Source organism: Moschus berezovskii, chromosome 25 (genome assembly GCF_049115385.1).
Source record: "Moschus berezovskii isolate FMDL1 chromosome 25, NW_MosBer_1.0, whole genome shotgun sequence".
In the NCBI taxonomy this organism is placed as follows: Eukaryota; Metazoa; Chordata; class Mammalia; order Artiodactyla; family Moschidae; genus Moschus; species Moschus berezovskii.
The window spans coordinates 4680205-4748752 of record NC_142484.1 but is presented as its reverse complement, the minus strand read 5'-3'; the positions used below and the strand labels follow the sequence as shown (position 1 = coordinate 4748752).

Sequence of the window (68548 nt, the reverse complement as noted above, 5' to 3'; positions counted from 1 at the left end):
CTCACCAACACTGGTTATTTTCTATACTTTTTTTTTTCACAGTAGCTATTCTAATGGGTGTGAGGGGATCCCTTAATTTAACTTTTGAATACAGAAAATAATAATATCTTTCTACCTAACAGAACCCCATGTCCCCTGTACAATCAAAGACACACTAATTCTCCTTCCAAAAAAGGAGATGCAAAGTTCCACCTCTAAGCAGTGTTTTCTAGCTGAGCTGCAATCCCTTTCTATATCTTGTAACTTAAAATACCAGATATTGGTTGAACCACTGTATTTTTTAAATTAAAAAAAATTACTTAATTATTCAGTTGTTCTGGGTCTTCCTTGCTATAACAGGATCTTCAGTTTTGGCAAATGGCATTTAGTTCCCTGACCAGGGGTTGAACCTGGGCCCCTGCATTGGGAGTGCAATGTCTTAGCCACTGGACCACCAGGGAAGCCCCTTGAGCTGCTATTAACCCACTTTAGTCGTTGGACTATCAACCGATCTGGGGAGTAAACACAGACAGCATTAGTCCTGCAATTCCAACTAAGTGGATACACCTTCTTTTTCCTCTATTTATTCTATACCCATTCTCTTTGCCCCATCTCAGTTCATCCTGGTTCTTTGCTGGTGGGGTGACCAACACTTCATTCCTGAAGGATCTATGCCCTTCATGGGTCATTTAGGTTTCCCCTAGGTCTGTTCTGCAGGACATGAGAGTTCTCAGGGATGCCCCAGAGAATCTTCTGGACTCCAGGCGTAGGCTCTCTGTGGCGTTCCCCCTTGGAACCAGGACCAGTCATACCTTCTAGTACAGTAACCCCCTACTTCATCTTTTCTTTCAGAGCATAAATGGTATTCTGGAAACAGCAAAGCATCATCACTCAGCCAGTAAAGGGCCATCCCTTCATTCAGCGATGCTTAGGACGACGGGGAACCTGGTGAGACAGAGGAGCCAGTAGGCTTAATCCTGATGATGCCCTTCATTTGTAAAGTGAGTTTTTTGTTGAGAAGCAGTGTGTTATGGGCATATAATAATGGCCAAGGAGTTTTCAGATGTCCACAGATGGAGGTTTCCTCAGAAACCTTGCAGGCAGGGAAGGCAAATTCCTGTTCAGAGTAAGTGATTATTTCAGGAAAATCGAATCACTGCCCCTTCCATGATGGAAGTGGTCCAGTCAAATCAACCTGCCACTAGTTGGCTGGCAGTCACCTGGGGAATGATGTCTTCTGATGGCATAGCTGGGCCCACAGCAATGAGGGGGGTGCTGGTCAGCTTCAGTGCAGAGAAGCTTGGGTTGCTGGGCCCAGGCAAAGCAGGGTTGCTGGGGACACAGGCTAACTGATGCCGTCAGACAGATCATCTTGTCGCTCTGGTGACATAGAGCCTCCTCCGTGAAGGTGGCCTCTGGTCAGCACTTAACATGGGACACAGACACCTGTCCGGCTGCCTTGCACCCACTTCGAGAGGTTCTTCCTTAGGCCTCTTCTCCTGACATCCTGTGACCCGTTGTCCAATCTTGTTCCTTTGGAGTCCCTGACCATCTGTTAAGCCCTGCTGACAAGTCAGTGTGGGCCCACATCTCTGACCTTCTCTCCTTACAAATGAAAGGAGCAACCAGGTGCATGTCTGACATTCTGTCCCCGCTCCCTTCAGGACCACCTCCCTGGAGCTGCAGAATTTCTGCTGTCTATTCTCAGGCGATACCGGCATATCATTCAAGCCTGAAGTCTTTCTTCCTGGTGCTCTGTTCATTTTATAAAGGAATTGGGGGAGATCAAAACATGATAGCATCACTGTTTCATCTTCCCCAAACTGCCTTCAAGTCCACTTGAAATAGAAATGGTACTAAAGAACTGATGCTTTCAAACTGTGATGCTGGGGAAGACTCTTGACCTTGGACAGCAAGGAGATCAAACCAGTCAATGCTAAAGGAAATCAACCTTGAATATTCACTGTAAGGACTGATGCTGAAGCCGAAGCTCCAGTCCTTTGGCCACCTGATGCAAAAAGCCAGTTCACTGGAAAAGACCGCGATGCTGGGAAAGATTGAAGGCAAAAGGAGAAGGGAGAGGCAGAGGGTGAGATGGTTGGATAGCCTCACTGACTCAGTGGACCTGAGTTTGAGCAAACTCCTGGAGATGGTGAGGGACAGAGGAGCCAGGCATGTTGCAGTCCGTGGGGTCGCAAAGAGTCGGACACGACTGAGTGGGTGAAAAACAGCAGTAGCAGAAGCATCTGTTCTGCAAGTCCTGGGTTGATGGCACCATGAAGCGGGCTCTTCAGTAGAAACAAGCAGTGCCGCAGAGCAGAGCAGGAGGCCCACAGGGATCTGGGTCTTTCTGGGCCCCCACTGCCAGACTGCCAGCCCCAGTGGAGAAAGCTGTGGGCAGGGCCACCATCACAGCCCTCGGTGTGACTGAGGAGGGCGAGCAGGCTGGATTCCAGCTCCCGCCTGAGCCCTGGTCCCCGTGCTGGTGCTGCGGCCCTCCCCGCTTCCGTGCCTGTGGGCTCGCTGACCACAGGGAGGGCGAGACGGCCTGCCTTGAAGGCCTCTCTCTGCGGGGAACTCCCTACCAGGGAGTCTGCAAAGGGGCCTCTCCCTGAGATGGTTAGAGCCATCCCAGGTGAATGCTTGCCCTCCTGGCTCTGAACTGCCCCAAATCCCTCCCAGCAGAAACTCGGGGTTCCCTCACCTCTGTGGTCACCCGTGCCACCTGCAGCCTCACGTGGGGAAGGGCCTCGGGGAGCGGAGGCAGGTGGACAAGCAGAACAAGGAGAGTCAAAGGGATCTGGCCAGTTACGGAGTCACTGGCCCATCTCAGGTCAGCCCAGCTGGAGGGGCTTCTTGGCAGAGAGACCCCAGGGTGATGACTCTTCAGGAGGAGTCCCCCCAACTTTCCAACCTCTGCCCCACACGGTTGGGGCGGTTCCCAGTTGCTCAGTTCTCGGGTTGATACAGGCCTTTTCCAACCTCTGTGCTCATGAGCTCCCCCTACTTGCTGGTCCCTGGAGGATTTCCATCATTTTCAGGGGCCCATTCAAATGTCACCTCCTCCAGGAAGCCCTCCCCTGCAGCCCTGCCAGAGGACAGGCACACGTCCCAAAGCCGCTCGATGCAGGATGAATGGGTCCAGTGCAGAACCCTCAGCCAGCTCTGAAGGGCAGAGAAGTTTCCTTCCCAGCTCCGGTTGCCTGGACATTGCCAGCTCTCCGAGGAGCTCACGTGTTCCTGAGTCGTGTGGGTACTTCCCCTCCACCCACAGAACAGACCTTGACCATGACCTGCCAGGTCTGCTGGCCTGGCTTAGATCCCTGGCAGGACCCGCCCTCCTCAGCCTGGATGCCTCCCGGTCCCACCCTGTCCAGGACCGGCTCCCTGGTCCTGGTGGCCTCTGTCCCTTGGGCCCACGCCCCAAGAGGAGCCTGGGCAGTTGGCCTGGCAGCAAGTTCAAAGTCCGGGCTGCTTCCAGAGGCTGCAGAGTCTGCTCCGTCCCTCTCCCACAGTCTCCCGCTCACCTTACCTTTTAAGGTGTGGCATTGAGACATATTTGTACTGGGTCACCTCCAGTCCCAAGGGATTCCTACGGGGCATCTGGTCTTCTGCTGGGGGGAGATGTCTGCCTCCTCCCCATCTAATCCACCCCCTCCAACCACCACACTTGAAAAGAGTAAATCTCATCGTGTCTGTCTCCCGAGCTTCAGACCCTCCAGATGCACCCTGTTGCTCTCAGAAGAAGCTGCCCCGTAGCTTGGATGCCAAACCCTGTGGGGTCTGCTGCCGCCCCTCACTCGACCTCGGTCCCTCCCCTCCAGCATACTGTCCCCAGCCCGCTGTCGCTCCCCTTAAATGCCATGCCCTCTCCTGCCCTGACCCGTGGCCAACTCCTCCTCATCCTTCAGACCCCAGCTAAAATGTCACCTCCTCCCAGAGGCCCTCCCAGACCGTCTCATGCAAAGATGGCCTCTCTCTGTAGCTTTTTTTAGAATTGAGATTTTTGTTTGTTTGTTTTGGTTTATTATGTTTTAATTAATTGATTTATTGAGTGGAGCCAAGCCTTACTTTAGGTATGTGGGAACTTTAGTCTTCGTGGTGGCATGCAGGATCTTTTAACTGTGACATGCAAGCTCAGCTGTGGCCTGTGGGATCTAGTTCCCTGACCAGGCATCGAACCCCCTAAGAGCACAGAGTCTTAGTCACTGGACCACCATGGAAGTCCCTAGAATTCAGATTTAATGAATTTTCTTACCATAAAAATCCCATGTACAGAGAAGCCTGGCAGACTAAAGTTCATGGGGTTGAAAAGAGTCAGACACGACTGACCACACACACACACACACAGACACATACACAAACCATAAAACTCACCCCTTTAAAGTACACAATTCAAAGGTTTTTAATATGTTCACAAGGTTGTGCAACCACCATCACCCTCTAATTTCAGAACACTCTCATCACCCACAAAAGAAACCTCCGATCCATCAGCAGTCTCTCCCCATTCTCCCTTGCCCCAGGCCCTGGCAGTCACCAACCTGCCTGTCTCCTCTCTGTCGGTTTCCCTTTTGGACGTCTCACATGAATGGAATCCTACAGTACAAGGTCTTATGCATCTGATTCTTCCACTTAGCATAATTATTGTCTTTCTTTTTTATGGCTAAATAATATGCCCTTGTGGGGGCTTCCCAGGTAGGGCAGTGGTAAAGCATCTGCTTGCCAATGCAGGAGACGAAGGAGACCTGGGTTTGATCCCTGGGTCAGGAAGATCCCCTGGAGGAAGAAATGGCAACCCACTCTAATACTCTTGCCTGGAAAATCCCGTGGACAGAGAAGCCTGGCGGGCTGCAGTCCATGGGGTCCAAAAGAGTCAGATACAACTGAGCGACCAAGAACACAACATGCCCGCCAACTCCCAGAGCCTACTCAAACTCAGGTCCATCGCGTCGGTGATGCCATCCAGCCATCTCACCCTCCGTCGTCCCCTTCTCCTCCCACCTTCGACCTTTCCCAGCATCACGGTCTTCTCAATCGAGTCAGTCAGGTGGCCAAAGCATTGGAGTTTCAGCTTCAGCATCAGTCCTTCCAATGAATATTCAGGACTGATTTCCTTTAGGATGGACTGGCTGGATCTCCTTGCAGTCCAGGGACTCTCAAGAGTCTTCTCCAACACCACAGTTCAAAAGCATCATTGTCTCAACCCACCGTCCAAACCGTGTCTCGGGCTCCCAGCCCAGGGGGACCTGGGTGTGCTCGCCTGCCCTGGAAAGGCCTTGGATTCCTCCCAGCCTGACACGGCCTCCCCGTCTCCCAGGCTCTCATTCGGGCTCCCCACGGGCCTTCTCTCCAGCAGGCACCCCAACCGCAAAGGCTTCTGGGCTTTGCCCTCCTGTCCCTGCCCTGCTGACCCTCATCACCCACAGCCCTTCCCTTGGCTGCCACCCCAAGCCTCTCGGTTCCCAACGCGAGCAACGACCCGGGTCTCCCCAGATTCCTGCTGTTTGTGTCATGTGTGGGAGAGCTCAAAATAGCCAGTGCAGCCTATGCCCAGCCTGGGAAGCAGATGGTTTTCCCAGGGGCTGGTCCCCAGGGCACACATGATGTCTTGCTCACCAGTGCCCCAGCTTTTGGCCCCATGCTCAGCTGACATACTCTCTTCCCAGGCTCAGGCAGGCTTGATGTCCACTGAGTCCCTCACTCACTGTGTGGTTGTAGACAAAGCACGTGACCTCTCTGAGCCTCAGTTTCCCCAAGTGCAAAGGTAGGATCGTTGCTTTGCTAATCTTGGTGGTCATTTCAGGAATGAAGTATGACAAGGGCCTTGAGAATTCTTTGTGACCTTAAAACACTGAGTTACGTTTCTCCCAGAGATGGTGGAGGAGGGAGGCAGGGGAGGAGCAGGAACCGGGTCTGAGGCCCCGTTGTATGTCCTTTTTCTCTGCAAATGGGAGTGGCCACTCTCATTGTTTCCATTTTATGGAAATAGAGACTGAGGCTTGGTGAGGAGGTGGGGCTACTTGAGCTCAGGATGGTGGTTGTGGACAAGGATGTGAATTCAGAGCTGAATGATTTTTCCCTTTGAGGACGGGTGATTTAAATGTTTTTCTACTTGCTTTTTTGTTTTTGGTGTTGCCTTACTTGCATATGCAATCTTAGTTTCCTGAACAGGGATTGAACCGGTGTCCCTTGCTTTGGAAGTGCTGAGTCTTAACCACTGAACCATCAGGGAAGCCCTTTCTCTGTGCTTTTAGAAATCATTTGAAACTGTTCTGAAGAGCAGTTTTTGTCTTATTCAATCAACAGGGATGATCCCTGGCATGCAGAAGGCGCTCAATAGATGCATGGAGGGACGAGTGACCGAATGAATGAAAGCATGAAGCTACACTGGCTTTGTGGACACACAAGCCATGGACAGAGGGGCCTGGGGGCACAGTCCGCGGCGTCATAGAGCGGGCGCGACTGAGTGGCTGAGCACGCGCACACACGCACGCACAGACCAGGGGGTCTGCTTTCTGCTCCTGCAGTGGACAGGGGAGACCCAGCCCCATGGTGACCATTGGCCTGGTCATCCAGGAAGGACATGAATGTGGCCAGGCAGTGTCAGGAGCAGGCCCAGGGCACTGGTCATAGCAACCGGCTGGGAGGGCGTCTGGGCCCTTCTCGGGTCTCCTCCATGTCTTGGTGGCTTCCCCAGGGCAGCTCCATTTATTGTTGCTGTTCAGTCTCTGAGTCGTGTCCGATTCTTGGTGACCCCATGGACTGCAGCACGCCAGGCTTCCCTGTCCTTCACTCTCTCCCGGAGCTTGCTCAAACTCATGTCCATTGAGTCAGTGATGCCATCCAACCATCTCATCCTCTGTCGTCCCCTTCTCCTCCCGCCCTCAATCTTTCCCAGCATCAGGGTCTTTTCCAATGAGTCAGCTCTCCGCATCAGGCTGCCAAAGTATTGGAGCTTCAGGTTCATTAGGGCTGAGGTTCCATTATTTCTCTGTAAATCAGTGTGGAAGTGAGACATGGAACTCGTTGCAGGGCTGCAAGTATGCATACAGAAGCCGAGGGGGCATTTCTGTCATTCAAACCAAGTTTGGTGTGACCTGTGGGAGAGAAAGTTCTCTGTTGACAGTGTGAGCCTCCAACAGTGGCCCTGGTACGGCATGAGGGATGCCCGGGCTGACCCAAAGTCGCTGTCCCCACCAAGAGGACGCCTTCTTCCACTGCAGGCTCCAAGGGAAGCAGACGACGAGAGCCACACTGGAGAGGCAGCTTTGGACGGTGGGTGGGTTCCTCATTCATTTATGGCATGTGTGGGGAGGGGGTGGCTGGAGACAGGAGGACGCTGGCCCCTGACGACTCTCATGGCTGGCTGTTTTCTCGCCTGGGGGCAGGGCAGGAAATGGAGTTTATGACAAGGACGCTCTTTCTTGTCTGCTTTGCAAAGCAGGGATTCTGTGACTGCCTGTGGCTTCTTCTGGGTCGACCTTGTTTGCAGGGGAGAAGCTGCTGCTTTATGGCTTTGGAGGGTCACCCGGGTCCATGCCAAGGCCCCCTTGGCCCTGCCCCAGGCCTGGTCTGACGTGGCCTGTCCTCTTGGGTGGCCTGACTCTCCGGTCTGCATTCCATCCTGAGTGGGTCCTGCGCTCCTGGACTCAGGTGGGCTGGATCTGGTGACTCGTTCTAACCAACAGAACACAGTAGGAGTGATGGGTGTTGCCTCTGAGATTAGGTTCTAGAAGATGGTGATTTCCATCATGTGAGTCCTCTCTGGCTTTTCTCACTTTCCTGTCCTGATGAAGCCGGTTGCCCTGTCATTGGCAGCCCTATGGAAAGGCCATCAGCCAGGGAACTGAGACCCTGGTCCATTAAGCACTGAGTGAGCCAGGCCCCTGCAGGTGTCTGCGGCCTCTGCTGCACCTTGATCACAGCCTGCAACAGATGCAGGGAGGCAGCCAGCTAAGTTGCCTTCAGACTCCAGCCTTGGAAAAGCTGGGAGACAGCAGACGCGGCTTTAACATGTGACATTTCGGGGTTATTTCTTACACAGCTGTAGATGGCCATTATACATATTTCACTGAATGTGTCTTTGGAAACACATACGCAACATGTGAAATTGGGACATTTATTGCTTCTCATTGTTGTTTAGTCACTAAATCGTGCCTGACTCTTTGTGACCCCATGGACTGAGGAGCCTGGTGGGATTTCCCAGGCAAGAATACTGGAGTGGGTTGCCATTTCCTTCTCCAGGGGAATCTTCTTGACCCAGGGATCAAACCTGTGTCTTCTGGAGATTCTTTACCTCTGAGCCACCAGGGAAGCCCATAAGCAGCACATGAAATTGGGACATTTGTTGCTCGTGATGACTCTGAACAGGGAAAAAGCAACCCATTTAAATCAGTTTGAAGACACCTGTAAGATAAATAAGCATACAGATGGGTATGGCGTGGCAGGAACTGGGAGGAGGCCGATGATGACTGAAGTTGGGTGAGCACTGAGATGTTGACTGGATGGTCACAGAGGCCACAGCAGGCGTGTTCAATGTAAGGGGTAACTCCAGGCTGTGTCTGGGGGAAGCAAGGGCTGCCTCTTCCCTGGCTGAGCTCTGCTCCACTGAGCTGGTGGGGATGCATCCAGGTTATCACCCCTCTCTGGCTTCTCCCCACATCACAGCCTACAGGGACAGAGCATCCCTGTTGGGCGGGGCGGGGGGTGTGACTGACTCTGTGGCCTCTCGGCTCTAGCCCAGTGTCCAGTGTTTGAGGGGCCCAAGGATCTGGGAGCCCTGGCTCTAGGTCAGCTTCTCAGTGTGGCAGAGTCACCTCCCTTTTGTGGGCTTGTTGCCAAAACCTTGGCTCTCTAAGCACCAAGGCCAAACAGAGACATGGAGACAGCCATGGAGAAGGAGAGAGTGGCTTTCTTACCTTGCCATGCAAAGGGGGGCACAGTAGGCTAGGGCCTCGAGAACTGTGCCCACCTCCCTGGTGAGTAGGGAGAGGTTACAGTCAGACATGGGGATGTGATAAGGAACAAGGCAGTAATGGTCATGGTTCTGCAGAGTTTAAAAGGGTGGGTCGCTGACAAGATTAGGGTATGTGCAGACTCTTGAGAGGCCCTTGGACTGCAAGGAGATCCAACCAGTCCATTCTAAAGGAGATCAATCCTGGGTGTTCATTGGAAGGACTGATGCTAAAGCTGAAACTCCAATACTTTGGCCACCTCATGCGACGAGTTGACTCACTGGAAAAGACTCTGATGCTGGGAGGGGTTGGGGGCAGGAGGAGACGGGGACGACAGAGGATGAGATGGCTGGATGGCATCACCGACTCGATGGACATGAGTTTGAGTGAACTCCGGGAGTTGGTGATGGACAGGGAGGCCTGGCGTGCTGTGATTCATGGGGTCGCGGAGAGTCGGACACGACTGAGCGACTGAACTGAACTGAACTGGACTGAACTGAGGGTCTCAGTAATCTTGATGAATCTCTCTGGTCCTTTAGTTTTGCCTCAGGTGGTTTCACTGGTCTTCTCCTTTGATTACTAACCGTTCTGCCCTTTGGAACTCAGGTAGTGCAGGCTGGAGTCTTGCCTATAAGAAATGGGGAACGAAAAGACCTCCACGTCCTGGAGACCCACAGGGCCCTGCTCAGCATCAGGCTGAGGCTGAAGGCCAGCAGGTCCATGGCAGGAAGAGGAAGGAGAGAGGAAAATGGGGGCAGGGGTGTCAGCTGACACTCCGGGTCTCCTGCAGGCTTGCTTCCCAGCCTGGGGCACCAGAAGGACACACGGACAGAGCTCGTAAGAAGCCTGGTGACCTCCTACAACCTCATCCACAGACAGCAGGAGATCCTGGCAGAGCTTTGTCACCTCTGGCCTCAGTTTCCTCATCCCATGGCCTTTTTCGGGGGGTGTGGAGAGAGCCTGCTGAGTCTGCCTCCCTCCCTCCAAGTTTGGGGAACGCCATCACAGCACCCTTTTTTCCTTTTCTGTTGGCCTCCTCCACTGGATAGAGAGACAGGGAGCTCAGAGGTCCGGCTGGCCCTCGTCACTGAGTGCCTCCCTTTGTCCAGCGCCTGACATGTGTCACCTTGTTTGAACCTTCTCAACAGTCACGCGTGTATGATAGTCGCTCAGTCGTGTCCAACTCTTTGTGATCCCAAGGACTGTGTCCTGCCAGGCTCCTCTGTCCATGGGATTCTCCAGGCAAGAATACTGGAGTGGGTTGCCATTGTCTTCTCCAGGGGATCTTCCTGATACAGGGATTGAATTCCGGTCTCCTGCATGGGAGGCGCAGAGAAGGCAATGGCAAGCCACTCCAGTACTCCTGCCTGGAAAATCCCATGGATGGAGGAGCCTGGTAGGCTGCAGTCCATGGGGTCGCTAAGGGTCAGACACGACTGAGCGACTTCACTTTCACTTTTCACTTTCACACATTGGAGAAGGAAATGGCAACCCACTCCAGTGTTCTTGCCTGGAGAATCCCAGGGACGGGGGAGCCTGGTGGGCTTCTGTCTATGGGGTCACACAGAGTCGGACACGACTGAAGTGACTTAGCAGCAGCAGCATGGGAGGCGAATTCTTTACCGTCTGAGCCACCAGGGAAGTCTAACAGCCATGTGAGGCTGCTGTAAGTCTCTCCCCACTTTATAGATGGGGAGCCAGGCAGAGGCGGGTGTGACATGCTCTCAGATAGTCCAGCAGCAGAAGCAGCAGTCAGAATGTCAGCGTCCCAAGCGCCTGTTTTGTTCACTACTGTATCCTAGCACCCAGCCTGGTGTCTGCAGCACAGCAGGTGATCAGTACACTTGCTGGGCAGGACTGGCTGAGTGATGGCTCCTGGTCAACCTCCCAGAGTGGCTGGACTTGGAGGAGGCAGCTCACCCAAGGGCTGGACCTCAGCCAAGGTCACATTGCCATTGACCGGTGGGGGGGGGCGGGGAGCTGTGAGTGCCCAGGGACTCCTGAGGGCCAATGCAATCCCCTTCAAGCTTCACAGCTGTCTTGGTTTTGTTTTGATCTTATTTCACAGAAGAGGAAACTGAGGCACCCAGAAGGGCCATGACTGACCCGAAGGAGTCACTTCGAGACCAGGCTGCTGTCTCTCTGGTTTCACTCCCAGGCCAGCACTGCTCCCTTGGCCCTGTCCCCCTCTTAGCCAGGGCCCCAGGTCCCAGGAGGTCCACACATGGGACCACCAGTCTACCCAGAGGACCCTCCCAGGCTTTAGTCTCCCCACAGTCACCTCAAAGCATAAGGCTGACCGACTAACTGAAAGCTAGTAATGGACATGGCCCAGAGGCTGTCTGCGCCCCAGGGACAGTTTGGTTGTACCAAGGACATACATGGTGTCTGAGAAGCCTTGTTCCTATTTCCCCTTTTGCTAGAGGTCCTTCTGTTAACCCTGTGCTCAGCTCTAAACCAGCCTTGCTTGCACCAAAAAATCCACGTAAATGCTTACTCAGCACTGCATTCCACTCTGGCCTCATGAGTTTGTATAAACATCAAAGGAATTCTTTAATTGCAATAAAGACAAGTCTTTGGGGGATGGGCCATTTTTGCAAAGTGTTAGTTGCTTAGTTGTGTTTGACTCTTTGCAACTTCATGGTCTGTAGCCCACCAGACTCCTTTGTCCATGGGATTCTCCAGGCAAGAATACTGGAGTGGATTACCATTCCCTTCTCCAGGGGATCTTCCTGACCCAGGGAACAAACCCGGGTCTTCGGCAGTATAGGCAGATTCTTTACTGTCTGAGCCAACAGGGAAGCCCAGAGTTGTGTGCATCAATTATTTGCTTTTTCAGAATAAAAATATCTTACTCTTTCCCAGGTTTGAAGATACAAACTGATTAAAAAACAAAACAAAACCCAAACCAAACCCACAAACACATCCTGCAATTTCTCTCTACCATCCTGGGATAACCACAGTCTTGCCCTCCAGGGCTGTACCATCTTTTAAATACTTGCCAAGTGACGGGCTCACTGATTTCACTGTTATTGAAATTTGTGTATCTTTAATGAGGTGGAGCTTTGCTTCAAGCGCTCATTATTCATATTTCTTCTTTTGTGAGCTTCTGGTTCTTATCCTTTGCCCCTTTCCCATGACCGTGATGCTGGGAAAGATTGAGGGAAGGAAAAGTGGGGGACAGAAGATGAGATGGCACCACCAACTTCAATGGCAGGAATTTGAGCAAACTCTAGATAATGAAGGACAGGGAAGCCTGGTGTGCTGCAGTCCATGGGGTCACAAAGCATCAGACATGACTTAGCGACTGAACAACACCACCTATGGGGAATTTAATCTTCCTTATTGATCTTTCAGAACTCTGTGGGAGGCAGAATTTTGGGTCCCATGACCTCCCCTCCCTGTCATGCTTGTGGTTGTGGTGGGTTAGATGGCAAAAGAGACTTTGCTGATGTAATTAAGAATACTAATCAGATACTATTCAGTTGTGTCCGGCTCTGTGCAACCTCTTGGACTGCAGCACGCCAGGCTTCTCTGTCCATCACCAACTCCCAAAGCCTACTCAAACTCACGTCTGTTGAGTCGGTGATGTCATCCAACCATCTCATCCTCTGACGTCCCCTTCTCCCACCTTCAATCTTTCCCAGCATCAGGGTTTTTTCCAATGAGTCAGTTCTTCGCATCAGGTGGCCAAAGTATTGGGAGTTTCAACTTCAGCATCGGCTCTTTCAATGAAGGCGGGTCGAGCCGGCCTAAGAATAAGCATTCCTAACCCGTGCCCACGTGGGGTGGACTGAGCCGGCCCGACCACCCGTTAGGAACGCGCTTCTCCCTGCCCCTGGAAGGCCTTAATAGCCCCTCCCACCAGGAAGCCTAGCCCCGCCCACCAGGGGGCGTGTGGTCGGGTAAGTCCCGCCTCCACGAGCAAGCTCTCCATCCTTACTGGCTGGTGGGAAGGGACACCCCTTCATCACAGTGCTGTCCCCGCCTCCGCCCGAACCCCGGGGCGGGGGCACTGCGCCTGCGCGGTGGAGCTCGCGTTTAGCGCCTCTGCGCGGTCCGGGTGGCTGGCCGAGACCCTATGGCGGACACCCGGGAAGAATCGGAGCCCCTTCTGAGCCGGGCCCGCGGCGGCAGCAGCCGCGACTGCCCAAGGGGCGTACCCTCTTGCAGCAGCGTCCAAGAGGGCCCTGGTGAGCCGCGGGCTGGGGAGGGGCCGGGCCGCGCGGGGGCGGCGCGTCGGGGTCCCGGCGGCCCGTGTCGCGTCCCTGCTGTCGCTGCGGGCGCGCCCCCCACCCCCGGCCGGGGTCCGATCGGGCCTTGCGGAGGGCTGGGCGGCTGAGCCCGGCGGACCCCGATCCCGGCCTGGGCGTGGAGCTAGGGGCGCGGGGTCGCTGGGAGAGGGGGGGTGGTCTCGCCCTGCTCCACCGACCGGCTGGACAGAGAGGCCTCGCTCAGCCCGGGGGCAGCCAGCCCCATCCCCCGCCCCACCCCCCAGTCCCCTCCGTGGGTCCGGGGCCTCGTACTTCCTGTGGATCGCCTAGGTGACTCCTAGGAGGAAGCACTTCAGTTTTCCCCAGTTCTTATGGGGAAAGTGAGGCTCAGAGAGGGGCGTTCACCTGCCCAAGGTCACACAGCCGGGAAGTGGCCGAGGTGAAATTCGAATCCAGCTGGGAGTGAATTGTGAGGCTTCCCAAACCGGGGCTGCTTCCTGCCTCTGCCCTCTGCAGCTCTGGCCTGCCCTTCCTGTTTGTCCGCAGAAAGACTGCTAATTCCTGGGGAGGCCTGGGAGGGTGGAGGCCTTCCGTCCCTGTCAGGTCCCCAGGGCACTGGGTGCTGGGTTTGGGAAGGAAGGGCCTCAGCCTCCTTTTATGGAGGGGGAAACTGAGACCCTGAGGATGTCCACAACTGCAAGATCACAGCCCTGGGACCTGTCGCAGCTGCTGCTGTCCCGCACGGGGTGCTCCTTAAGGGGCCACCTGGGCTCCTGCTTGCGGGGGGTCTGTACTGTGTGTCCAACTGTTGGGGTGGGTGCCTGACCGGAGATAGGAAACATGACACCTGCCCACATCGGAGCCTATCCCAGGACAGTTCTCCATCCAGCCTGTGCCAGGCCTCTCAGGGCCCCGGAAAAGGGACATAGGACATGGTAGTGTTCAGGGGGAGCAGACCTTGTGTCTGGAGGTCCAGGTGCCTTTCTGCTGCTGCCACTTCCCGGCTGTGTGACCTTGGCAGGTGTAACCCTTCTGTTGTTCAGTCACTCAGCCGTGTCTGACTCTTTCTGACCCCGTGGACTACAGCACTCCAGGCTTCCCTGTCCTTCGCCATCTCCTGGAATTGGCTCAGACTCATGTCCACTGAGTCGATGATGCCAACCTGAGTCTCGGTAAAACGGAGGTGGTCACTAGGGCTGCCCTGGAGGGGGCCTTGTGAGGATTCAGAGAGTCTCGGTGCCCGGCCAAGTGGCAGAGCTGGTGCTCACTGGTGCCGATAGCCATTCTGAGCAGAGAACTGTGATCACTGCAGGTCCGGCCCCGGGAGAACGCATGGCCAGGCAGATGAGACCCTCACTGTAGAGATATGAACTGGGGCAGGCAGTGTGGCTGGTGTGTGTGGGGGACTCTGGGGAGGGCTCTTTGTCCCGACCCTGTGGCCTTGGTGAGGGCTTCTGAGAACACAGACAAGACACTCTGTGTTCTGGGTCTCCCTGGCCAGGCTGTCCAGCCAGGCTCTGGACACCCTCACTGACTTTCCCCCCAGCTCCCGTGCGGGGCTACTTGATAGGACCCTGAACAAGGTGGGGGAAGGCTGCTGCTGGGTGCCCCTCGGGCCCTAGTGGGCCCCTGTGGTCAGGTCCCGATGCAGCCCCTCCTCATGGACAACAACTGCAAGGTGGGGATAGTCGTTTTCTCTTCCCCTTCCGGGTCAGGGAATGACCTTCTTCCTGGTTATGGAAAAGTCAGAGGACAAGGGACTGCTGTGCTATAGAAGGGGCTTTGAGAAGAATACTGATAGCAAGTGTTGATGAAGGGGTTACTGTGCATAGCACGTTAGCTACAGTAACCCATTCAGCCTGCACATCAGTCCTGTGTGTAGGGCCTGCAGGAACTGAGCACGGCAAGGTGAGGGGACTCGCCCAGGGTCACACAGGCCCAGCCAGGGGGTGAGGGGAGCTGGAGCCAGCAGGAGAGGGGATTTATTCCGGGATGTTGGGGAGGGGAGGCCTGGGGCAGGGGGACCAGCTCAGGGCTGACGTGCGACACGGTGTTTGAGCCCTCTTGTCCTCTGGCATCCTACCCTGGTGTGCCCAGTGGGGAGACAGGAGTGTGGACAGGTGATTGCCCCCTCCCCCGCACCCCACCCCGGGGCAGTGAGTCCCCTAGACCACCAAGCTGCAGGATGGTGCTCCTGGCAGAGCCGATGGACCTGGGCGAGGGCATGGAGGCTTTGGAGAGCTTGGCCTTGGTGGAGCCAGGTTCAGGGTGAGTGGCGAGGAGGGCACAGGCTGGAGGAAGCGGCAGGGGAGGAGTTGGGCGGGCAGAGTGTGGACTCTCTCCTGGGGTGGGGGGGACCCAGGGAGAGCTGTGAGGTGCAGGTGGAAGGCTGCTGCAGCGGGGGACAGGGTGGGAGGGCCCTCGGGAGGTCTGGTGCTTCAAAGGCTGGGTGGCTGGAGTTGGGCGAGCCCCTTCAGCGGCCCCTAGTCCGGGTCCTGGAGCGAGCTCCGGGGCCTCTGGTTGCCTGTCTTATGTAGGAAGCTTGTCTCCTCGGGTTCCCTCAGGCCGAGCTTCGTCTTTCACCTGGGTTTTCATGACATGGGGGCCCTCAGACCGTTCTGCCTCCCTGGGCACCCCTTGGCTATGGGTCGACAGGCGTCCCCAGCCGCTGTGTCCCGGGCCCCATGCCAGCCTGGGCTCAGTGGACATAGCAGGGAGCAAAACCGAGCGCCCTCAGATCACAGCGTGCCCAGGAGGCTTTCCGGGGAAGCAGCAGTTGTCGCCCTCAGAGCCTCCCCTGGGGAACCCCTGGGCCCCTGGGGGTGAAAATGGGGGTTGTTCGTGGGGGCACCCCGAGGTTCCGACGGCCATGGTGCTTTTTCTTGGTGACATGGGAAGGCGATGGGAGAGTCCCGTCCCCTGTCTCTGTCCACGGTCCCTCGTGTCCCCCATTGGTCCCTTGACCCCGCTGCACGGGCCCTGAGGACGGGCACAGCCTCCTCGGGGACGGCAGACAAGCGTCGGCAGTGGCCTGGAGCTCCGCCCAGGTGCCCAGCGTCCCTTTTCCCGGGCACCTTGCTGCCTCTCTGTCTTCTCTCGGTACCTGTGAAGGGGGGTTTTGGCAGCCGCTGACCTCCAGGGGTCAGATGTGAGAGAAAATCTTCAACAGGAACGGTGACCGGTCAGTTCAGCTTGTCTCAAGGCCCTGCGAGCTGCTGGGGGCTGCGTGCTGGCTCTGCTGTCCTGGGTACATGGTCTGCACCCCGCCCACCCCCGCGGCCTCTCCGGGGGCCTCCCCGTTGGCCTGGGCTACAGCTCCTCACACCTTTCTCACACCCCTGTGTCAGGGAGCAGTCCCGTGCAGAGCCGGAGCGGCGGCCATGCTCGCCAGGTGGCAGGCAGCACGCCCGGCCAAGGGGACCGACCAGGTGCGCAGCCCGAGGCTACCTGATGGGGGGACTGGGGTGCTGGGCTGAGGTTGGAGCCGCCCGACTCGTCCAGCTCGAAGACCCCTCTTAGTCGGTCCTCCCTGGCCCCCGAGGATCCCCGTCTCTGGTTGGCGAAGGCTCCCTCGGCTCCTGCCCTGAGGGTGACTCAGCTGCGGCCGCCTGACCCTGTGGGCCCGTGACACGAGCCGGGGGTGGGGGACATGATGACCCCAGAAGGCCCTCCTTAGGTCTCCGTATGTGGAGGAGGGTCACGCAGCACCTTGGGCTTCTAGATGTGTCAGTGTGAGACCTGTGCCCTTGTTTGGTGGAGGGCAGGCTAGGAGCACCACCCTGTCTCACAGTGGAGGCAGCTGGGCCGCGGTGTCCTGACAAAGGCCGCCCGGAGGCTGGCGGTGTTACGGGGTGGGGAGGGGGACCATGAACACACTCCGTGTGCCAGGCTGGCCCTGGGGGTCCTGCACTCGCCTTGGGGGCCCAGTGGGGCGGCTGTTAACACCCTCATTGGACAGAGGGCAGTGGGCACAGTGGGGGCCGCTCCTGTCCTGGGCGTGGAGCCTGTCATTCAGACCCTGCCCCATCCATGCCGCCAGGCAAAAGGCATCTCATTCCAGAGCCTCAGAAAGGTTGCAGCCGGGTCCCTGCCTTGCTCTCCCCAGCAGTCCTGGGGTGGGTGAGCGTCTCCTGATCCTGCTTCTCACCCACCGTGTCCCCTCTTCCTGCAGGTGTGGTGGCCAGGCGGGATCTATGCTTGGACCAGGCTGTGGTCCTCATCGAAGATGCCATCCAGGTGGGTGGGCCTGCGCTTGCTCTGGGGCTCGTGGGGGCTGGGCGGCACTGCCCCACTGGCCCCTTCACCCCTGCTGTCCTGGGGCCAGGGTGCGGTTGCTGGGCTGTGTGGTCATCGTCCCCGAGCTGACCGGGATCTGGGGCTTGGTCCCCTCCAACCCTCCTTAGGAGATGTGTGCCAGGTGCCTTTCTGGTCCCTGGTCACTCATTTCGCTGATTCACCATCTGCCCAGGGCCTGTCATGTGCCATACTGTTTTGGGTTCTTTGAAAGATGCCCAGAGGTGGCACGACCTTCCTTTGCCTGCAGACGACAACCCGGGTTAATCAGGAGATAGACTGTGGAAGCCGGCAGTGCCCCCTATGGGGATGAGGCTGGGGGCATCCCGCAGGGTGACCCAGCTGAGGTGGGATGGAGTCGGCCTTGCTCAGAAGTGAGGAGAGTCTCACGGGCAGACACAGCTGTGTGCACAGCTGTGCATCCAGCAGGCCAGTGTCCGTCCACCAGCTGGCCCTGGGGTCCGGCCCTCGGGCGTTCTCTCTCTGCCGGGAAACCTCGTAGCTTGGAAGGGTCCGACCCTGCTGGGTGGCCCTGAGCCCCCAGTCCCTGTGGAGCCGACTCTGTGGTCCCCGGGCCGTGTCCCCGCCGTGGCCGTGCCGTGGGGTGAGGGGCCGCCCTGCACGGGCTGGCTGTGCTGAGAGGTGCTGAGGGGACCCTCACCACCCCATGTGGCCTCCACTTCCAGTATCGCTCCATCAACCACCGCATGGACGCCAGGTCCCTGTGGCTCTACAGGAGGTACTACTCCAGCAGCAGCCAGTGGTGAGTGGGCACGCGCCCCGCAGGGCTCCTGCGGCTGGGCCTGGCGGGTTCCGGGGGGCAGGCAGGCTCCCCTCCTGGGTTGGACGAGGAGCCGCCGTCTCCCCTCCTTACTGGAGCAGAGGCAGAAAGGGCCCCTCTGTGGTGAGGGCTCCTTTCCAGAATCTTCCGGCCAGCCGTGGCACCTGAGTGTGGACCTGGTGTGTGTGGTCAGACCACACACGGGTGGCCCCGGAGCAGGAAGTGTGGGTACCGGCCTTTGGACCCGCGGAGTCTGCCCTGCTGCGTTCCGGGTGTCCCGCCTGTTGGTCTGCTCTTTGGGCCCCGAGCGTGGCGGGCTCATGCCTTCTGACCAGTTTCGGTTCCTTTTCCAGGATTCTGAGCTTCACCATTTTCTTGATCCTGGCTTTGGCCTTCGTTGAGACCCCTTCCTCACTCACGCGCACCTCGGACGTGCGCTACCGCCCAGCCCCCTGGGAGGCGCCCTGCGGGCTGACCGAGGGCATCGAGGCTGTCTGCCTGCTGGTCTTCGCGGCCGATGTCTCCGTGAAGGTGAGGGGCACCTCGCCCACCTTGCCCTCCCGCCCGGCCGCGGCTTCCCGGGTTCATTCTTCTCCCTCCCGGAGCCAGCCGCCTGTTCCCACTGTGCACTTTGACCCGCGGGGCACAGACCTGCCTCTTGGATGGCCCTCCCTACCCCTGACCCCAGACCATTGATGGGGGTCGGCCGAGCCATGGAGGGTGCAAGGGCTCGCGGGACCCGGGGAGGGTGCAGCTGAGGGTCCACGGTGCCACCCGGGGAGAGACCCCTGCTAAACAAGAGGGCCCTGGAGGGGTCTTTCCACAGCCCTCACTGCCCCCGTGGACCGAGGAGAAGCCCAGAGGGGAGGGGCCGGTGTGGCCAGTGTGCCAGCCTGGCTTCCGTGACCCGGATCCTTCCAGAAGCCAGGGGTGGGCCCTGCCCTGATGAGTGAGCTGGGCTGTGTCAGGGCAGCAGAGCCACAGGGACTCGCCAGTGAGACCCAGCTCCTGGCCATGCCTCCCATCACTTCTGATAAACAGTGGTGACACCACTGCGCCAGCCCTGGCCCCATGGGCATGTCCAGGGCTGAGCCAGCTACACCCTGCCTGCGGGCCCTTCAGGGGGTGGTTCAGCCTCTGTGGTCTGACCCCGAGGGGCATGGGTGAGCCTCAATGTGTGTGTGACCGAGAGCCCCAGGCAGTGTCCTATTTCTCCTTTTTTAGCTTATAATGTGGTTAGGAGGTCTGGGGCTTTTAACCTGGAACTGAAACTGGTGAGTTTTCATTGGCCTTTTTTGAACAGCTGGTCCGTTTGGGAAGTCTCGGAAGGTGGGAGAGAGTGTGGGTTTTATCTGTAAGCGGTGACCTCTGGGGGGTCAGTGATAGAAAGTTAGGCGCTGGCCACCCAAATGGCAAACCCACCCTCCCAAGGCCGGCCCCTGGGTCGCTGCTCTGGTTCCTGGTCTTTCCGGAACTGTCCCCACGCACAAGCCGCAGGGGTGACCGGACAGGCAGGATGCCGTGAGGACAGGCTGCAGCGGGTCAGCGCCGTGCCCGTGGTCACGAGCAGGCGGGGCGAAGCGTGTGGCCCCCCCGCCCGCCCGGCGCCCAGCTTCCTGCTCCAAGTCACGCGGGGACCGCGCGGCTCCCCGAGGCACACGGGCAGGCCTCGCACTGGCTGCCCCCGCTCAGCCGCTGTCTGTCTTGCAGAGCTACCTGATCGGGTGGGCCCAGTTCCGGAGGAACCCCTGGCTGCTGGCCTACCTTCTGGTGCTGGTTGTGTATCTGCTGGACTGGATCGTGTCGCTGAGTCTCGTTTGCCAGGAGGTGGGTGGTCAGGCGGCTTGGAGGGGGCACGGGGCTCTGGAGGGGGGCGCGGGAGAGCCCTGGGGCCTGGCGTCCCTCTGGCCCAGCTCTGCGCCATCCCGCTCAGTCACCCACAGGCCAGAGCCTTGTCCCCACCTTCAGGCGCAGGGAAGGCGCGAGGCCCTGGGGGCGAGTTCCAGGGTCCCAGTCCCGCCTGCCATCTGCAATCCTGTCCCCAGGCGCCCCCAGATGTCTCTGTCTGCCCGAACACCCAGAGGCACCGTCCTGTGATTCGATAGATGCTCTCAGACTTCGTTTGGTGGTGTCTGTAGCCCTCAGGGCCGGTTGGGGACACAGAAACCCTGTCAGGTGCTTTGGTCCAGAGAATTTACTGTAGGAGCTCAGACAGGGCTTGAGTAACCAAGGAAGTGAGAAGGGGACTGGCGACCCCAGCTCTGAAGGCAGCAGCCCTCCTGCCCCCCCGCATAGGGGCTGGGGGAGTAAAGGAGAGATTGGGGCTGTGGAGCTCAGGGGAGGGGCTCCCACCCTCTGGAGGTTGCTGGTGCCTCCAAGAGGCGCAGCGGTGATTAGTTCTGGGGGTGCTGGAGGCCGATCCCAGGTGCTGCCAGCGGGAGCACCTCTCGCCGCCCTCCCGCCCAGCAGGGCAGCTGATGCAGGTGTCAGGGGTGTCAGGGTGGGTCCCCAGCTCACAGCAGGGCTGCAGGGTGGGGGGAGGGCTCTGTGCCCCCTGCCGCGCCCCCCCCCCGTGCCTCCTCCACGTCCCTGCGTGAGCACCCTCCTCCCTGAGGAGCTGCCGCCCGCTTCCCACCAAGGAGAAGGCTCGCCCCTTCCCCAGACGGGGCAGAGACCAGCCCAGCCACCGCCGGCTGCATTTCCGAGCAGTGGTCACTGTGTCCATCAAGTGCCACTGAACATTCTGGGTCCTCCGTGAAATTAGGGAAGAGAGAGGCACGAGGGCCCTTACTACGCAGAGACATTGTCCGTGTAACCAGCAGGGAGGACCGCGTGGCTTGTGTGCTGGGGGGCCGGGGACCCGAACTCACACTTGCAGTCTCCCTGCCCCAGCCCCACACCCCTGGGTCTCTGTACACAGGGACCTTCACTCCTGAGGGGCCCAAGTCCATGGCGATCCTGCCTCTTTATTCCTGGAGTTTTGGGACTGTTGCTTGTCCTGGATGTCCCTTGGGGGAGCCCATACAGACCTCCCTGTTCCTCTGGGTGGCAGCTCCCCAAGCCCGCCGTGGTAACTGGAGCTCTGCGCCCTGCCCACCAGCCCCCAGTCCTCTTCACGGACAGTTGTGGTTCGAAAACACCCTCCTCGGGGGTGGTCCTGGGAGAGGTAGGAGAGGCAGGGGGCAGAGTCCACGCCCGCCCGCCTGCCTGTCTGCTGAGGACAGCTGACTGCCTTGCTTGGGGAGGGGCTGGCGAGTCCCCCCAGGGGCCACATGGGGGCCGGCGCTGGGCTGTGCCAGTGGCCAGGGTGGGGAGGTCCATGCTGTTGGCCCCAGACATGACTTTCATCCCCATCCACCCAAGGTGCAGGGGGCAGGCGGCCAGCTGAGCAGAGGTGGGGGTGAGGGTGCCCAGCACGCCTGCCAGCCGGAGGTGAGGGGTGGGTGCCCTGGGCTTCCAGGCAGCTGTGGAGGGCTTGGGCAGGGAGGGGAGACCATCAGCTTGGGTTGTAGATTGAATGTTGGAGGGACCCTTAATACTATAAGGACAGACCAGTTCCCTGGGCCATGAGGCCGGTGCGAGGGGAAGAGGGGCTCAGGGTCCAGTACGTGGTCGGGCACAGAGCGGGTGACCCTGGTGTCAGGCAAGGGGAGGTGCCTGCGGGCCAGGCAGGCGGACAGAAGGTGATCTTGGGCTCAGAGCCTTGGCGGTCACTGCGGGCCAGTCCAGTGCCCTTGGGCAGGAGGGTGGATCGGCTGGGACAGGGACAAGGGACAGAGGAGCAAAGGGGAGTGTGGCGTTTCTGCTATGAGTGGAAGGTGTTGCAGCTCGCGGTGCGTGTGTGCACGGGGATGGGTAAGAGCTCTGGGCGCCTCTGAGGGGCCCGGGCCCTGAGCACAGGGAGGAGGGCCTCGGGTGTGACAGGAGGGGAGAGGGCGGGGTGTGTGTGGATGTGTGTGTGTGTGTGTGTGAGCTTGGAGGTGTGTGTGTGTGTGAGCACGTGGGGGGTGGGGGTGGTGTGTGCGTGTGTGTGAGTGTGGAGGTGTGTACGTGTGTGAGTGTGGAGGTGTGTGTGTGTGTGCGTGTGTGTGCATGAGTATGAGTGTGGAGGTGCAGGTTGTGTGTGTGTGAGCGTGGAGGTGTGGATGTGTGCACGTGTGTGAGTGTGACGCTGCGGGTGCGTGTGTGAGTGTGGCAGTGTGGGGGTGTGTGTGAGCGGGGCGGTGCAGAGTGTGTGTGTGAGCATGGAGGTGCAGAGTGTATGCACGTGTGAGCGTGGCAGTGCAGAGTGTGTGTGTGTGAGCATGGAGGTGCAGAGTGTATGCACGTGTGAGCGGGGCGGTGCAGAGTGTGTTTGTGTGAGCGTGAAGGTGTGCGGGTATGTGTGCACATGTGAGTGTGGCCGTGCGGGTGTGTGTGTGAGTATGGAGGTGTGTGTGTGTGAGTGTGGCGCTTCAGGGTTCCTGCTCGGTTACTGCCCGTCTGGTCTGTGTGGGAGGCTGTGACCCAGAGAACACGAGGTGCTAGGGGCCACAGATTGCGGAGGCCTGGGACGGCCCCCAGAAGCAGGACAGCGGCTTCCCAGACAGGTCCAGGGGCGCCCGCCCTCTGCGAGAGTGGGGGTAGGGGGCTGGGGAGACAGGCTGGTCCCCCCCGGCCCGGTGCTGGTGCGTCTGGGGGCCTGGGGGCCCTGAGCTCTGAGGGACGTGGAAGTCAAGGTCGGGCTAGCGGGCCGCCTGGGGACAGCTGGGGCCGGGGCCGTCCTCGCAGGGCATCGGGTCCCTGGGCCCGTCCTGGGGGCTGCACTCAGGGTCCCGGGTGCGGGTCTCTTGCAGCCCCTGCGGGTGCGCCGGCTGCTGCGCCCCTTCTTCCTGATGCAGAATTCCTCCATGATGAAGAAGACGCTCAAGTGCATCAGGCGCTCGCTGCCGGAGATGGCCAGGTGGGCGCTGGGGTCAGGTGGGCATGGGGTCAGGTGGGCGCTGGGGCCAGGTGGGTGCTGGGGTCAGGTGGGCATGGGGTCAGGTGGGCGCTGGGGCCAGGTGGGTGCTGGGTAGCGTGGGCGCTGGGGTCAGGTGGGCATGGGGTCAGGTGGGCGCTGGGGCCAGGTGGGTGCTGGGTAGCGTGGGCGCTGGGGTCAGGTGGGCATGGGGTCAGGTGGGCGCTGGAGCCAGGTGGGTGCTGGGTCAGGTGGGCGCGGTGTCAGGTGGGCATGGGGTCAGGTGGGGGCTTGGGCCCAGGTGGGTGCTGGGCTGCGTGGATGCTGGGTCAGGTGGGCGCTGGGGTCAGGTGGGCGCTGGGGTCAGGTGGGTGCTGGAACAGGTGGGCGCTGGGTCAGGTGGGCACTGGGGTCAGGTGGACACTGGGGCCAGGTGGGCGTTGAGTCAGGTGGGCGCGGGGTCAGGTGGGCACTGGGTTCAGGTGGGTGCAGCGTCAGGTGGGCCCTGGGGTCAGGTGGGCATTGGGTCAGGTGGGCGCGGGGTCAGGTGGGCCCTGGGGTCAGGTGGGCGCTGGAGCCAGGTGGGCGTTGGGTCACGTGGGCGCGGGGTCAGGTGGGCACTGGGTTCAGGTGGGTGCGGGGTCAGGTGGGCCCTGGGGTCAGGTGGGTGCGGGGTCAGGTGGGTGCGGGGTCAGGTGGGCGCTGGGGTCAGGTGGGTGCTGGGTCAGGTGGGCCCTGGGGTCAGGTGGGTGCTGGGTCAGGTGGGCCCTGGGGTCAGGTGGGCGCGGGGTCAGGTGGGCCCTGGGGTCAGGTGGGCGTTGGGTCAGGTGGGCGTGGGGTCAGGTGGGCACGGGGTTCAGGTGGGCGCGGGGTCAGGTGGGCGCTGGGGTCAGGTGGGTGCTGGGTCAGGTGGGCCCTGGGGTCAGGTGGGTGCTGGGGTCAGGTGGGCGCTGGGGTCAGTGGAGGCTGGGTCAGGTGGGTGCTGGGCCATTTGGGCATGGGGTCAGGTGGGCATGGGGTCAGGTGGGCCCCGGGGTCTGGTGGGCGCGGGGTCAGGTGGGCCCTGGGGTCAGATGGGTGCTGGGGTCAGGTGGGCGCTGGGGTCAGTGGAGGCTGAGTCAGGTGGGTGCTGGGCCACATGGGCACAGGGTCAGTGGGCATGGGGTCAGGTGGGCCTTGTGGTCAGGTGGGCGCGGGGTCAGGTGGGCCCTGGGGTCAGGTGGGCGCTGGGTCAGGTGGGCCCTGGGGTCAGGTGGGCACTGGGGTCAGTGGAGGCTGGGTCAGGTGGGTGCTGGGCCACGTGGGCATGGGGTCAGGTGGGTGCGGCGGTCAGGTGGGCGTGGGGTCAGGTGGGCGCGGAGTCAGGTGGGCTGGCAGGGTGGGGTGGGGATTTCTGCTCCCTGCTGGGGGCTGGGGCTCCCTTCCTGTGGCCAGGGGGGCTTGTGGGCAGGCAGGCATTTAGGGCTGTCTGTCTCGCACCTGAGGCAGCCCTCTTAATGGCCTTGCCTTGACCCCTGCCCCCTGCTCCATCCTGCATACACTTCCTGCCTTGGCTGTGACCGCTCACTTCCCTCCGTCCCTGGCCTCCCACCCTGCCCCCTCACCCCCACCCCCACGACTCATGTGGCTGACCCGTCACCACTGGCCCAGGGTGATGGCAGTGGCTTTTCTCCTCTGCGAGTCCCGGGGGTCCTTGGAACTGTCTCTCCTGGGACAGGTTTGCTAGGGTTGCACGTCTCCTGTCAGAGTCCACTGAGCGGCTGAGCAGGTGGTCGGGTGGGGGCAGAGGAGGGACCTGGCCCAGGGCAGGGAACTCCCTGCTGGGTCGGGTCAGCGGAGCTGGGACCCCGTCCGCCCGGCGCTGAGTGCCGCTCTCCCCACTCCCCCCAGCGTTGGGCTGCTGCTGGCCGTCCACCTGTGTCTCTTCACCGTGTTTGGAATGCTGCTTTTCACCGGCGAGAAGGTACAGTGCTCTCTGCTCTGCTCTGCCAGGCAGCACCCCGCCAGGTGACCCATAGTGCTGCTGCCCATCAGTCCACCGGCTGGTTCTAGGTCGGCAGAGGCAGGTCCCGGTTAGGCTGCCTGCCCGCCAGGTCCCCGAGGTCCATTGTGGCCTCAGCCCTCGCGCCGCGTCCTGCCGGGCATCTCTGCCCCTGGCCTCCCAGCTCCGGCTGCCCCCTCCAAGCCCTACCCTCCCCGGCCGTTCACTGACCCTCCTTCTCTGCGCCCCTCTTAGATGGAGGCCTGTCAGACTGGCCATCAGGGCGGCCCCTCCCAGCCCCTGCCTGTTTCTCCAGAGGGGACCCCTTCCCGCCTGGACGCCTCCCCTCCCAGCCCCTCTGCTTCCTGGCCCCCGGCAGCTTCTTGCTGTGTGGAGGTGTCATCTGTGTAACTCTGTGTGTGTGCCGTGTGTGTGTGTTTCTGTCGCTGTGTGTGCATGCATGGGTGTGTGTGTGTGTGTCTGTGTAACTCTGTGTGTGTGTTTCTATCTCCATGTGTGCACGCATGGGGGTGTCTGTGTGTGTATCTGTGTAACTCTGTGTGTGTGCCATGTGTGTGTGTTTCCATCTCTGTGTGTACACACATGAGGGTGTCTGTGTGTGTGTGTGTGTGTGTGAAACTGTGTATGTCTCTGTGTGTGTTTCTATCTCTGTATGTGCATGCATGGGGGTGTCTGTGTGTGTAACGGTGTGTGCTGTGTGTGTGTTTCTATCTCTGCATGCATGAGGGTGTGTGTGTGTGCTGTGTGTGTTTATCTCCGTGTGTGCATGCATGGGGGTGTCTGTGTGTGTGTGTGTCTGTGTAACTCTTTGTGTGTTTTGTCTGTGTGTGTTTCTGTCTCCGTGTGTGCATGCATGGGGGTGTCTGTGTGTCTGTGTGTGTGAGTCTGGGTGGCAGGGGCAGCTCGGCTGGGAGGTGGGACCAGTAACAGTATCTCAGGACCCACGTGTCTGTCCAGTGTTGCTGCTGTTTATGGAGCGCACGACAGGTGGGGTGGGCGAGGGTGCCCCTCTGGGAGTGGGGCGAGGGATGGACCTCTGACCTGGGAACATGGAGGGTCCCAAGGTGTCTGTGGAGGGCTGGCCCTCGGGTGGCAGCTGGGAGAGTGGCCGTGTGAGGCTCCCTGAGTGATGAGGTGGTTTTCTGTGCCTGGGTGGGCGCCTCCCACCCACACTGTGTCCAGGGCACACACACGGCCCCTGGAGTCCGGCTGGGAGCGGGCTGGCTGGCCCCATCTGGGCCCTTTCAGCCCAGGCTGTGATGCTGCCTGCCAGGCTGGTGCCAGGCTGCTCACTGTGGCTCTGAGCAGGCCTGCCCCAGTGGCTGGTGTCCGTGTGGGGTGTCCCTGGACACTGGCTGTTGGGTGCGGTCTGCCTGGCCTGGAGCTCGGAGCCCACTGGGAGGAGATGGAGAGATGGGCTCTGAGGCTGCGCAGCCGTGGTGGGAGGTCCGGGCTTGTTGGGTCTGGGGCCTGGGCTTTGCGGCCCGAGGCCCAGTGGCTCCTCAGTGCCTCTGCATCTGCAGGATGCCGGGCAGGACCGGGAGCGGCTGACCTACTTCTTCAACCTGCCTGAGGCGCTGACCACCCTCCTGGTGCTGCTTACGACCGCCAACAATCCCGACGGTGCGGGGGCCGGGGCCGGGCAGGACTGGGGGAGGGCAGGGGCATGGGGCTAGACTGAGGCGTGGGGGCCCCTGCAGCCGTTTGTCGAGAGCTGGGGATTAAAGGTGGGGCCCCCGCCGCCTCGTCCCTGCTTTTCTTTTCCCCTTTTGCTAGTGTCCCTTCTCTCTCCCACTGCCCACCCTCTCCTTCCCCTTTCTTTCTAGTTTTCTTTCTCTGTTCCTTCTCCTCTTCCGCTCATTTTCTGAGTCCTGAGAAGCCAGAGGTGGGCGCCCTTCTTTGTGGTGATGGACCGACCTGGGCTTAGCGGGCCCCTGGTGGCCTCCTCTTCTTTGAGGCTCAGCCCCACTGTGTGTGGGGCCCGAGGGTCTCAGTGGCTGCGACATTGACTGGTCAGGGTTGCTGATGGGCCTCTGTCTGCTCGGGCTGGGCGTGTGGCCAGGAGGTGAGGGGGTTGCGGCCCTTGGGCTCAGCTGTGGCCTGGCCAGCCTGGCTGGGGCCTTTCGTCTTGGGCTGGGGGTGGTCACCAATTATAGAGACCCTCCCAAGAGGTCAGCCACTGGCTTCCATACCTGGCGAGAGCTGTGCCTGGGACCCTGGGCACTGCCCCCACATGACCTATGAGTCCTCCAGTCACTGAGGGAGGGCTGGGCTTTGCAGGGAGTACTCACAGGGACGTGCACAGCATGAGCATCCTCCGAAGGCAGTGTTCCCACAGGTGTGCAAGCAGAGGTGTGCGGCGGCAGAATTTGGGCAAGAAGGCCTTCCAGGCCCACCAGCTCAGGGCCCTCCTTTCTGTTGAAAAGACGGTGGTATAAGATGATGGAGGGGGTCAGCTGGACGTTGGGACCATGAGTGTTTTCTCTGATTTCTTTCAGTGATGATTCCTGTGTATTCCAGGAACCGCGCCTACGCCGTCTTCTTCATAGCCTATACGCTGATCGGTGAGTCTGGGCGGGTCTGCAGGGGTCACCTGGGGCAAGGTTCTGGGTGTGTTCGCCAGCCCCGTGACCTCCCCTCTGTGTGACCTCTGTAGTTTTCACTCTGTGGCCACCAGTGACCTGTCCTCAGTGCCTGCCGGGCAGGCCGGGCGGCGCCCCCATCCGTGCAGGAGGTCCTCGGGTCCCTGCCCCGCTCACTCAGCCGGCTTGCTGCTGACAGGCTGGGCCCCGATGCTGCCGCTCCTCCAGACTCTGCCCCCTGCCTGCATGGTCCTCGCTGACCGTTTGGTCCCTGCTGACCGTGGCCTTTCCTCTCCCAAGGGAGCTTGTTTCTGATGAACCTGATGACGGCCATCATCTACAACCAGTTCCGGGGCTACCTGATGGTGAGCGGACCTGCCCCCCTGCCCGGCTGTGCCTGGAGCTGCGCCTGGAGGCCTGGCAGGGAGCGGGCGGGCAGGGTGGCCCCGGGGCTGTGTGGGTGTGGATGTGGGTGGGAGGGCAGGGCCTGTGGTGGTCTCGGCACTGCCCCCGCCTCCCTTCTGTGGGTGAGGGGTACTGGGTCCATCCTCCCTCTCTGCCCCCCAGGGTGCTGGGCCCACAGCCGCCCCGGCCCCTTCCCGGCCCCACCTCCTCTGGGGGGAAACCGCAAGAAGGCTGAAGCTCCTGGGGCAGTGACCACACCCCCCACCCCCCATGTAGGTGGGCCAGGGACCCCAAGTCCACTGAGAAGGGATGCGTACCTTAGTGAATTTCACAGCAGCAGCTGCCGGCAGGGCCTGGCCCTTGTTGTCTGTGACTGCCCCCCGATGCCCACAGGGTGAGGGGCTGCTCTCTGGGCTGTGAGTGAGCCGGGGCTATCTGGGGTGAGGGGCAGGGTGGCCAGGACCAGGGCTGGGCCAAGCCCCTCAGCCTCATCCCCTTTTCAGATGTCTCTCCAGACCTCACTGTTGCGGAGACGGCTGGGGACCCGGGCTGCCTACAAGGTCCTCTCGTCCATGATAGCAGAGGGAGAAGGCCGCCCTGAGCGGTGAGAGCGGGGGCTCCTGCCCCTCCCCTGAGGCTGCTCTGGGAGGGGTGTTCATGGGGGTTGTTTCCTGAGCTCCCTGCTGGCAGTGGGTCGCAAGGCTCCTTTGTAGTCAAGTGTCCCTGGGTGGGTTCCATGGTCCTGGTGTCCAAGTGAGCTCGTGTCTTCGTGACCTGCTTGAGATCCCAGTCTGGTGGGGGCCATGCACTCCGGCCTGTCCCCTGGGCGCCCTTCCCACACCTGAGCTGTGACTTGGGGTCCAGGACGAGAAAAGCCTGGGACACATGTCCACTCTGCCCCCCACCCTGTGGCAGTTTGGAGGCGGTGTCACAGGGCAGCTCCGGTCCCCACCGCTCAGTGGCCCCGAGGCCTGTGGGTCGCACGCTCGCTCTAGCATCCTCAGCTGCTCCTCTCTAAGGCAGGACCAGGGGGTCTCAGGATTTTGGAGACAGGAGAACCATCAAGCGCTGCTTCCTGGAGAACCTGTCACTGCCCAGGCTGCTCGGGCCAGCGGTCAGGGCGCCTGAGGGTGCTGAGTTGGCTGGGCTCACTGAGGGCATCTTCCCCACAGACTTGGGGTGAAGCCTGAGGATTTCTTGCAAGTGCTCCAGAAAGTCCAGCTGGACAGTGACCACAAACAGGCCATCACAGAGGTACTGGTTCCCCGCCTCACTCCACCTGTGCCTCTGGGCTCCCTAGGTCACGTGGGTGTCATTTCAGATTAGCCCGGCTGGTCTGGTCCTGGTGGGCCTGGGGGCGGCTCCCTTCCTGCCCTTGACCTGGCTGCCCAGCACACCTGTGCGTTTCTGCTTTGCAGAAGCTGCATTCCCGCAGTGGTGGCCTGCTGTCAACTGACGAGTTTCAGAAACTCTTTGACGAGTTTGATAAGCGGGTGATTAAAGAGGTAACTGTGGCCAGGCCAGGGGCACCTGGGGTTAGCGGGGAAGTCCTCGGTGTCTCTTGGTGTTGATCACCTGGGTAGTGACCAGCGCTGGGACTCACTTCCCAGGGACTCTGGCCCCTAGGGTGTTCGTGGGAGCAGAGCTGGTGTGGCTCTTGGAAACGGGAGGTTTTGTGACCTCATGAAATTCCCAGACCACAGGGACTGTAGTCCTGACCCAGGGGAACTTCCCAGTTTTCTCCATTCTTCATGATAGACTTCTCTTCTCACACGTCCTAACTTGGGATGTTCCTGAGTTTGCCCGAAACCTTTGTCTGTTGTCCCTGACACTGATTTTTAAAGTTAGCAGGTAGGCTTCAGCATCCAGCTTAACACTGTGTCCACAGGACCCTGACCCGCCTGCATTTTATGTGGCAGGTTAATGGGAGGTGGCAGGGGAGGAGGTGCAGGGAGACAGCCGAGCTGTTCCCAGGCAGACTGTGGGGCAGCGGAGGGGGCTGCCGCTCCAGTCACTCTAGCCACCTGGCCTTGACAGGGCCGAGCTGGGCTCGGATGGGGATTGAAGAGGTGGAGTCAGTCGTCCCCTGTTGATTGGATCCCTCGGAGCTCAGTGTCACCGTTGAGTCAGTCAGCTCAGCTGCTGTAACAAGTATCACAGCCTGTGTGTGTGTCTGCGAAGTCTGGAGGTACTTAAATACCAGGGCTTATTGTCTCCAGTTCTGGAGGCTGGAATCTGAGATCCAGGCGTGGGCAGGGCTGGTTCCTCTCCTTGGAGTGTGGATGGCCGACTTCTTCCTGTGTCTTCATGTCGTTTTCCCTCTGTTGTGTGTCTGTCTCCTGATCTCCCCTTCTTATAAGGTGAGCAGTCCTGTCGGATTAGGACCCACCCCAGTGACCTCATTTTAACTTAATTGCCTCTTGAAAGATCCAGTTTCCAAATACAGTCACATATGAGGTCCTGGGGGTTAGGCCCCCAAAATATAAATTTTGGGGGATGCACCTTAGCTCACAAGTGTCTTCTCCAGGTCTGTGGTCAACCTCCATGGCCTCAGGCCCCAGTCAGAGGTGGTTTTCCCTGAGAACATGAGTCCTTTCCAGGTCCCCCACAGGCAAGTCCTGTTTGGCCTGGAGCTGTGGGTACTGTACCCTCGGCCCCTGGGTGGTCAGGAGCATCCTCATTGCAAGACCCATGGGGTACAGGAGATGGTTATAGGGACAGACAGGCAGACACTTGCTATGTTAACATACATTATACCGTCTGTGTCCAGGTGACTCAAAGGAAATAGTAAGTATATGCCATCAGGCGCAGGTTTTATAGAAACCGTGACGATGGTTTTCAAAGGATAGTAAATCCAGAAACACCTTTCTAGATGATGGTCCTGGGGCAGGTTTGCCGGGCCCAGGAGGCAGCTCTTGATTTGCTGTGATCCAGCCCTTTTCTGGGTGCAGCCTGACCTGGGTGAGAAAATGTTGGGAATGTGGGCTCCTTTCTCAGGGTTCCCTGGGCCAACCAGACCCTCCCTGGGCACTTGCCAGCTGGCCTGTAGGATGCTACTGGGTCCAGGTTGTCCAGGACCAACTGTCCCTTTGTCTTGAGTCGGGATCTGATATCCAAAGGAGGTGCTGTGGTTGTGGTGGCTGATGACTGTCGCACATGCAGGCCACGCCCCTCTGGCCACACCCTCTGCTGGTCGCGCCTCTATGACCACACCGTCCACTGACCACGCCCCCTCCTCACCACACCCTATCTGGCCATGCCCCTCCACGGACCACACCCCCTCTCTGACCACACCCTCCTCTGGCCACACCTTTCCTAATGTGGTTCATGAGATGCTCTCTCTTCCCATATGCCCTAGATCTAAAGTACAGAACTATGATTTGAGGTGGGAGTTTGGGTCCTAGAAGTTTGTGGGTGTGATGTCCTTGTCATGGTTTTATGACATCCTCCCCCCCCCGCCACCAGTGCTGTTTGCAAGCGGGCAGGCAGGCGCTTCAAGGATTGTTAGCATGTGAGGGCTTGTCCCAGGTGCCCTGACAGGCTGTGATTTTGGAATCACTTCTGAAGAGAGGCGTTCTCTAGGTGGCTGATAGCAGGAAATCATGAGCCTTCATGAGAGTCCTTCCACGTATGGTCCCCTTCTGTCCATCAACCAGGCCTTGGTCCAGTGCTGGTCAGTTCATGCTAATTGGCTGCAGAGAAGGTACCATGCCAGCTTCTGAAAGCCTGTTTCTCTTTTACTTTTTTTGGCTGCATCACATGGCATGTGGGAACTTAGTTCCCTGACCAGGGATTGATCCCGTGACTCCTACAGTGGAAGCCTGGAGTCCTAACAACTGGACCACCAGGGAAGTCCCTGTTTTTCTTTTAATAAGATGCTTTTGAGGTTAAAAACATTCATTATAGATAGTAGAGAAAAATAGAAAAACACACCAAGCTGTCCACCTTCCAAGAAATCAATTCACGGAACTCATTTCAAGGTTTGTTATTTCTTAATAATGATGTGATATATGAATTCATTCTTCTTGTAATAATTTAATGTAACGGATAATGCTGAAGTCTCTTTTGGCCAATGTATCAGTCTGGATTCAGGCAGGAGACAGAAATCACATAGAAATTTAACATCGAAAGTATTAACTGTGATAGGAAAGTCACTGTAACATAAGGGGAAGCTCTGGGGTCCCCGAGGGTGGAGGAGGATGCCTGGGGAAGAACAGACCTGGGAGTGGACCCCTTCCCCAAGGCCAGGGTCCAAATGCCTTTGGAGAAGTTGGGATCCAGACCCCAGGGGGACAGAGCTGTTTGCTGGCTTACCTTGGCTGGAGCTGGTCTGCGGTCACTAGGCAAGCAGGATGCCGCCGTCTAGGGTGCAGCAGGCGCTGGCCTTGAGCAGAGCGTGTGGGGTGCAGAGGGAATTGGGCACTGGGGCCGGCCGGCGGTCTTGGCACCAGTACCCACGTAGAGCACGTTCTTAGGGGTCAGGCTGTGGCTGCACGTCACCAGGGGACCGTGCGTCTGAGTGTGGGGCTGGGTCAGAGCTCCACAGGTGTCCTTCCCCCACTTGAGGTGTGGTTATTGTGACAGAGGAGCCAAGTGCTCAGTTTGATCAGATTTAAATTTGAATCAAGTGGCCACAGGCACTGAGTAGCCCGCCAGTGGGATGGTCCATCTCGTGCTGCAGTGACCGCTCTGCGCCTCTGTCCTTGTGAACAGGCGGGGCCTCTCTGGGAGGGGCAGGTTGGCGTGGGTCCCTGGGGGGGGCAGGTTGGTATGGGTCTCTGGGGGGGCAGGTTGGCGTGGGTCCCTGTGGGGGAGGGGGTTGGTGAGGGTCTCTGGGCGGGGCAGGTTGGTGTGGGTCTCTAGGGGGGCAGGTTGGTGTGGATCTCTTGGGGGGAGGGGGTTGGTGTGGGTCCCTGGGGGGGAGGGGGTTGGTGTGGGTCTCTGTGGGGGGCGGGGTTGGTGTGGGTCTCTGGGGGGCAGGTTGGCGTGGGTCCCTGGGGGGGGCAGGTTGGTGTGGGTCTCTGGGGAGCAGGGTGGCATGGGTCCCTGGGGGGGAAGGGGGTTGGCGTGGGTCCCTGTGGGGGGCAGGTTGGTGTGGGTCTCTGGGGGGCAGGTTGGCGTGGGTCTCTGGGCAGGGCAGGTTGGCATGGGTCTCTGGGGGGGGCAGGTTGGTGTGGGTCTCTGGGGGGGCAGGTTGGTGTGGATCTCTTGGGGGGAGGGTGTTGGTGTGGGTCCCTGGGGGAGAGGGGGTTGGTGTGGGTCCCTGGGGGAGAGGGGGTTGGCGTGGGTCCCTGGGGGGGCAGGTTGGCGTGGGTCCCTGGGGGGGCAGGGGGTTGGCGTGGGTCTCTGGGGGGCAGGTTGGCGTGGGTCCCTGGGGGGGCAGGTTGGCGTGGATCTCTTGGGGGGAGGGGGTTGGTGTGGGTCCCTGAGGGGGAGGGGGTTGGCGTGGGTCCCTGGGGGGGCAGGGGGTTGGCGTGGGTCTCTGGGGGGCAGGTTGGCGTGGGTCCCTGGAGGGGCAGGGGGTTGGCATGGGTCTCTGGGGGGCAGGTTGGCGGGGTCTCTGGAGAGGACAGGTTGGCGTGGGTCTCTGGTGAGGGGAGCAGGGTGGTGTGGGAGTGCAGGGTCTCACGGGCATCCTCACGTTGTATTTTTTGCGCAGCTGCCCTCCTCTTATCAGGCCCCACTCCAGCCTGGTGACAGTGTGTGCATTACCTCCGTTCTGAGCTAAGTTTTCATAGTTATTAGCAAGTAGTTTATACGAGTATTTTCACGTGACACTTGGCATACGTTTAAGACGACTGCGTGTTGTCCGTCTCGGGCTGCTTGCAGCATCAGTGCCCTTCTGGGTTGCTTCCACGTCTCTCATTGTTAGACGACCGTGACAATCATCTTTGTGCCTAAAACTGACACCGTGTCTGAGGGGTTTTCCTGAGGCTGGAGAGTCTGGGTTGGGAGGCGAGGTGGGAAGACTGAGTCCAGGAGACGGGGGTTGGGCGTCTCGGTCCCCCGTGGCCGAGGCCGGCTCCTTCCTGTTTCTGAGTGTGCGTGTCCCCCCCCAGCACCCGCCACGGCCCGAGTACCGGTCTCCGTTCCTGCGGAGCACCCAGTTCCTCTTCGGCCACCATTACTTTGACTACCTGGGCAACCTCATGGCCCTTGGAAACCTCGTGACCATCTGCGTGAGTGCGGGTTTGCCCTGGCGTCACTGCCGCCGGCCCTCTTACCGGCCCCCGGGCTGAGCCGCCGACCGCTCTGGCTCTGCAGGTGTTCCTGGTGCTGGACGCCCATGTGCTGCCCAAGGACCGTGATGACTTCGTGCTGGGGGTGAGCTCCGCAGCTGCAGGGCTGTCATCCAGGGTGATGGGGCGTCCTGAGGGGGCAGAGGGCACAGCCTCCCCACCTCAGGCCCGGGTCCCTGGGAGGCAGGGCCATCCTGGTGCTTCACAGCAGTCTGTGGAGTAGGGAGACGTAGGGCCTGGGGGTCGAGAGCCTGTCCGATGGCCGGGGGAGCCTGGATTGGGGGCTGCAGGTATGCCAGTTGTGGTTGAAGCCGAGCCTGGGGTACAGGTCCCCCGAGGAGAGAATGTGGACCAAGAAGCGGGAGCTGAGATGCCTGCGTCTGGGGGTAGGGGGCTCGGGAAGAGCCACCCAGAGGGGTGTGGGGAGTAGCAGAGAAGTGGGAGGGGATGGTCACGTGGCCCCTTTGTGGGAGGGAGTGTCTGTGCACCGCGGGTTTCACCATGTGCAGCAGGGTGGGACCCACGGGGCCCTGTGGACAGAGGCACATGGATCTCATTGGTCCTGTTGTGGGTGGGGACGTTGGGGAGCTGGGCGGGACCCACAGGGCCCTGTGGACAGAGGCGCATGGATCTCATTGGTCCCGTTGTGGGTGGGGACGTTGGGGGAGGTTGGGGAGCCGGGCGGGACCCACGGGGCCCTGTGGACAGAGGCGCATGGATCTCATTGGTCCCGTTGTGGGTGGGGACGTTGGGGAGCTGGCTGGACCCACGGGGCCCTGTGGACAGAGGCGCATGGATCTCATTGGTCTCGTTGTGGGTGGGGACGTTGGGGAGCTGGGTGGGACCCACGGGGCCCTGTGGACAGAGGCACATGGATCTCATTGGTCCCGTTGTGGGTGGGGACGTTGGGGGAGGTTGGGGAGCCGGGCGGGACCCACGGGTGGCTCTGGGACCAAACGCCGGGTGTGCTTCTCCCTTTCAGATTCTCAACTGCATCTTTATCCTGTACTACTTGCTGGAGATGCTGCTCAAGGTGTTCTCTCTGGGCCCGCAGGGCTACCTGTCCTACTCCAGCAATGTGTTCGACGGGCTCCTCACCACCGTCCTGCTGGTAAAGTCTGGGACGGCCGAGGCGCAGCCTCTCGGGTGGGCGGCGTGTACTCGGTCTGTGCACAGGGTCTCTCAGCTGCCCCTGGACCCCAGGGGGCCACAGGGCCTGGGGCTCCTGCCTCCGGTGACAAAGGGGCTGGCTCCCCTGGGCTCAGCTGCCTGGCGGGGGGCTACAGGAGGCTAGTTTCCGCTGCCTCTGTGGGCTGTCGGGGCTGGGGCAGGGTGAGGGCAGGCTGCCTCTCCTGACACCCCAGGGACGCCTGCAAGGTACCTGCAGACCCCGCCAGCCAGCCCAGCCCCGCCAAGGACAGTGGGGCCTTGGCGTGTGTGAAGGACGGGCAGGGTCTCAGGCACTGGGGGTCTTGGGAAGTGTTTCCCCAGATCCCGGGGGAGTGAGGGGTCGCTCCTGGTGTGCACGTCACAGCAGCAATATTAGTGCGATACGTACTTGTGTTTGACGGATCGGAGCCGTGGGCCCCTGGCAGCAGCAGGGAGGCAGCTGAGAGGAGGGCCTTCCGGTCCATCCTTGACCGCGGTTTCTCCAGAGCCCGGAACTCCAAGGCCCTGTCCCAGCCCTGTCCTTAGCACGTGCAGCCCCACTCCTGAGGCCAGGGCATCCTTCTCAGCAGTGGGACGTCCCCACGTGGCACCAGCAGAGGGGCAGGACCGGCTGTGGTTTCTCCCCAGGTCCCCTTGGGGCCCGCGTGTTAGAGCCACCGGTGGGCCTGCCGTAGCGAGCCTTCTTCTCTTTTGTGATTAAAGGTTTTGGAGATCTCCACTCTGGCTGTGTACGGCTTCCCACACCGGGGCTGGTATGTGTCACGGAGAACCCGGGGAGGCCTGGCTAGCGCCCTGGGGAAGGGTGTGCGTCCGGCCTCCAGCCGCTGGTGTGGGCCGCTCTAGGGCCGAAGGCCTGACTCACGGGCGAGTGGCCACAGCTCCTGCCCCGCCGCGGCCTGTGGGGTCAGGTGCCTTCTCCGCTCTTGGGGACTCTGCCTTAAAGGCCTTATGGCCGCCCTCAGGACGATCGTGTTCCCAGAGCTGGGGTGGGAGGCTCTGGAGGTGCACCTGCGATGGGACCTGGGGCCCAGGTGTGCTGGGGGCCAGAAGCAGAGAGGTCCCCCCATCACTTCCCAACCTGGGTGTCAGTTCACCTCCCCATAGACGTCAGGGTGGCTCAGGGCTCGCTGAACTCACACTGCCCCCAGTTCTGGCCACGCGGAGGTATGGACATTTGGCCAGGGGTCCTAGGGTGCCTTGCGGCGTGGCGTGTGGCAGCCTTGGGGGTTTTGCTGCCCAAAGCAGCTGCCCTGGTGAACTCGTGTGCTGACCTCGCGCCCTCAGGGGGCCTCTTGGTCCGTAGGCTGGGCTGCCTCCGTCTTAGTGCTTGGGAGTCGTCTGACGAGGATGGGCTGGATGAGTCCTGCCCCTTGGGGTCTGGGGAGGGGTCTGTGTCGAGGAGGATGGAGGCGGGAGCAGTGGAGCCTTGGAGCTGCCCGGTGGCTGTGGGGCCAGCTCTCTGTGTTTTTTATGCGCACTGAAAACCACAGGGTGTTTCTGGTGGGAGGTGGTGAGGGGTGCGTCCTGGGTGAGAATGGGTGAAATTTAAATAGAAACGAGAGCACAGTAAGGCCCATGAGGGACACCCAGGGGACGGGGTCACAGCCAGGGGCAAGGTCAGAGGCTAGGAGACAGGTCCGGGGCCACGTCTCTGCCCACTCTGCTGGGACTGGAGCTGGGCGTCTGGAACCCCAGGGTTCTCCCGTCATGTTGCCCTGCACCGCGTAGGGGGTTGTGCCCTGGGGGGTGTTGCCATGAGAGCCCTGGGTCGCAGGCGTGGGCGGCTCAGGCTCTGCCCTCCCGTCTCGACGGGGCTTTTCCAGTCGGTGGCACCTGTGGTGCGACTTCCTGGCACCCCTGTTGGCTCTCCCTGCATCTCTGTCTCTGGACCACACGTCTCCTGGCATCTCCTTGCCGGCCAACCCGTCTCCGTGTGTCTCTGCAGGAAGCCGGCGATGCTGGGCCTGCTGTCGCTGTGGGACATGACACGGCTGGTGAACGTGCTCATTGTCTTCCGCTTCCTGCGCATCATCCCCAGCATGAAGGTATAGCCCGTGCCCACCGGGCCTCGCTCTGGGGGCGGGCGCGCCTGGTGGGCAGGGACCGGGGCTAAGCACTGTCCCCCCCCAAGTACCTGGGGTCCCCCTGCATACACCCCAACCTTGCGTCTTGGCTGGGTGATATTGGAGGCGGTTGGGAGCATAAGGGCATCCAGCCCAGACAGCAAGCACGGGTGTGGGTGGGACCTGGGGGAGGTCTTGTGCTCCTCGGGATCCCTGGCCTTGTGGGGAGCCAGAGTACCCCCAGGCATCCTGAGTTTCTGAACAGCCTTGGCACAGGCTGCCGGCGGCTACTGGTGCCCCCTCCGAGGACCCCCAGTGCAGGAGTGGAGTGGCTTATGACCACCGTCTCTGAGCCCTGGTTTCTCGTAACGTTCCCGCCAGGAGTAGCCCCAACTTTCGGGCGGGGGGTGGGTCAGGGTGTGCAGGCCCAGCCCCTGCCCGCCAGGGGGCGGGTGTGTCTCTCCTGTCTGCTCTCCCAAGCACTTCTCAGGAGAAAAGAACCCGAGGACACCTACCTTCCCCCTTTCTGAGTGGCCAGGTCCTTCCCCTGTGTGTGTCCCGCCAAGCCGTGCTCCTGGCCTGGCCGGGGGTGACCCATCCTCACCCACTGGTATTTCCCATCTGAAGGGGGTCCTGGGTGCAGAGGAGGACTGTGGCCCTGAGCCCTCCATACGTACACACACCTGTGTGACCCTACACGCGCAGTGCACACAGGCACGTGACCACACACGCCCAGAGCACACACAAAGTCATACGCACGTGCACGTAATCACACCCCCATATAATCACACACGTCATCTCACACACACACGTGCACACACCAACACGTGCATTTGTATGAAACTGCACACACAATCACACACAAATGCATGTAACCACACACGCACACATAATCATACAGTCGGGCACAATACAAGCACAAGTGTGTGTATACACGTGTGTATGTGCTCACACACATATGATCATCTACATATATGTACACACGCATGCATACAGATGCATATAATCACATGTGTCCACACGTACAGCAGAGTTTCCGCCTGCTAGCGTCCGGTGCTGTTTCTCCTGACTTACCAAGTGGGGAAACTGGCTGCTTGGAAAGCTGGTCTCTGGGGCTTAGATTCACATGTACCAGGATCCCCGACTGGGTCTCTGAGGCCCCATACCTCAAACCCTGTCACCCAGGGCTGACTGGCCAGCTCCAGGTCGGCCTTTCTCAGGAGCCTCCAGACCAGGTTTCGTGGGCTGGTGGGCAGTGTGGGCCAAGGCCCTGCACGTCATGGCTTCACCAGTGGTCTTGGAGGTGTCTGCACATATAGGGGTTTGTGTGGGGGTGGGTGGGTGTGTATAGTTGTGAGAGTGTGAGGGTTGGCGTGGGTATGTGTACAGGGAGGCGGGTGTGCATGTGTGTACAGGTGAGATGTGCGTGTGTGTGCAGGTGAAGCGCGTGTGGCTGCATGTTTAGGTGTGTGTACAGGTGATGTGTGGGTGTGTGTACAGGGGAGGTGTGTGTGTACAGGTGACATGGGTGTCTGTGGGTGTGTGTACAGATGAGGATGGTCACCCGCTCTCTTGCCATCTCAGCTGATGTCCCTGGTGGCCAGCACCATCCTGGACCTGATCAAGAACATGCGGGCCTTTGGCGGGATCCTGGTGGTGAGTCTGGCCACTTGTGCTGTCCTCTCGGGGGAGCGAGACCGGGCCACTGGGAGGGCAGCCGGAGTTCTGCAGGAAGTGGCAGCCTTCAGAAGGAGGGTCCCTGCGTTCGGGTGGCAGCAGGTGGCCAAGGCCCGGGGAGCCAGGGCAGGGCAGGACGCTGGAGAGAGGAGCTGGGGTGCTCTGGCGGGAGGTGCGGCCTGACCCCACTGCCCTCCCGGGCCAGAGAGCCTCTTGGTCATTTCCGAATCCCTCATGTGTCCTGGGCCCTGGGCCACACTGAGAAGATGAAAAACGTTAGAGGTACCAGTGACCCCCAGGGGCTCACAGAGGCCCCAGAGTGGTCAGCCATCCTTGCTTGAGGATTTGGGGAACTCAGCCACTTCTGTTGAGAGAGTCTCAATGTCCCCTACCCTGGGCCAGGCCCCCCCCACCACCCCGGGGTGCTGCTGGCTCTGCCTATGGCCCTGCTGGAGCCAGGCCTTGAGCAGGGGGCCCGGGTGATGCTCTAGGCACGAGGCCTGGCAGGAAGGAGAGAGGGTGATGAAACCCTGCTGTTGTGGATGCCAGGGGGCTCCGTGGTGCCCAGGGCTGTCATGGGATTCTCAGGGGACCTGCTTCAGGCACTGCCCACAGGCCTCAGTCTGCCTCATGGAGGAAACAGGCCCAGAGAGCGGCTAGGTTAGCCTGGGGGTGCGCCTCATCCTCTGCCCCCAGACATACTAGCGATGGGTCAGGGCAGCCGGCAGCCCCTTCTCTGACTGTGGCACACAGCTGTCCAGGGGTGTGTCTCGGACACCTGATGCACGTGGGGAGGGCGGTGGGCTTCTCCCAGAGGGATGTGGCCACCCCGGCCCTCTTCCCGGGACACCTTCTGCAGCCCCCGCTGCCCGGTTCTCCGTGAGGCCCACCTCCTGCTGCACCTGCCCCGGAGAAGGGCTCACAGCCCCAGTTCTCCCCTGGGGCCCCCATGTATCCCCAGGGCTTCCCTCTGGGACAGGTTGGTGGCCAGGAGGGGTGCCTGGGAGCAGAGTCCCCGTGTCCCCAGGGAGGAACCCCTGCTGGCACGTGGCCCCTAGCAGGCTTGACCTGGCTGTGTGGGGTCCCCCCGCACGTGTGCAATGCTGACGGCCTGCCTGCCTCCCCAGGTGATCTACTATGTCTTTGCCATTGTTGGCATCAGCCTGTTCCGGGGCGTTGTCGTGGCTCCTAGAAACAACAGGTGAACTGGGTCCTGGAGGTATAGGGGGAGTGCCTCCGGGGACGCTGGAGCCCGGGTGAGGCCTTGGAGGTGGTGTGGGATCGGCCCCCCACGAGGGACCCTCCTGGGTCCCCTTTCTTCCTTGGTCTCCCTGCTCTTCCCGCCTGACCCCCGCTCTAGCAGCCCTCTCTAGAATCTGTGCTGAGGGTGACCCCTGACCCCGTGCCCCTTTCTGGACCTGCAGCCCAGGCTGCTTGCTGCAAAAGAGGTGTCCAGGGCTCGGCCTAAACTGTGCTGCCCTCCCCTGGCCCGCCTCTGCCTGTGTGTCCACAGCACTGGCCTCGCTGCCCTCGGCACCTCCTCGGTTGGGGGGCACGTCCTCTTTGTCTCCCTTTCTCAAGGGCCCGCTGGGTCCATGCGGAGCAGGGGCTGAGGTGGGGCTGGGCACGTGGGCGTGTGTCCCACCGCAGCCCCCACACTGACCGGGTTGTGCCCTCCCACCCCTCCCCGCAGCCTGGCCTCTGACAACGGATCTGCGCCCTGCGGGAGCTTTGAGCAGCTGGAGTACTGGCCCAACAACTTTGACGACTTTGCGGTGAGTCCCGCGCCCCCTGCCCCTCGGTACCCCACCCGCCGCCCCCGTGCCCCGCGGCCTCCTGGAAGCCCCGTCTGCCCCCTGCAGGCCGCCCTGGTCACTCTGTGGGACGTGATGATTGTGAACAACTGGCAGGTGTTCCTGGACGCCTTCCGGCGCTACGCGGGCCCGTGAGTGACCCAGCTGGGCCGCCCCGACCGCGGGGTGCGCGTCTGGGTCTGACCTCCTGGGGTCGCAGGGCATGTGGGTTAGCAGGCGGCTTCTGGGGGGGCCTGTGACCTGGGGTGAAGGGGCTCAGCCTGGAGCTTGGAGAGCTCGGATGGCCCTGGCGCTGGGCCGGGTCTGAGCCCCAGCCCTGCTCTTCCCGGCCAACTACCCCTAACGGCCAGGCTGGGCCAGCCTGGGGCTTCGGGCGGAAACAGCGACGTGGGGCAGGGAGCGGTGGGTCCACAGGAGGGTTGTGCTGGGCTCACGGGCGCCCCCGGCCTCCCCTTGTTCTCCACAGGTGGTCAGAGGTCTACTTTGTGCTGTGGTGGCTGGTGTCGTCGGTCATCTGGGTCAACCTATTCCTGGCTCTGATTTTGGAGGTAGTGGACACCCCGGCCCAGGCTCTTCTCAGTTGGAGTTTCTAACTTGCTGAGGTGGGGTCCACCTGGAATTGGTAGAAGAGCCTGTGCTGGGTTCCCAGGGCTATGGGGTACGGCTCTGACCTCCCTCGGGGCAGCTCATCTTGAAGGCTCCTGACCTTTGACCTGTGGGGTGGGGCTGGAGGAGGGCCCTCAGGGAACCGCTGCTGTAGGGGCCGGGGGTCTTGTCGGGCCTCGGGCCTCGGGTCCCTGTGTCCAAGGGGAGCTTCTCAGCCAGGCCAGCACGGGAGGGGTCCATGCAGGGTCCGGGCCTACCCGCCACCCGCCGCTCCCTCCCTCCTGCCAGAACTTTCTTCACATGTGGGACCGCCGCAGCCACCTGCAGCCCCTCACGGAGGAGCTGGAGGACACCTCTGAGATGACTGAGGAGCTCCCGTTCAGGTGCGTGGGGGCGGGCGGGGCGAGAGGGTGGGTGGGGCGAGAGGGAGGGGCGGGGCGTGGGGTGGGGCGGGGCGAGAGGGAGGGCGGGGGTGGGGTGGGGCGTGGCGGGGCGTGGGGCGGGAGGTGGGGCGAGAGGGAGGGCGGAGCGTGGGGCGGGAGGAGGGGCGAGAGGGAGGGAGGCGGGGCGTGGGGCCAGAGGCGGGGCGTGGGGTGGGGTGGGGTGGGGTGGGGTGGGGTGGGGTGGGGTGGGGCGGGGTGGGGCGGGGCGGGGCGAGAGGGAGGGTGGCAGTGGTCAGCGCTCCTCTTGGGACCTCCGGGGCAGTCTCTGCTCCGGTCTCGGGGCTGAGTTCCTCGCACCGTGAGCGTACGGAGGGAAACCTCCTCGGGAGCAGTTAGTGTCCAGGTGACCCTGCCGGTGGGTGAAGTAAAACCTCGGTCTCTCTTTCCCATGGTAACCTGGAGCTTGTTTCTCTGGTGGCTCAGAGAGGCGGCCGCACCGCCCTCCCTGAACGTCTGTGCGTGTCGCAACCGTACAGAGTGGGCTTCTCCCGGCCTTTGAGGGACTCCGCGTAAACATCCCAGAGGTGGACCCAAGCCCCCTGCGGGTGGTTCCGCGCAGCCCCTGGTCCCGAGAAGCCCTAACGAGGCCTCTCCATCGTCCCTGCGCACTGCTCCCCTGCAGGCGCCCAGGGCGCCCCGTCCATCGTCTCCCCCGTTCCACAGGGACGTCCTGAAGGAGCCCACGGAGGAGGAGCTGGTGGAGAAGCTGAGCCGCCACCCGCACCTGCAGCTGTGCAGGTGACGTCAGGACACCTTCCTGGCTGCCGCGGCCGGCGGCCAGGCTGCCTCGGGAGGCTCTCGGCCCGGGAGGAGACGGCCGCGGCCCAGAGGAGGGCCCTTCCCCTTGGGCAGACCCGCTGTGCGGACAGAGGCTGGACGGGTACAGGCCCTGATCCGCAGCCGAGCAGGACCTCTCCATAGCCCCTCTGGCGCTGTTCACGCCACTTTGCTTTACAAGCTGCTTCTGGGGGACTTCCGTTTCTAAATACAGACAGCGGGTGACTCCACAGGGACCACTGATGTGTGAAAGGAGGCGCAGCGGCCTTTGCCTCGTGCCCTGCCGTTTCCATGGTGCCTTCGCTGCTGGTGGCCTTCAGGGACCAGGGGCCCGCGCAAGGCCCACACTGGCCGACTGGCAGCTTTCTGGGGCATTAAGCTTGGGATCCTGGTTTTACACAAGAATCTGGACTGTTATTTTATGGCTTGTGTGAGTGTGATCGAGTGTTTCTTTCTGGGTGAGAACCCCAGTCATTCTTATCAGTAGGCCTCAGGAAGCGAGGTTGTTGCCTACTGGAATGGGACTGCTTCTGTGGAGCAGGACTGCCAGGGCTCAGCCAGTTGGAAACCAGTGCTGAGGCCAGACCAGCCCTCGTGGTTCTTACTGTGTTTGCAAGAAGCCTTTCAGCAACAGACATCAGGAAACTTTGAAAATAATAAAGATTTATTACCTACAAGACCTGGAAATTACCTATTGCACTTGGGCCCATACAGAGAGGTCACAGGTAGAAAGAGACCGTGGGCCTGGGGTTCTGCTTTTATTGGGATTGAGGGTTTCAGGGGACTCACTTTTGGTTGGTGGATTTAAAACATAAGAGCAGGAATTTAAAGTGAAGGAAGAAAAAAAGTGGCCCCAAAGGTCAATTGTCAAAATCAGATTTCTAAAACGAATCTCAGAGCAGAAAGGTGGGCAGTGTGTTTGAGATACTCTGAAGTGGATGCCTCTGCAATCAACGCTTAAGAAAACTTGCCAGGGCTTTTGCTTCCCCAGGTATGGTTGTATAGGTTGTGCACTGCACAAGAGTACCCAGCTACAAAGGTGTGTCCTGGCATTGGCTGTCTACCCCATAAGTTCAGTTCAGTTCAGTTGCTCAGTCGTGTCCGACTCTCCGCGACCCCATGAATCATAGCACGCCAGGCCTCCCTGTCCATCACCAACTCCCGGAGTTCACTCAAACTCATGTCCACAGAGTCGGTGATGCCATCCAGCCATCTCATTCTCTGTCGTCCCCTTCTCCTCCCGCCCCCAACCTTTCCCAGCATCAGAGTCTTTTCCAGTGAGTCAACTCGTTGCATGAGGTGGCCAAAGTATTGCAGTTTCAGCTTTAGCATCAGTCCTTCCAATGAACACCCAGGATTGATCTCCTTTAGAATGGACTGGTTGGATCTCCTTGCAGTATAAGGGACTCTCAAGAGTCTTCTCCAACACCACAGTTCAAAAGCATCAATTCTTCGGCGATCAGCTTTCTTCACAGTCCAGCTCTCACATCCATACATGACCACGGGAAAAACCATAGCCTTGACTAGACGGACCTTTGTTGGCAAAGTAATGTCTCTGCTTTTTAATATACTATCAAGGTTGGTCATAACTTTCCTTCCAAGGAGTAAGCGTCTTTTAATTTTATGGCTGCAATCAGCATCTGCAGTGATTTTGGAGCCCAAAAAAATAAAGTCTGACACTGTTTCCACTGTTTTTCCATCTATTTCCCATGAAGTGATGGGACCAGATGCCATGATCTTTGTTTTCTGAATGTTGAGTTTCAAGCCAACCTTTTCACTCTCCTCTTTCATCAAGAGGCTTTTTAGTTCCTCTTCACTTTCTGCCATAAGGGTGGTGTCATCTGCATATCTGAGGTTATTGATATTTCTCCCATAAATCTTGATTCCAGCTTGTGCTTCTTCCAGCCCAGCGTTCCTCATGATGTACTCTGCATATAAGTTAAATAAGCAAGGTGACAATATACAGCCTTGACACACTCCTTTTCCTAACCAGTCTAAGAGGGACCCTCTAATTTGCATGAAGACATATAAGTCAGGGGTGGCCCTACTTTGCGTGTGACGGGACTGGAGTGGGGAGGAGGGGAAAGTGAGCAGTGGGTGGCAGGCCACGTTGCCACTTGGTCCATCGTAGATCCAGGTTGATAAACAGGATTCTCATTTAAAGGGCCACCCCGAGTGGCTGGTTGGTGGTAGTTCCCAGAAGGTCTGTTGAGAAGGATTGGAATCTTCCTGGGAAGGAGTGCTGGGATCTATTAGTGATGTCTGCCATGAGCCCCAGAGGGGAAACCAGGGCATGGATGCTGACTCCACTGCAGGAAGTGATCCCAGTCTTCCCCAGCTTGTTCGGGAAATGGGATGAGAGGAAAGTTCAGCTAAAAAAAAAGGAGCTTCTAAAATGTCTGCAAACCCCAGTGCTTGAGGTGTTCTAAACCTGATAGTGTTTTGTGTATTCAGCTGCATTGTGGTTCCTGACCCCAGAGTTTATCTGAAATTTTGGTTATTCATCTGATGCTCCTCAGGTTTGGGGCACTTTTGGGGGTAGTGAGGTCTCTCCCAGGCTTGCTCCTCGTGCAGTCTGCCTTCCTGTAAGACTGGTTTTAGGGTGGGGAGACCTTCGGGGAGCAGTGGTTTAGAAGTCATGCAGCTTGGTTGGCTGCCCTGTTTGCTGGCTGTACTTCAACCCCACCTCAAGGTCCGAGCGCTGTCTAGTGGTGGATTCAGGTTCAGTTGCCTGTCAGCTTGACGCTGTGATCCCGGGTTTAACCAGGTGGCACAGCAGTAAAGAATCCACCTGCCAGTGCTGGGTTTGATTCCTGGGCTGGGAAGACCCCCTGGAGGAGGGAATGGCAACCCACTCCAGTATTCTTGCCTGGAAAATCCCATGGACAGAGGTGCCTGTCAGGCTACAGTCAGACAGGACTAAAGTCACTTAACATGCATACACACGTGATCCCCAGGGGATAGCTCATTGTTTTCCCCAGACCCCTGGAGACCTGCTTCCTCTTTGACCCTCTCATGGCACAAGGCTGGGAGCCCGGCCTCACTGGGTCGCAAGCCTGTCCACCCAGGCCTGGTTCTAGTGGGCAGTGTGCCCGCTGCCCTGTCCTCGGGCTGCTTCCAGCCCTGAGGGTCCACCACCTCCCTGTTTCATGGCCTGTGTGCAAAGAAGGCCCCTGTAGTTAGGCTGTCATGCAGCAGATAACTCCAGACAACCCACGCTGAACTCGGGGACAGCGCTGTTGAGAGAGGCTGGCTTTGCCCAGGGAGGGAGTGACTAAAACTGGAGCTGGTCCCACTGTGCTGGTACCTTGTGACCACTGGCTGGAGCACCTGTGTAATATCGTTTCCCTGCGTCAAGTGATGTCAGCCTCAGAACCTTTGTCCAAAAGAGGTAGGGCTGAAGTGAAACCTTATCTGGGACTGGAGTCTTGTCCAGCTGGTATGTGCAGCCCCCGTGTGGCGGGGTGGGGGGCGTCTCACTTCTCGCCCCACCCAGCTTGGGACCACCAGCTGCCTGGAGCTTCGGCTGTGAGCTGGTTTCCTGATCTGTAGGGAAGGGCTGGGGTTGGCAGGACCAGGTTCACACCTGGGCATCTTGCTCAAGAACTTCCTTGATCCCAGCTTCCGGCTGGAGGTGCTGAGGTCATGTCTTGACCTCCCAGGACAGACAGCTTCAACACTTTTAAATATTTATTTATTTGGCTGTGCCAGCCTTAGTTGCGGTATGTGGCGTCTTGGTTCCCTGACCGGGGATCAAACCCAGGCCCCCTGCTTTGGGAGCGCAGAGTCTTATTCACTGGACCACCAGGGAAGTCCCAACCTCAAAAGTTCTGAAGAGCAGCCAGTGATCATAGAATGGCTCCCAAACTGGGTTTTTGTGAGGTTTCCTTGCGGTCTCTGCAGGAATATAGCAGAAGGACTGCATTCTGGCAGGTGGTGTGCAGTTTTTGCTTTCACAGCTGATGGCCAGTCTTCCTACTTGGTTGGGGTGGTGGATGCTAGGCTGCCTAGTATAAAGTAACTCGTTCTCCGTTTGTGATGGATGAGTGGGGAGGAGCTTTGACCCCGTGTGAGTATCCTGTTTCTCACTCAGCTTTCTTCTCCCGCCCTGCTTCCATCTGTGTGGATCGTGGTTTCTTTTATTCCGTAGGTTACAGTCTGCTACTGGATTTTATTTCAAGCTCAAATCATAATTTTGGCTGGGGAAAAGGCCGTCATCCTAGCTTTTGTGTCCGTTAGCTATATCCCTACTAGCCTTTGAACATTTCTTTGCTTTCTGGCATGAAAAGGTATTTCAGGCCTATCTTGTACCTTCTTTCTCCCAGCCCTGGTACAAGCCATTTCTCCAAGTTCCCCTGTTCCTTTAAGTGAGAAAAGCTTTAGGAAGCAAGGTGTGGTTCTGAGGTGTGCTCACTGCTGTTGAGGTGTTGTGCACCCAGACTCCCTCAGTGGCCAGAGCTAGGGAATCGGTGCACTCATCTGTCTGTCTGCCTGTCTCTGTGTGTCTCTATCCCTCCATCTCTCTGTTGCACTGACCGCTAAACTACACCGATCCCTCTGATTTATTTCAACCAGTATCTCCGACTTCTCCCCTTCCACAGCTATTAAGCATTTTTCTCGGAATGATTCCCATCTCCCTTAAGCTGTGCACTCACTCGATCGATTTCCCTGTAAATAACCAGGCTCCATGGCCACCTCCCCCCTGTCCCCACAGAGTCCTTACCCTACCTAGGGCTCTGTGGACACCCCGCTCAGAAACCTCCAGGAAAGAGCTTTCCAGGTAATTAAAGAAGTAAATAAATAGAGCTACAAGAAATGTAACTTTATTCACAAATAAGGTGATTGTCTACCTAGAAAATCTAAAATTATCAAACGTGGTAAGAACTGAGCAAGATGGTTCGTCGTAAGATTAATATACTGAAGCCCGCTGCTTTTCTAAACACTAGCAACCAACTGTCCTAAGTTTATTTTAAAAGACACCATAAAAAGTACTGCTTGAATCAGAGCAAAATCTTCAAGTTCCTTAAATTGAACAAGAGATGTTCAAGGCTTGTATAGGAAAACCTTACCATTTCTTTAAAATCCGTGATTGTAGGCTTGAACAGAGAATGTGCTGTGAGACCACAGTGCCATCATTTCACGGTCACGACAAGGTCACAATCGAACAAGTCTCACCAGTTGAATGATTAGAACTTTTATATATACGCAGAGGAAATTTAAATGGACTCCATCTCTTTGGAAAACCATTTCGCTTTATTTAGTGGAATATGACAGACGTTATTCTCCTGCTTCCCTGGTGGCTCAGACAGTAAAGACTCTGCCTACAATGCTGGAGACCTGGGTTTGATCCCTGAGTCAGGAAGATACCCTGAAGAAGGCCATGGCCACCCACTCCAATATTCTTGCCTGAAGAATCCCATGGACAGAGGAGCTTGGTGGGCTACAGTCCATGGGGTCACAGAGTTGGACACGACTTAGCGACTAAACAGCAACAACAACATTCTCTTGCTAGGAACACACTCAAGAGAAATAGCCTGTCCATGTGAGACAGGTGGTAAGGTCCAAAGGGCAAAGCGAGTCCAGCAGAGAGCTGTACACAACATCGATACCCCCAATAGAACATGCACAGGCCGTGGAATATCACAGCACCGAACCCAGTGAACTCCAGCCACAAACCACCTCATGGCCAAGTCTTAGAAGCACAGTGTTGAGAAGACTGCGTGGCATCATATTATTTACAAAATTCAAAACCACAGTTAAACACTATAGTATGGGCATGTACACATGGGCACTAGGATAACTTCAAAGTGAAATATGAGGGCCCCGGGATGATGGGGGCAAGGTGAGGAGGCCCATCTGGATGACATGGGCATGCAACTGAACTTAAGTGCAGCCTGCCAGACTCCTCTGTCCATGGAGTTCTCCAGGCAAGAACACTGGCGTGGATGGCCATTCCCTGCTCCAGGGGATCTTCCCAGAGCAGAGATCAAATCCACATCTCTTGCAGCTCCTGTGTTGGCAGGCAGATTCTTTCCACTGAGACACCTGAGAAGCGCTGTATAATGGACACACATTTCCAAATATTCTTTAAAAATTTTTTAAATCTATTTGGCTGCGTTGTGTCTTAGTTGCTGCGTGCAGGATCTTGTTATTGTGGCTCAAGGTCTTAGGTGTTCAGCGGCATGTGGGATCTAATTAATAGTTCCTTGACCAGGGATCCAACCATATCCCCTGCATGGCAAGGCGAATTCTTAACCCCTGGCCCACCAGGGAAGCCCCAAGTGTTCCTGTATATATGTGCCACATGTCTATTAAAATATAAGGAAGAAAGATGGCAAGAGGAGGGGAGTAAAAGACACAGGGTGTGGGCGGCTCCCCCCAGGAATCTGGCTGCCCAGGGGAGCAGCGAGAATGGGGTGACGTTGGAGGGCAGTGTGGTCAGCTTTCTTTTTTTCTATAAAGAAAGCTGAGCACCAAAGAATTGATGCTTTTGAACTGCGGTGTTGGAGAGGACCCTTGAGAGTCCCTTGGACTGCAAGGAGATCCAACCAGTTCATCCTAAAGGAAATAATCCCTGAATATTCATTGGAAGGACTGATGCTGAAGCTGAAGCTCCAGTACTTTGGCCACCTGATGGGAAGAGCTGACTCATTGGAAAAGACCCTGATTCTGGGAAAGATTGACGGCAGGAGGAGAAGGGGATGACAGAGGATGCGAAGGTTGGATGGCATCATCGACTCGATGGAATGAGTTTGAGCAAACTCCAGGAGTTGGTGATGGACAGGGAAGCCTGGTGTGCTGCAGTCCATGGGGTCACAAGGGGTGACAAAGAGTCGGTTACAACAGAGCAACTGACCTGCACTGAAGTGGGGTCAGGAGAAGGTCAGTTATTTATGTAGGGAAATTGTGTGGCCAGCCGGGGAGCACCCAGAGCCACAGGAGTGAGAACGGGAGTGGCAGCCACCTTGGCTGTGAGTGTGGAACAGGCGTGCCCCCTGGCCGAGGGCAGAGGGAGGCGGCAAGGGCGTGGGGGCCAGCCGGGCGAGCTGTGTGCCTCTGGGGTCCTGGGCAGCATCAGTGAGTGTCCTCCAGCCCCGCAGGCCCAGGCCCCAGCAACAGCGGCCACCGAGGTCCTCTCCCGGGCCCCTCCCACAGGCCGCCCCCCAGCCCCAGCAGCTGGATGGGGTCTGAGCGCAGGCCTGACCTGTCGCTGGAACCTCAGAGCTGAGCCCTGGCAGGTGGGTGTGGGCCTTTCATGTGGTCTCCTTTGAGTCTTGTCTTTCACCAAAATGGCCAGGATTTGGTTTCCTGCCTCTCTGATAATTGGTGGTTCTTATCAAAACGCTAGACCGATTCCTCGCTTAAAACAAAAAAAGTGGGAAGGCAGGCACCTTTGCTGCTCTTAAAAACCAAAGAAGGGGGCGTGGGGCGCGCAACACCCCCCACATCAAAGTGGCCGGTAGAGGCCACATCACCCAGCTCCTCCCCCACCGCCCCCCAAAATGCGGCCGAGTTATTCTCCTGGGAAACAGAAGTGGAGCCACCCCGGGCAGCCGGCCCACACCTGTGGGTCCCGGCTGCTGCCCTGGATCCCACAGCAGTTGCTTAATCCATGCCTGGGGCCTGCAACACCTGTCGCCAGGTGAGCCAGACTTGCCAGACCCTCCTTCCAACTTTGCTTTTCCATCGCAGTTAGCGGGCACGAAGACGTGTGGGGAGATAGGAGCCTCAGATACCCGCAGCCACACCGAGCGGCACCCGCTTCTGAAGCCTGGTGCCTGCCGAGGGCTGGGCGTCGGGCAGGGGTCTTGCCCACTGGCTCTGACCTCCTGGGGCCTCAGAATCCCCTGGAGGAGGCCTGCTTAGCACCAGTCCTGGGCCCCGCCCACATGCCATCTGGGGGCCTGGGCACCAGCACTTCTAACAGTTGCCAGGTGATGCCGCTGCCGGTGCGGAGACCACACAGAGAGAACTTTCCTCCCCATTTCCAGTTTGCTACTGAAGTGACTTAGCAGCAGCAGCAGCAGCAACACCCAGAGCTGTCGTGGATCAATTTTTACTTTTTTAATTAAAAAATTATTTATTTATTTGGCTGTGTCTGGTCTTAGTGGAGGCGTGCAAGATCTTAGTCGTGTCACACGGGATCTTTTGTCGGAGAGCGTGGATTTGCTAGTTGTAGTGTGTGGGCTTAGTTGCTCTGAGACATGTGGGACCTTCGTTCCCTGACCAGGGATCAAACCCAAGTCCCTTGCATTGCAAGGCAGATTCTTAACTACTGGTTGCTGTTCAGTTGCTAAGTCGTGTCTGACTCTTGGCCACCCCATGGATTGCAGCATGCCAGGCTTCCCGGTCCTTCACTGTTTCCTGAAGTCTGTTCAAACTTATGTCCATTGAGTCGGTGATGCCATCCAACCATCTCATCTCCTGTCGCCCCTTCCCCTCCTGCCCTCAATCCTTCCCAGCATCAGGGAGGTCTCCGTGAATTTTTAAAAAGCAACCTTTTGGAAGGGGGACATTACAGAGAGAACCTGGGTGGTCAGAATTGCCCAATCCATCCTCTCTGGGAAGAGGGTTCAGTGAGATTCTAGCTCAACTGGAAGCGTGTCCTGGTCGGGAAGGTCCAGGCTGCCCATCCTTGGCTCAGGCCCGTGTGCAGACCGCACGACTGGCCGTGGGCAGCCGGCTGGACTGCGAGGGCCCTGCCCAGTCTCGGGGGGTGGGGTGGGGGTGGGTGGGCAGCACCCCCACCAAGGGCCCCTGGGCGTGAAGCGGGGAGAGCTGGGCTCCGGCCTCACACCCCAGCTCCGCAGTCCTGGGATCCCCTCACTGCCCCCCAGGGCTCCCCCTGCCCACAGTGGGATGCTTCTACTCTCTCCTCTGCCCTCGGGGCCTGCAGTATTGGTGTGCAGCTGATGCTCAGGCCAGCTCTGAGCCTCCTGGCAGCCCGTGGGTAAAGGGAAAGGTTTCTGCCAGAGGAAGCAGCGGGCTTCTTGCTGCTGAGCTGGGTCCCTCACCAGCCCGGGGGCCGGGGAGTGGCGTGCTGGGCGGGGCTGGGCTGGGTCGGGGAGCCGCTGGGTACCCACTGACTCCCAGCTTCAGACCCACCCGTCTCCTGGGAAGTGAGGCCCTACCTGCAGCAGCCTCCCCAGCCTTGGTCTGGTCATCCGTGAGTTTCAGGGCTCAGGGTGGGGGCCTGAGGGGTGATGATGTGCAGTTGCCTCCCATCAGGTCTGGGAAGCCGCGAACACAGTAGGTGTCAGCCTTGCATGTCCCTCAAGGGACCCTCCCAAGAATCAGTAGCAGCGGTCATTAGGAACAATGGGGGCTTGCTCACTGCGTGTGCTTTTCTGAGTGCTTGACGTAGCAGTGTGCTGGCTTGTTTAATCCTCAGACGCCCTTGGCTGTGGGGGGGTATCTGAGGCCAAGAGAGGTTGAGTCACGTGCTCCTGGTCACAGAGCGGGTGCAGGTGTCCCCTCTTCTCCTGGGCTTGTCTCTGTTTCCATCCTCCCATCCGTCAGCGTGCCTGCTAAGTCGCTTCAGTCGTGACCGACTCTGTTTGATCCTGTGGAGTGCAGCCCCCCAGCTCCGCTGTCCATGGGGTTTTCCCGGCAAGAATGCTGGAATGGGTTGCCAGCATCCCTCCTCCAGGGGATCTTCCTGACCCAGGGATGGAACGCGTGTCTCTTGTGTCTACCTGCATTGGCAGGCGGGGTCTTTATCGTCCAAGCCACCTGGGAAGCCCACACATCATGGGGAGGATGCAGAGAGCCAATGCTGCAGTGTCAGATGCAATCTGCAGGACCGGAAGGGTCAGCACGGCCGCGGCGGGCTCCATGTGTCGCCACAGGAGGTGGGCGGTGGCACGCAGGTGATGAGGCGAGCTCCGGGGCACAGGCTGGGCTGCTTGTGACTTTCTCCCGTCTTGGCCGCCATTCAGAGGAGCCCGGGGCAGCTGGAGTCTCAGCTTGGGTGTGCGCCCCTGCCGGCTGCCTGCCGTGACCTTGACGCTGGGCTGGGCTTCCTGGAGCCCTGGTTCCTTCACTGGGAAAGGAGGTGGGTGGGTGGCTGGAGGAAGCCTTTGTGCCAACTCTGGTGCAGGACTTACCCTGCAGGCACGTGGCTCTATCTCTGAGCTCCTTGGGTGGGGCTCACTGTCCCTTGCAGGTGGGGAAACTGAGGCTCAACCCATACCCACCCAGCGGTGGCAAGGCAGAGTGTGGGCCCGGGGCTGGCCTGGAGCCCAGGTGCCCTCAATCTTCTGTCCTCTCGGCTGTGGCCACGGCCTCCCAGGTGGTTGGCTCCCAGGTTTCCAGCCCTTGGCTCAAGCGTAGAGACTGTGGGTCTTGGTGGATCCCTGACTTCTCTCAGCTGTCGACAGGCTGCTTGGCGAGCATCTTGTCACCCTGAGTTCGGGGGCGGCTGAGGCAGGGAGGGGCTCGGATGTGCCCCTCCTGGAAGGGTTGAATCTTCCCTCCGAAGTCCCCCTGCCCCAGTGCTGGGCACCTGGTCTTACCTGGGGCGTCGCCTGTACTTGGATGCTTCGGAGCCTCCCCTCCACCCCCTGGGGGTAGGTCACCTCCACCCCCAGGCTCCTGGGCTGGGTCACAGAGGCCAGGGGCTCCCCTCTCTGGAGCTTTCATCCGCCCCCCCCCACCGCCCCCACCGTGAGCTTTCATGAGCTCCTTTTCTCGCTTAGGAGAAAGACAGGGTCCAGTCCTGGACACGGGCGGGGTTGAGGGGCCCACCCAGGCCCACGGACAATTGAGCCTCTCCAAGATGTCACGGGCCCCTGTTTAGAAGGGATGGAAGGTAAGACTCTGGCTCTGAGGGTCAGGTTCTGAAGTCCTCCTGGGTGTCCCACCACTCAAGGTTGGGGGTGGGTGGCACGGAGGACCTTATGTGCGAGGGCAGGTCAGCACGGGCTGGTGTGCCCTCCTTTTTCCTGCCATGTGGCATCACGGAGAGGGTGCACCCAGCACCGGGGGCTGAGCCCTGCGGGTGGTGGCTGGAGCTCTGCTGTGTGTCACCACTTTCTCCCTCCCTGGCTTTTCCTTCCTGATTCATGGATGGGGGCCAGACCCTGAAGAAGAACCAGGGGAGGGGGGCATCGAGGTGAAGGGTATGGTTTCCCAGGGGTGAAGGTGGCACCAGTCCGGGGCTGACGTCCTGGGGGCTCAGATGCATCCCTCCTCCCTGCCTGCTGCCTCCTGTGACAGGCGCCCTGCCTGTCCTCCGATACGACGCTCGCTGCTGGAGACCCTCGTCCTCCCAGGGGTCCCTTTGGACAGATCTTCAAGCAGTTTTACCCCAGGGTCTCCGCGCCTTCCCCCATCACCCCATACCTGGCCCCAGAAAGCCTCAGGTGTTCCTGCCCACCCTTGCGCCCTGACTGGAGGCTGGGGTTGCCTCCAGGCTGCCTTGGCATCAGTGCACGATCCTCGGTCATGGGGTACAGCCCTCCAGTCCATCCCCAGGACAGGAAGTGGTGTTGGCAGGTTGGGGAGGGTTGTGAATCCTACCTCTTCCCCTTCTGGGCACTTTCTAGTCTCAGCTGGACAAGGGAGCGTAGGAACCAGGGAGCGGGTTTATCCGACTCCTTTGTCAATTCTTTCTGTGTCCAAAGGGCTGTGACTGTGGGATACCCCAGCTCTCAGGTGCAAGTGGAAACGTCATTTGTGGTGTCCCCTGTGGGTGTGTCTGCAGAGATGCAAACCTGGAAATTCTTGGGCCGGTGAGGCTGTCCTTTGGCTGTTCACAGAAAGGGCTGAATGCCTACCCTTCCCCGCTAATTCTGCCCCGGTTTTAGAAATGTAGTTGCAAACTGCTTCAAAATGAACCAGAAAGCTCTAGGTTTGATAGAGGGTTCCGGTCTGTAGCTCTTGTGGTGCCAGGGCCCTTGGGCACCTGCTGAACCTATAACCTAAACAACACGGGGACTTCCCTGGTGGCCCAGTGGGTAAGACTCCACTCTCCAATATAAGGAGCACTAACCAGATCCCTTTATTTTTGGGGGGCTCCAAAATCACTGCAGATGCTGATTGCAGCCAGGAAATTAAAAGATGCTTACTCCTTGGAAGGAAAGTTATGACCAACCTTGATAGTATATTAAAAAGCAGAGACATTACTTTGCCAACCAAGGTCCGTCTAGTCAAGGCTATGGTTTTTCCCGTGGTCATGTATGGATGTGAGAGTTGGACTGTGAAGAAAGCTGATCGCCGAAGAATTGATGCTTTTGAACTGTGGTGCTGGAGAAGACTCTTGAGAGTCCCTTGGACTGCAAGGAGATCCAACCAGTCCATTCTAAAGGAGATCAATCCTGGGTGTTCATTGGAAGGACTGATGCTAAAGCTGAAACTGCAATACTTTGGCCACCTCATGCGACGAGTTGACTCACTGGAAAAGACTCTGATGCTGGGAAAGGTTGGGGGCGGGAGGAGAAGGGGACGACAGAGAATGAGATGGCTGGATGGCATCACCGACTCTGTGGACATGAGTTTGAATGAACTCCGGGAGTTGGTGATGGACAGGGAGGCCTGGCGTGCTGTGATTCATGGGGTCGCGGAGAGTCGGACACGACTGAGAGACTAAACTGAACTGAACTGAACCAGATCCCTGGTTGGTGAATTACAATCCCACACGCTGCACGTACAGTCTTCAACATGTCTCAGGGTGTGGTCCTGGGTGACACCCAGTGCAACTCCCAGCGAGATTATTTTTTTTTAAATGATTTATTTATTTTGTTTGACTGAGCCTGGTCTTGGCTGCGTCGTGTGGGATCTTCCATCTTTGTTTCAGCACGCAGGATCTTTAACTGTGACCTGTGAACTCTTAGCTGTGGCGTGTGGTACCTAGTTCCCTGACCTGTGATCAAACCTGGGCCCCCTGTGTTGGGAGCTCAGAGTCTTAGCCACTGGACCCCCCCTGGCGAGACTCTTGTGTGTATGGGTCTGTGAGGCAGAATGGGAGGTTTCTGGGGTCTTTCAGGTGGTCCCCAAGCTTGAGCACATCTTAGGATGCCTGAAGGGCTTAGGGAACATGGCTCGCTGGGCCCCACCTGAGTTTCTGATTCATCAGTCCTGGGAAGACCAGCCTGGGAAACTGTGTTTCTCACCAGTTTCTGGGGACTTCTCTTGCTGCTGGCTCTGAGAACCACTGGGGGTGCTCCCTTCCCCAGCACCACTGTAGGGGAGTCAGTGATGACCCCCTAAAATCTGAGTCCGAGTCCTGACCCCTGGGGCCTGTGAAGGTGAGCTTCTGTGCAGATGGGGTCCTGGCAGGAGGGAGTATGCAAGGATCTTTAGGTGAGGTCACCCTGGATTCAGGGTGTGCCCTGAGCCGAGTGGGGTTTCTGACAACAACAGGAGGGAATAAGAAACACACAGCGGAGGCTGAGGGGCGCTGCTGCTGAGCCCAGGGATGCCTGGAGCCCCCGGAAGCTGGAGCGGGCAGGAAGGACCCTCCCCTAGAGCCTTCGGGGGAGCGTGGCCCTGCCCACATCTTGATTCTGGACTCTGGTCTACAGACTGGAAGGGAGTCAGTCTGTTGTTCTGAGCCAACAGTCCGTCCGTGGCACCTTGTCACGGCCACCCGTGGACACTCAAGCAGCCCCTGACAGCATGCACAGTGGCTGCAGATTTTGGTTTTTGCGAAGCTCGTGGAGACCTCCAGGCAGCCCAGACCCGTCCAGAGGGACCAGGGCTCAAGGGACAAAAAGCAGCAGATGATGTCCTGTCCCGTTCCTTGCTGTCCTTATTGAGGTGACCCAAAGCCACTTCTGGGACACCTCTAGGCCCAAGCAGCCTGGGTCTGAGACTCTCCTAAGTTAGCCATCCCAACCTTTTTGGCACCAGGGACCAGTTTTATGGAAGACAGTTTTTCCGCAGACTTAGGGCATGGGGATGGTTTGGGGATGATTCAAGCGCATTGCATTTTGGTCCATTTTATTTCTATTATGAGTACCTCAGCTCCAAATGGCACCCCACTGCAGTATTCTTGCCTGGGGAATTCCGTGGACAGAGAAGCCTGGCGGGCTATAGTCCATGGGTCCGCAAAACTCAGACACGACTGAGCAACGAACACATGTACACATCCCCCTCAGATCATCAGGTGTTAGATCCCAGGGCTCGGGACCCCTGCCCTACGTGGGTGCCTGGGGGGAGCCTGGGTGCAGACGCCAGCAGGGAGAGGACGCACAGGTGGTTGACTCTTGGAGCTTCCAGGTACTGGAATCAACCCAAACAGCCTGCCCTTGGCCCAAAGGCACGGGTCCACGGGCCAGGCACACTGTTGCTCAGTGCGGTGACCATTCCAGCTCCCTGTGGGTGACCAGCCATCTGGTGTGGTCCCTGAAGCCACAGGGGACTGGGGGGCCTCCCAGGGGGCCCACTGATTGAGCGGGAGGTTTGCCCAGGAGACGATCTGGACTGGAGGTCACACAGGCTGGGGCTTGACTGCAGCCCTGCAGGACCCTGCTCTGTGGCCAGGCCCCTTCCCTCCTCTGGTCTCAACTGCCTTCTGTGTGAGGTGGGCCTGGAGTGGGCACCTTGTCCATCCACCAAAAGGCGGCTGAGCTAGCTCAGGTGCCAGGAGATGCAGGCTCCTCCTACCGTCCCTGCCAGCAGGGAGCTGGGGGCCCCACGGGTGATTTGCATACAGGTGAGGCCCTGGGTGTTCGGGGCAGGGCCAGGTAGGACACACCTGGAGAGGCGGCCGGGCACACACACAGTACCAGATCTGGCCAGTAGAGGGAAGCAGAGCCCCAGCAACGGGGGTCCCTGGCGGCCAGGCCTGGACCAGCCCCCAGACCCCAGGACCAGCCCCAGCCCAACTCCAGCCCCAGGCACGCCTCAGCCCAGAGCAGGTTCCCCGGTCTGGACCTCCCCATCCCTTCTCCACAAAAGGTCTCCTCTTGCAGTCTTCCTGGCCCCAAGGCCTGTGCTGGGAACTTGCTGGGGTGGACACTGCCTCCATTCGGGCTCACTTGTCACTATTTTAACTCGTCTGAGGACGTGTTGGGGCCAGTGCTGGATGCATGGGACACACCTGCTGAATTGCAGGCCAGGGGGACTTGGCCTGAAAGTGAGACGAATGACCGTCCTCGGAGGGCTGGGAGACGGCCCAGGCCGCTCTGGCTGCAGGGACTCCTCTGGGTAGGTCTGGAGTGACCTTGGTGCCAGACCCACCTGCCAGCCCCTGTGGAGGCACCTGGAATCCCGTTTCCCTGGTGGGGGCACCTCCGTCACCTGTAGCGAGAGTATGGGTGCTGGGGGCGGGGACAGTGCGGGTCCCTCCGTCATGGCTGGGATGTCCTCCCGCTTCTAAGGATGCTCGATTCACACGGCCCTATTTCCCCAGGAACCTGGGCCTCAGGTGGGCTCCGCTGTGACACCTGGCCTTGGGTGTGACCCCTCCCCACAGAGCCTTGAGTGTGTCTCGGGGCCCTTGCACACGCCATTGCTCCCCACCCCTCCCCGACTCTGACTCTCTGTGGCATTTCTCGCCCTCTGGCGTATCATTGGGGGGTGTCTGTCTGTTGCTTGCCTTCCTTACTGGAATGTAAACTTCACGAGGGCAAGGATGTTATGTATCCACAGCTGAGTCCCCAGAACACTGCTCGGCGCAGAGCGGGAACTCCGTAAGTAAGCCTCTGTCGACAGAATGGACAGAGAATGGACGGGTGGATGCCTGACCCTGTGCCCCGCTCCTGGGGCCGCCCAGTCCAGCCCCTGAGCTGGGGTGGGGGGTGGGCGGTGAGGTGAGATGAGAGGACCAAGCTCCTTCTTTGCACTGGTTCTTCTTGGTGCCCCTCTGTTGGGCGGGTGGGGTGGCCACCCAGCCCAGGCAGGGTCATGCAGGGTCGGGGTGGGGGGCCAGGAGGGGAATCTGACTGTGTACCAGATCTGTGTGCCTGGTGCTCGGGCCTGGGGTCTGCTCATCTTCTTACCCTGGGTCCAGTCACAGCCGGTTGACAGAGGGATTCCAGTCTGACTAATCTGGGCCTGGAGTTGCCGGGCCATAGGCGGGCCAGAGACCTCGGTCGGGGGACCGTTGAGCGTCTCTGGCTCAACTCTTGTTCCTGCCGCTGGAGTAGGGGAGGGGGCTCTGCGGGGCGGGGGCCTGGCTCAGCGGTGCCCATAGGGCACCCAGGATGCAGCCAGGATGACAGGCCACAAGGAAGCAAGGGGACCATCCTGCCTCTTCTCCATGCAGGGCCAGTCCCCCAAGTCTGGGCGAGGTTCTGGCTCCAGGGACATGACAAGGGGGCCAGTAAAGGATCCAAGCTCATGTCCGTGGAGAAGCTAAGAAATAAACCCTTGGGTGTCGGACCCGCAGCAGCGCAGACCAGCGTTTGCTGGGGCGTCTTTTTGACCCCATGTGCTTATGTGTTCTCATTTCTGTCTTATAGAGGAAGAAACGGGGCTGAGAACATTCCAGAACTACCCCTCCCCACCCCCAGCCTTAACACCCCCACCTCCTGTGCGTGCCTGGCTGGCTGCTTGCAGAAAACAAAGTATTGGCCACTTACTTCGGGGATTGTCCAGGGTTAAAGGTCACCCCAGTGAGACTGATTTTGGCTCCAGACGAGGCGGGTGTTGTCCCTGTCAGAAGTGTGTGAGGGTGTCGTAGGGCAATGGGCTTGGGGAAAGTGGGCCTATTCCCTTCCAGGCCCAAGGGGCTGGCAGCAGGTAAGGGGCTGGCCGATGCTGGGGCCTCGAGGAAGGTTTCAGAGGGCAGGGTGTCCCCACTCTGGGAGCAGGCTCACTCATCAGAGGCCCTTGGCAGTGTTTTGAGATGCGATGATTGTGTTTTGGGGCACTTGGGCCTGGATGGTCTTGCTTTCCACCAGGCACATAGTTCTGCCACATAACCGAAGGGCAGAGACCTCAGGACCATGGGCTGCAAAGCTACGCAGGACCAGAGCTCTGCCCCGGCCCGTCGGGGGACGCAGCCAGCAGCGGGGAGGGGCTCCAGGCTGTACCCCGAGGAGGGCGGGAGAATGGCGCAGGCTGGAGAAGGGCCCCTTCGGGCCTCTGGTGGGAGGAGCAGGGGTCCCTGGCTACATCCTGAGTGCCTTCTGGGCACTGCTGAGCCAGGCCTCTGCCCCGCAGAGCCCCCTCTCTTGCTCCAGGGGCAGGAACAAGAGTTGAGCCAGAGACGGTCAGCCCCCTCCCCAAGGGTGTCTGGATCGCCTGTGTAGCCTGGCACCTCTGGGCTCAGAGTAGCCAGACTCGAGTCCCTCCACCAACCAAGTGAGACTGGGCCCGGGGAGAGCAAGCCTCTAGATTAAGAGGATGAAGAGACCCCAGACCTGAGCACCGGACACACGGCCCTGGCTGATGACCAGAGCCCTTCCCCTGCTGACGCCGCCCAACACCCATCCTGCCTGGGCTGGGTGGTCACACCCCCACCCAACAGGGGGGACCTGGGACCCACGCTTCTCAGTTCAGAGTTCTGACACCTGCTCCTCTTTTTCCACAACAAACCCCACCCACGTCCCCCATCAAGGGTCATGTGCAGGGTGGGAGATGACCTGCCTGGCCCCTCTGCCTGGAACACGGGACGCTGGGGTGCTGCACTAACTTCCTGTGGTGGAGGGGGCTGTAATAGAGAGCCACAAGAGGGTGGCTTTAAATGACAGAGGTTTATCCCCCTGCAGCCTAGAACCTGAAGTCCTAGATCAAGGCCACACTCCCTCTGGATGTTCTGGGTGAGGATCCTTCCTGCCTCTTCCAGCTTCGGCCCCTAACTGCCCCCGCAATCCTTGGCTTGTAGCCGCATCCTGCTAAACTCTGCCTCGTCTCCATGTGGCCGTCCATCTGTGTCCTCTTTACTTGTAAGGATGCTAGTCGGCTTCAGGGCTCACCTGACCCAGGGTGACCTCATCTTCTCCCTGTTTTCAGATACGGTCATATTCTGAGAGTCGGGGGACGTGAATGAACCCTGCAGAGCTTCTGGTGGCCACGTATTGGTCACGAGAAGACACAGCCTGGAGGGGCTGCAGGAATCAGGGCTGGAGTTCGGTGCCTGATGTGGGTTCCAGCACCAGCCTTGCCATTAGGTCGGTGCATTACTGAGCTCATTTGCTGTTTTCCTCCTCCATCCATGTCGGGCTTGACCCTCTGAAGGAAACAGAGAAGACAGAGAAGAAATAGTGTCAGACCAGGAACTGCGTCCTCGGGAATGGCTGAGGGGCCCAGTCCTGCTGTTGGTGGCCGCGCAAACCCCGTCTTATCTGCAAGACGGGATAACAGCTGTACCCTCTTGGCCAGCCTGCAGGGATGACAAAGCAGAGACCAGCAGGAGGACCCCCGTCACCGGTGCCTGGCGCTTGTGCCGCCGGCCCCCCTGAACGTCTTGGTACAACATGGGTTTTATCTGCGTTACGAACGGTGAGTGCCAACAGCTCGAACCTGGGCGACTACGGTAACACTCAGCACTTCTGGAGTTGCGCTGTCCTGGATGGGCGGCTCGGGAGATGAGCAGAGGGGGAAAGGCAGGGTTTTTGGGATCAACGACATCGCAGAGTCTTTTCTTGGACGTTGGGCTGTGGGAACACTGGGCCATGTGGTGCCCACACCCTCGGAGTAACCAGCAGAAGGCGAACGTGTGCCCCAACACTGCCAGGCCGCCCCATGCACGACAAGGCGCAGGCCTCTGTCTGTGTCCAGCCTCTTCGCTCGGAAATGGGGGTCCGTGGAGTGGCGCTCACTTTCTGTCGGGTTCCCGGGACCCCTTCGCATTCACGTGGCTGTCTTTACTTCTGGTGTCGCCGCCTCGTCAGCTGGCAGGGCTTCGCTTCTCACTGGCGTCCCAGCCCTCACTCTGGGGCTCTCTGTCAAACAGCTAATGATCCCAGCGGAGCAGTTCGAGGGGAGCTCTTGTTTGCAGGACCCCCTCTGTGGATCTTGTGTGATGGGGGTTTCGTGGGACCCCCGTGTGGTCATCTGGGTCAGACATCCCTGGCCTCACCCGGCCCCTGGTGCCCTGCGGCGTGCTCACCTGGCCTAGAGAAATGGGGACGAGCAAGAGGGGGGCTTTTGATCTCAAGACGGCTGGCGCTCTTGCCAAGAGCCCCCGATGGCCCCGTCTGGCTCAGGCCCAAGCCAGCCTCTTGGAGGGCAACCCCTTCCAGAGGCATTTGGGAAACACCTTTGACAAATGGCTTTGTGCGGGGGCTGGGAGGGTGGACCCCGCCCCAGGGCTCCTCTTTGGCTCCCCGCCTTGGGTCCCAGGACGCGGGACCATCTGGCGAGTTCGGACGTGCGCCAGGCTCCACATTCCTGCGTGGTGACCCCGAGACACCCCCCCCAACTGCCTGCAGCCCCTGCCCAGCCCTGCCAGCTGGGGAGCCCTCAGAGGCTTCATGGCCCTTGGGGTGGGAGGGAGCTGGGCTTCCCCAAGAGGTGGTAATTTGGAAACATGCTCAAGTAAAAAAACAGAAAGGCCCGGACGAAAGAAAGGCCCGACCACCTGCTCTGGGGGCCATGAGGCTCCACCTGGTGACTCGTGGGCACTGGGCATCCGAGCTGCGGACGGGGCCTTAATTTACTTGCGTCCTGTTCGGCCCAGCGGACAGTCATCGCCAAGGCCATCGCGAACATTTCCTTGTACCTGGCTTTAAGGAAGCGTTTGCACAGGGAGCGCTTTCCCACAGCCCAGGACAATGTGGTGGCCTTGCCAAAGATCACTTCTGCCATCCTCGGCTTTCCTGTGGCTGGAGGTGGGCCTGGAGCCCGGCCAGGCCCGCGCTGCCAAGCTGCCTCCATTGATCACGATCAGGATGCGTTTGATTAATATCCAACGTGGAGAGAGAGGGGCCCGCACTTGGCTGGCGCTCGGAGGCCCCCACTCTGTGGGCAGGGCCCGGGGGCCGCCGGATGGCAGGAGGCAGGAGTGACCACTGCTGTGTGACCCGGCCGCCCGACCCTGCTCCCGGGCCTTTGAAGTGTTTCCAGGCCCGGCTTGGAACGCCCAGTGCGGAGCTGCGCATTTCCAGTCCATCCGGATCCACGAAGCCAAACTGAACTGGCCGATCCCCCGGGGCCCGCTGGCCCGGCTGCCCGGGGAGGCTTAGGTGGGAGCCGCCTCTGGGCGACTCTCGGAGCCGGCTCCGGCCTCCCGCCCCACCCCGCCCGGGGACTCAGCTCTCCTTCTCACCGCTGTCCAATCTGGGGCTGCTCGGAGGCCAGCTCCCTGGCCAGCCCTTGCCCACAAACGATCTGGAAGGCAACCGAGACAGCATCTGGCCAGGGGAGCCCGGCCTCAGAGAGGCAGGGGGACAGGGGCCGGTGGTGACGGGACTTTCAAGAATCACAGCCTGTGGGCAGCCGCAGGACCAGGACCTTGTGGATGGCTCAAAGGGCGGGGTCAGGCGGAGGGGGGCAGGCAGGGCTGGGCAGGGTCCTGGGACGCCTGGAGGCTCACGCCCAGAGCACGAGCTCTCTGTTCCGTGAGCCGGTAGGTGACGTCCCTAGCGAGTGGGTGTCTAGGCAAGGCGAGCCCCACGTGTCCTTGGAATCGGAGGACTTGAAGCAGAAATGGCCTTTGGGGGCCTCTGTCTTAGACCCCTGGAGTTGGGGAAGCTGAGACACAGTGAGGGAGGGAGCATCCCAGGCCATGCTGCTCGGGAAGACCCTTCCTCCTATGCCCAGAGCTTATTTGGGGAGAGTCCTTGGCACCCCCCACCCCCCACCGCATGTGCCTTAGGGTCTGGGACACTGTGCTTGTGCTGGGACTTCAAGGAAGGCTCTGCCGCCGACACCGCGAGCGTATGTTGGGCCCGGGGTGTGCTCAGCCCCACGTCAGCATCACAGAGACATTACTTTGCCAACAAAGGTCCATCTAGTCAAAGCCATGGTTTTTCTAGGAGTCATGTACAGGTATGAGTGTTGGACTATGAAGAAGGCTGAGCATCGAAGAATTGATGCTTTTGAACTGTGGTGTTGGAGAAGACTCTTGAGAGTCCCTTGGACTGCAGGGAGATCCAACCAGTCCATCCTAAAGGAAATCAGTCCTGAATATTCATTGGAAGGACTGATGCTGAAGCTGAAACTCCAATACTTTGACCACCTGATGTGAAGAGCTGACTCATTTGAAAAGATCCTGATGCTGGGAAAGATTGACGGCAGGAGGAGAAGGGGGTGACAGAGGATGAGATGGTTGGATGGCATCACTGACTCAGTGGACATCAGTTTGAGCAAATCCTGGGAGATAGTGGGGTACCGGGAAGCCTGGCTTGCTGCAGCCCATGGGGTCAAAAAGGGTCGGACACGACTGAGCGACTGAACAGTGACACGTCAGCACCGCGCCCGCCTGGGATCTGCGGTGAACACGTCCGGTGTGGCCCCTGCCTGGATGCTCCTCTGGGCAGCTTGGCCTCCTCTACCTTGGGTCGCATCCATGGGGTGGGTTTCCTGTGGCCCCGACTCCTCAACACTGTGGGACAGTCACACCTGGTTATGTCCCCTACCCCCCACCACCCATGTACCTGTGACGGTGACACTATTTGTGTCTATAATGGGCCTCTGCAGAGGTAGCCGAGTCAGGGGATCGCAAGCATCCTTATAAGAGACAGAAGAGGAGAGAACAGAGAGGGAGGAGGTCCTGCGAAGACGCGGCCAAAGCTGGACAGACAAGGCCACAGCCCAAGGGGGCCCGGAGCCCCCAGAAGCTGGGAGAGGCAGGAAGGATGCCTTCCAGAGCCTTTGAGGAAGCCAGCCCCGCCTACACCTTGATCTCCAGGCTGGGAGAACATTGGTTTTCTGCTGTTTTGAGCCCCGGATGGTGTTCCTTGTCGCTGCCACACCAGGACGTGCCTGACAGGCTCCCTCTCACCCTCTTTTCAGGCTGCAGCTTCGTCCCGCTTCTGAGAGAGGGGCACTCTGCTGCCCCCCCAGCTCGGCACTACCTAGGAGCCCTGCCCCCTCCCAAGCGGCACTCTGATCACCCTTGGGTCCACGGAGACTCACATACTGATCACTGCTTGTTCTTGTCGTTCAGCCGCTAAGTCGTGTCCAGCTCTTTGCGACCCCGTGGACTGCAGCACACCAGGCCTCCCTGTCCATCACAATCTCCCGGAGTTTGCTCAGATTCATGTCGAGTTGCTGATGCCATCCAACCATCTCATCCTCTGTTGTCCCCGTCTCCTGCCCTCAATCTTTCCCAGCATCAGGGTCTTTTCCAATGAGTCGGCTCTTGTTATCACATGGCCAAAATATTGGAACTTTAGCATCAGTCCTTCCAACGAATATTAAGGGTTGATTTCCTTTAGGATTGACTGACTTGATCTCCTTGCAGTCCAAGGGACTCTCAACAGTCTTCTCCAACACCACAATTTGAAAGCATAAATTCTTTGGCACTCAGCCTTCTTTGTGGTCCAACTCTAATATCCATACATGACTATTGGAAAAGCCACAGCTTTGTTGGTAAAGTACTGTCTCTGCTTTTTAATACACTGTCTAGGTTGGTCATAGCTTTTCTTCCAAGGAGCAAGCGTCTTTTAATTTCATGGCTTCAATCACCAGCTGTAGTGATTTTGGAGCCCAAGAAAATAAAATCTGCTACTGTTTCCATTGTTTTCCCATCTATTTGCCATGAAGTGATGGGACCGGATACCATGATCTTAGTTTTTTGAATGTTGAGTTTTAAGCCAGCTTTTTCATTTTCTGCTTTCACCCATATCAAGAGGCTCCTTGGTTTCTCTTTGATTTCTGCCATTAATGTTGGTGTCTGAGATTATTGCTATTTCTCTTGGCAATCTTGATTCTAGCTTATGCTTCATCCAGTCCAGCATTTTGCATGATGTACTCTGCATATAAGTTAAATAAGCAGGGTGACAATATACAGCCTTGATGTACTCTTTTCCCAATTTTGAGCTAGCCTGTCATTCTAAAACGGTTGCTTCTTGTCGTGCGTACAGGTTTCTCAGAAAGCAGGTAAGGTGGTCTGTTATTCCTATCTCTTTAAGAAGTTTCTACAGTTTTTTGTGATCCACACTGTCAAAGGCTTTAGCATACGTAGTTCATGAAGCAGAGTAGATATTTTTATGGAATTCCCTTGCTATCTCTATGATCCAATGGATGTTGGCAATTTGATTTCTGGTTCTTCTGCCTTTTCTAAATCTGGCTTGTACATCTGGAAGTTCTCAGATCACATATTGCTGAAGGTTAGCTTGAAGGATTTTGAGCATTACCTTGAGAAATGAGCTTTCTTTGGGATTGGAATAAAAACTGACCTTTTCCAGTCCTGTGGCCACTGCTGAGTTTTCCAAATTTGCTGGCATATTGAGTGCAGCACTTTCACAGCATCATCTTTTAAGATTTGAAATAGCTCAGCTGGAATTCCATCACCTCCACTAGCTTTGTTCGTAGTGATGCTTCCTAAGGCCCACTTGACTTCACACTCCAGGATATTTGGCTCTAGGTGAGTGGCCACACCATCATGGTCACCTGGGTCAGTAAGACCTTTTTCGCATAGTTTTTCTGTGTATAGTTGCCACCTCCTCTTCTTAATCTCTTCTGCTTCTGTTAGGTCCTTACTTTCTCTGTCCTTTATCGAGCCCATCTTTGCATGAAATGACCCCTTGTTATCTTTAGTTTTCTTGAAGAGATCTCTAGTCTTTCCCATTCTGTTGCTTTCTTCTATTTTTTGCATTGTTCACTTAAGAAGACTTTCTTATCTCTCCTTGCAACTCTTTGGAACCCTGCATTCAGATGGGTATACTTTTCTCCTTTGCCTTTCACATCTCTTCTTTTCTCAGCCATTTGCAAGGCCTCCTCAGACAACCATTTTGCCTTTTGTCATTTCTTTTGCTTGGGGATGATTTTGGTCACAGCCTCCTGTACAACATCACGAACCTCTGTTCATAGTTCTTCATGCACTCCATCAGATCTAATTCCTTGAATCTATTTATCATCTCTACTCTATAATAATAAGGGATTTGATTTAGGTCATACCTGAATGGTCTAATGGTTTTCCCTACTTTCTTCAATTTAAGCTTGAGTTTTGCAATGAGGAGCTAATGATTTGAGCCACAGTCAACTCCCTGTCTTTTTTTGCTGGCTGTATAGAGCTTCTCCATCTTCGGCTACAAAGAATATAATAATCTGATTTCGGTATTGACCATCTGGTGGTGTCCATGTGTAGAGTCGTCTCTTGTGTTGTTGGAAGAGGGTGTTTGCTGTGACCAGTGCGCTCTCTTGACAGAACTCTGTTAGCCGTTGCCCTGCTTCATTCTGTACTCCAAGGCCAAACTTGCCCATTACTCCAGGTATCTGTTGGCTTCCTACTTTTGCATTCCAGTCCTCTATGATGAAAACGACATCTATTTTGGGGTGTTATTTCTAGAAGGTCTTGTAGGTCTTCATGGAACCATTCACCTTCAGCTTCTTCAGCATTAGTGTTTGGGGCAGAGACTTAGATTACTGTGATGTTGAGTGGTTTGATTATTATTAAATTAATGAGTGAATGAATAACTACCTCACCCACCCATCCATCCATTTATCCATCCATCCAACCACCTATTTACCCACCCACCCCTCCATCCATCCAACTACCCGTTCACCTATCCATCCACCCATCCATTATTCATCCAGCCAGCCATCCATCCCCCCACCCATCCATTTATCCACCCACCAATCCATCTACCCACCCACCCACCCATCCACCCATCCATCCATCCACTTGGCCACCATTTACTGAAGCTTCCAGTGGGTGCCAGGGCTGCGGATACAGCTGAGAAGAGGGCTGACAGGTGTGCCCGCCTCTCCCAGTGTTCTAGTGGGGGTAGGCAGGTGGAGGGGAGTACAGGAAGTGTTCTGTCTAGCGGTGGTGGGGATTCAGGCCAGGGGCACTGATGTTTTCAGTGAGTCAGCAAAGTCCTCTCTGATGAAGGGCCATTTCAGCAAAGGTTTGAAGGAAGCAGGGGCGGGAGCCAGGTGGAGGCTTGTGGGATGAACCAGAGCAAGCAGCCTGTGAAAAAGCCCTGAGGCGGGATTACTGGGTGCATCCAGGCTCACCCAGGGGGCTGCGTGGGGGGCAGAGACACTCAGGGGAGGGAGGGATTGCAGGCTGGCAGGCACAGGGGCTTTGTGGGCAAGGGTGGCAGGGAGCCCATGCAGGGTTTGAGTGAAGGGGGGATATGGACCAATGCACATTTTTAATGCTCACACTGACGGCTGGCAATCCATGAGCTGGGCAGTCGGAGGTGAGTGTCCATGGGGCTCCTCATGACCCTGGGCTCCAGGATTTTTCTGAGGTGTCAGAGCAACCCCTTTAATCAGGCACCGTGAACAACGGAAAGCAAAGCTGGGAGCCGCGGCCATTTCCTTGTTCTGTTCAGGGGGGGATCAGGCTCAGCAGCAACCAGGGGCTGAGGTGTAACGACGGGATCACGGCGGTTGAGGGCTCTGCCACATTTAAGGGCGCCTCTGACCCAGCCTCCCTGAAGAGCAGCTCTCCCTTCAGAGTCTCAGACAATCAATGAATTGACACGTGTGTTCCCTGTGTGTTGAACATCTCCTGTGTGCCAGGCCCTGCATTGGCACATCTTACTAGACTTAATCCTCACCACTTCCCCACGGGACGCCCTTCTCATAGATGAGGAAACAGA

The 68548-nt window shown here is 58.6% G+C and overlaps 1 protein-coding gene and 1 non-coding gene across 5 annotated transcripts; one reads left to right on the top strand and one right to left on the bottom strand.

The window, feature by feature from the left end:
• Positions 1 to 368: 368 nt before the first annotated feature.
• Positions 369 to 440, bottom strand: TRNAG-CCC (transfer RNA glycine (anticodon CCC)). The gene has a single exon. It is a non-coding gene; the product is annotated as a tRNA-Gly (tRNA).
• Positions 441 to 12955: 12515 nt separating this feature from the next.
• TPCN2 (two pore segment channel 2) lies at positions 12956 to 43615 on the top strand. Of its 4 annotated transcripts, none has more exons than XR_016036332.1 (25): positions 12956 to 13126; positions 17319 to 17383; positions 18127 to 18203; positions 18575 to 18752; positions 19932 to 20048; positions 23057 to 23163; positions 25051 to 25123; positions 26686 to 26785; positions 27661 to 27726; positions 28045 to 28109; positions 28653 to 28753; positions 29322 to 29403; positions 29568 to 29654; positions 34209 to 34328; positions 34414 to 34473; positions 35371 to 35499; positions 36261 to 36310; positions 37504 to 37603; positions 39206 to 39277; positions 40426 to 40499; positions 40992 to 41073; positions 41161 to 41243; positions 41579 to 41714; positions 42007 to 42101; positions 42825 to 42841. XR_016036332.1 is itself a non-coding variant. In XM_055415315.2 (25 exons), exons 1-25 carry the CDS (start codon positions 13015 to 13017, stop codon positions 42901 to 42903), a joined length of 2256 nt encoding a protein of 751 aa, XP_055271290.2. In that variant the 5' UTR covers positions 12956 to 13014; the 3' UTR covers positions 42904 to 43615. The 4 variants fall into 4 exon arrangements, 2 of the variants coding, with proteins under 2 accessions (XP_055271290.2, XP_088688227.1); XM_055415315.2 differs by having other exon boundaries at positions 41579 to 41660; positions 42825 to 43615; XM_088832101.1 differs by lacking the exon at positions 36261 to 36310 and adding an exon at positions 16495 to 16575 and having other exon boundaries at positions 39206 to 39392; positions 40419 to 40499; positions 41579 to 41660; positions 42825 to 43615.
• The last annotated feature ends 24933 nt before the right edge of the window (positions 43616 to 68548 follow it).

Coding starts and splice junctions, on each gene's coding strand:
- TPCN2 (XM_088832101.1), top strand. CDS start 13,015: ATGGCGGACACCCGGGAAGAATCGGAGCCCCTTCTGAGCCGGGCCCGC. Junction 28,110..28,652: donor AGTTCCGGGGCTACCTGATG/GTGAGCGGACCT, acceptor TCCCCTTTTCAG/ATGTCTCTCCAGACCTCACT. Junction 41,661..42,006: donor TCCTGGCTCTGATTTTGGAG/GTAGTGGACACC, acceptor CCCTCCTGCCAG/AACTTTCTTCACATGTGGGA.